The sequence below is a fragment of the Sorghum bicolor genome, chromosome 9, assembly GCF_000003195.3.
Source record: "Sorghum bicolor cultivar BTx623 chromosome 9, Sorghum_bicolor_NCBIv3, whole genome shotgun sequence".
Taxonomy (NCBI): Eukaryota; Viridiplantae; Streptophyta; class Magnoliopsida; order Poales; family Poaceae; genus Sorghum; species Sorghum bicolor.
In genome coordinates this window covers 7929339-7990286 of record NC_012878.2, presented here as the reverse complement: position 1 = coordinate 7990286, position 60948 = coordinate 7929339, and the positions used below count along the sequence as shown (strand labels likewise).

Here is a 60948-nt window from a genome sequence, read left to right as displayed (position 1 = left end):
CTGAAATTTAATATCTATGGGAGCATGAGCTTAAAACTAAAGTCTAGGTAAGAGATAGACATGATATAAAGTTGGAGCTGTTGTTTATCTTGTTCTTACAACACTGAGTTCTAGAGATTTACTTTGAAAACTTGCAAATCATATGATGAGTTCCTAGCATGACAAAATTCCTACCACAGCCATACTTGCTATAATTTCTATATCTTTTTCTACTTATATTCGCATTGAGTTTGATCGAGCTGTGTAGACCCTTAGGAGCTTTTCATGTGATTAAATCAAGATACTCACTTGCACACATCTATTACACTATCCACCACCATTCATCAAAAATCTGCTAAAAATATTGTTATCACTCACTGTCCCAAAGTATTGTTATTCTCTCTCTCCAAAAAGATTCAATGCAGAAAGAGGCATGGGTTATGCAAAAAAATGTACTAGGAAATAAAAAGGGGCAAGTGCCCAGAACCTTGAAAAAGAAAGAAAAAGAGTGAGACGAGAGGTAAAAATGGACAAGTGTCCGGAGTAGAATTAGGGGTACAAAGATGCCCACCTGAGCGGAAAAAATGGACAAGTGTCCGACAGTAGAATTAGGGGTATTCACTACCCACCCGAAAAAAAGAGAGAAAAAGAAGAAAAAGATAGCCCATGTTCTCCCAAAGCAAAGATCAAGTGAGGAGAGATAGCAATATGAGGAGCAATGAGAAGTAAGTTTTATCATCACTTATACATTCTCACCATTACTATCATTTACTCCACCGCACATGCACATCTTGATTTAATTATATGCTGAGTTCCTTTGGATCCATGGTTCGATTAAACAACATATGTATGAGTTGTTTTCCACACCTATAAACTCCACATAAACATTCCCTTACTTATAGGTAAGTGATATCTTTGGTAAGGATCCACAAATACCACATATAGAGAGACTTGAGTGTATCATGTCTGGGAACTCTGAGCTTTATTTTGAAAACTTATGCAAAACTCTAGAACAAAGGTGAAGTATAAACAGGAGGAATAGTCCTTGACTTAATTATTTTGTCTTTCAATTACTCAAGACTTAAGTGCAGGTACTAAGCCCCATGACACTTCACTCTAATCTGGGAGAATTTTATATGAAAGCATGTGTGCCTGTCAGGAAAGAAAACATCGAAGCAACTCCTGATCCATCTGAGTTTAGCTGTTTGCTCAGGGACGAGCAAAGGGTAAGCTTGGGGGAGTTTGTTGACAGTCCTTAAATGCCAAATTCAACCGTCAACTAAACATGGAAAAGGATCAATATACACCAAACACCTAGAATTAGGGTTTTATCTGACAGAATTCCATGAGTTTTGGTGTTTGTCTATTTCTGCAGGGGGTCATCAGAAAATATGGAAGGAAGGCCCACACGTCGGGTTTACATCGAGATAATTACGTGTGCGACAATTTTCCTTAACCTAGAAGAGTCCAGAAGCCACGAGAATGAACGGGAGGCCGAACGGGCCCGGGGGCAGGGCGCCCGCCCTGCCTCAAGGGCCAATCAGGCTTCGTCTCCTGGATCATGCTCCACCGCCTCTAATGATCAAGAAAAACCATGCGATTAAGGTCGGTTTGATCCGACGGCCCACATTTATTTGAGGGGGCTATATAAACAAGGCCTCTCCACCCCAGGAGAAGAGGAGAAATCATTATCAGAGGAAGCCATCAAAGTTAGGGTTTAGGAACTTCTCCCGCAGAGAATTAGAATTAGCTACTCTCAATTCCTTCAAGTTCTATAGGATTGATTAGATAGAATTAGAGAAGTAGAGCCTAGCGCTCTGGATTTCGGATCTTTATCAATAAAGATTGCTATTATTTCATATCTTTCTCTACAACTTTATTCTAATTGCATTATGTCTCTATTTATTATGTTCTTAGTTTGCTCTAGTTCTATATTTGATATAGTTATGATTGATAATGAGTTTATGTATAAGTTTGCAAAGCGCTTAGCTCTTGACACATGGGAGTTAGGTGGTAGATCACATGTGGGCGTGGTGCTTAGATGTTATTTACCTGCAAATGTATCCTATTGGCCGGGTCGTGTGGTAGTTCACGATGGTGACAACTTCGTTGATTCTTATATAGTCCACCCTCCGTTAGTAGGACAGGCAGAATTTGTATTACAGAGTAAGTCTTGCTATGTTCTGATTTACTTTAGCAATGTTCCTTATACATGAATGAAGAGTCTTTTGTGCTATATATGATCTTGTAGATGCCTAGAGTAGATTGTGACTTAGTAGATAATAGATACTTAGAATCCATTCTCTTGCTAGTCCGACGTCACCTTACATTTTATGTGGAGTAGTCTATTTCTAATTGCTGTGTTATTTACCCATGAGCTTATATTTCATTATCTTTATTTTTATGGCTTACCCCCTGCCAAAGCAAGTGACTGTGTGACGAGTTTCTCATTAGTAATCATGTTCTTGTAAGTTTATCTCTAAGTCTACACCTTGATAGATTTTACCCCTATTTTCACTTTCGTCGTTCTCTTAAGCAAAATTATAAATAACGATACCCAGAATACTTTTCTTGGTGAAATGCTACAATGAGGTATTTTATCTGTGCACTTGCGGATAGAATAGATTATTTTCTAGAGAGCCTTCATATTCATAAATACCTTAGTACACTCTGGCGCCATGCTGGGGATGACAACCTAGTATTCAAGTGGTGTTAGCAAGTGTCAACAGGTACCACAAGCATTAATCAATAAAGAACACTCCAATTAGCCATGAGAATTCCACCATAATTGCTCTTTGCGATCTCCGAAGGGGATGAGTGCAAGAGCCCCTTACATTCAAATTGATCAGAGGGGAACAAACAATCATAGATAAGATCCTCAATGATCCTTCAATCACTAAGCCGTATAAGTGGCACCAACCAACAAGAGTAACAAGAAATCCAAGGCTCAAACAATGAACTAGAACCACTAGATGAAAATCAACTAAGAAAATGCACTAGATCTCTCCCAATCTCACTTTGGATCAAGCAACTAGCAATGACATGAGTGGAGGTGTTCTCAAGAGCTCACAAGAGTGTTGGATCAGTTGGAGCTACAAGTGAATGCTCCAAGGACTAGCCAAGACCTATTTATAGAGCCCCCCCCTCAAAAACTAGTAGTTTGAAGAGTTGTAGGCTAACTATTTTAGGGTCACTAGAAAACTCTGGTGACCACCAAAATGCCACCACCGAAGCAAGCATTAAGAAGATCAACAATTCTGGTACTCCTGTTCAAAAATCCCACTTGGCGAACAATGACAACAAATGTTCTGGTGCTCTTAGTTGGGCAACCACTGGACTGTTCCTGTTAGTAACCCTAGGCACAATGTAAAATTTATACATTTGCACATCTTTCGGTGACCTCCCCTAAGGGCACTAGAATTTTCCGATGAGGATAGAAAACTTGTCCTAAGTCCCATTTCTCGCAAGTGTCTAAAATCCGCTAACTCCAATATGTTCCAAGGTGAACATCTTCAACTTAGACATTGAGTTAGCTTTTCAAAACATTTTTCACTTGCATCTCATCACATCACTATGTCCAATGCATATGCAAAGTTAGTTCACACCTAGTGGCACTTAGATAACCATTTTGCATTAGAGTTCCCCACTTAATAGTATGACTCTATCCTAAATCTAAACACACACTTTATTGCGCCTGGTCGGCAAAAGCAAAGCACTAACAAGTATACCTTTGCCTTTGAGCACTTGATCAACTTGTGGCCATCTCCATCTCTTCAATGGATGCCATCTAGCTCAACCCTTGGTGTGGACATCATCTAGCTTAATCATTACTTAAGAAAAAATGTTAGTCCACTAGTTGTCACTCGATCAATTACCAAAACCAAACTAGGACTTTCACACGACCACCGGGATACATTTGCATCGCAGTGAGCACGTAGAGACTATCTCGACCTTGGAGATTGTGGAATAGGAGAAGGGATGAAGAAGAGTGTTGAAGCGAGAGAGGAAGCGATGTTGCATAGTGGAGAGGCAAGCCAGTGTTGTTGTTGGGGAGGAGGAAGGTGTCCAAAAGTGTTAGTAGTAGGGAGGCGGACCAATGGCGTATAGAGACGGGCTGAGGAATTGGGAGCAATGGAGGGGCTGGATAGGGTTGTAATCGAGGGGTGGCGCGATTGTGTAGGGGTCAAAGAATGGTGTCACGGTGGTGGAGGGGATGGGCGACATGGAATGTGCCACCATATCTAGCTTCTTAGAGCATCTCCAGTATTGATTATGGGTGCTACTGGAGATGTTGTAATAAGCTAGATATGGTGTTTTGGTCAATGACTGGAATGTGCTTTTAGGTGATGTAGTTGCCACCAAGTTAATGGATCCTTAATGCCACAACATAACAGTGATACGGTGATTGGTTGAAAAGAAAAAAAAGAAGTGATGTAGTAGAGGATCCATCTCATCCGGTCTATCTAATGTCTATTCAGGAGTTCAGAGGAAATGCATCTGAGTCTCAGGTAAACCAATTAGTAGGTATTAGAGAGTTCATGGCTGACACTCATGGACAAATGCTTGACTTACCTATTCGAAACAATTTATGTGAGGAACTTTGATTGACAGAATGTATAATTTCCTGCTATGGAGCCCGAACTGACAAAACCTCTGTTTGTATTCTAGGATGCAGAGGTCGGGGCATTATCTAACAATGTTGTAAGTGCTGATATAAACTATAGAGAGCTATCCGACATTATGCACCTAAGCGACATAAAAGAAGTGTTGTATGTTTGCCATTGAACTGTGGCTATGATACACATTACCAGCCCAAGTGGTAGGGGTTGGTATTAAAGGTAAGTATAAACTACATCCTATATGTGATTGTACAAAGAATAAAGTATTCAGAACTTTATTCCAGTAACATCTCCTATAACTTCCCCATCAAGAACCGACAGAAATATACATCCAGGCAGATGGGTCAGTAGCAGATGACTCCTAATCTATTCGTATATCAGTGTCGGAAGGATGACGACTTTCTTGATGACATGGAACCTGACCTTGATGTGATCAGCGCATCAGCAAATTTATGGATCTCAACATCCTCAGGTATAGCCTTGCTACTATCAAGGCGAGCACTGTGACCAAATGCATTTACCTTTTCCTCTCTAGAACATACAGTCTTGATCCCAGAATCGTCACTTCTTTCACCTACAATTTCTGTTCCACGAGGACTAGATTTTGCACTGTCGAAAGAAGAATGTGTACCAAAGCCATGATCACCATGTCGTCGACTATCAGATATGTTTGGTTCTGCCATGAATGAAGAATAGCTATCATGTGAATCCCTTCCAGTGAAGTCATCGAATGAACAACTTGAAATAGACACTCTCCTCTCCAGAGTAGAAACTTCACGGTTCTCCTTCCCTTTTCCCAGCACCAGTTTCCGAAGCTTAGAGAAGAACTTTTTCTTTTTTGGGTTTTTATTATCATTATTATTATGCTTTGTCATCGAAGCAATATCAATTGATACATCATCCAGTTCACCTGACGAAGCCCGTGAGGAAGCACACTCTGAACCAAATTCGACATGGCCCAAGTGACTGTCCTCTGCACCCCCATTGGCATATTCCATTATCAGCTGCTTGGCCTTCAGTTCAGATTTGGGGCTCAGGGTCTTGCTAAGATCTCGCGCAACAGTCTTCCCTGATGGAGCATCCTTGTTTCTCAACTCATACCGTAGGCAGGCATTTATCCATTTCAGATATACCAATTCTTCAACATCTGCAAACCTGTCACTCTGAAGTTGTTCAACCTCTTTAGCCAATTTATCAGTTTCTTGCTTCAATCGATCAGCCTCCTCCAATGCTTTTACCTGAAACCATTATTAGTTATTCAATTCCTGATGGGACAACAAACTATCAAGAGCACAGTGAAGTTAAACTAACATATAAACAATTATTTTTGTGATATAATTATGTGTTTCTTCCCATTCACAAAAGATATGTGGAGAACACCATGTCCATTTTAGAAATGATCACTCCAAGAGATGATTAAAATTGATTTAGTAAGTGCCAGCTACAATACAGTCCAAGAACAGTAAAGAATCACCTCCATGCTATTTTTGGGCTTAGGTACAGGGGGTAGGCGTGTAACCTCCAGTCGCCTAATAAGATGGGCATTCTCTTGCTGCAGTCTTGAATTTGCAGCTCTTAGCTCTGTTGCCTCCTTTTCCAGCTCCTCTAGTTTCTTCAGTTTTTTTTCAAACTCAATATGATTTTTCTCCTCATCAGTCTGTTTGTGCTGCAATGAATCGACCATTTTCTGAAGGGAAGTGATTTGCTCCTTTGCCTGTTCTGCATCTGATATCAACTTCTTCTTCAGCAACTTGCACTTTGTTCTTGTCTCCTCAAGCTCAGAGATTATCTTTGAGTTCTCTGAAAACTGTGTTTGCAGCCTCTGGTTTTCAGACTGTAAAGATTCAATCTTCAACAAGTACAACTTTGATTCGACATTGTTAATCTTCAGCTGATTCTCAAGCTCCCTCACTGCAGCATCTTGCTCCTGCAAACCATAACACTCCAGAAGCTGTAGCTCCAGGGTCTTCTCCCTTTCTTGCAGTGATCTCACCAAATCTCTAAGCTTGTGCACTTCGTGGTCATTTGATACATCTTCCCTTACTCTTGCTGCAGGTGTGGTTGGAATGCTGTCTATATCTCGGCCAAATTCATTGAGAACCATTTCATTGAACTCTGGAAGGAGGTACCCTTCATCGTCAGCAAGGCTTCTGCATTTAGGGGCCAATGGTACTAATGCTTTGGTGGTGGTTGTCGTAGTGGTAGTGGTCGTGTGCACAGAGTTCCCACTGATAATTTTCGCCTTGGTATCCTCCTTCACGAACAGAGACCGAAGTGTTAATGTCAATATGGGCATTTTTATATCATATATTCTTTACATTAAATGAGGGCATGGGGCAGTTCTCGGAGAAGTATATATATGCAGTACAAAGAAGAAACTCAGTGTCAAGGAAATTCTTAAGCCACGGCAGAAAGTATCGTTAGCTGATTTGTTATGCTATGACCGGCAGATCCGGCTAATAAGTTTAAGCGAACAAGCCTAAGCAGGGGCATCAATTGTGAATTACTCAGCTAAATTCTTACATTTTTGAGGATCCTCAGCTCCTTGAGCCCTGTTCTGGCCTTCATGCCGCAAGCATCATCCGACTCTACAAAAAACCAACACAGGGCAAACCATCACCATCACCAAATTTCATCTAGCACAGCACATAGCGAAATTGACAATTAATGCGCCATGTTGACAGGAACTTGACATCTGCTCATTGCTGGTACCTGAGGGAGGAGGAGGAGGTGGCGGCAGCAGGAGCTGCCCGGGCGGCCGCTGGCGCCGCGAGAAGAGCAGCCCGGCGACGGAGAGCGTGACGGCCGCGCCCACCCTGAGGAAAAGTTGGGGCAAGTCCTTGGCGTCCCCGGCGCTCGGCCCACCAACGCCGCTGCTGCTGCTGCTGCAATCACGAGGGTTGGGCATCTGACGCTGTCTACCTCGCCAAGAAGAACAGAAGCCAATCGACAGCCACGGAGGTGATGAGAATCCAACCTTATTGGTCGGTCACAAAAGGAGCATCCTTTTGCGCCGCGAGAGGCAGCGGAAGCCGAAGCCAAATTCAAAAAAAAATTGGGGCTCGAACGAGACCACAACGGTTGTGGCGAAGAATCTGTTCTTGGAGGGATGAAATTCTTGCAGAAAGCCAGAAAGCGCGTCAGGAAACGCGAGCTCCGGCACCTGCAAGTGGCCGGCTATACCTCCATGGCGTGGAACCGAGCAGACTGGGGGAAGAACCCAGCCTAGCAAGCCACCGGAGCTGCCCCTCAAGAAATTTGCCCGGGGGTGATCTCCGGGCGAGCTAAAATTAGGCCGGCGTGCTCCGAATTCAGCTCACAGCCAACAAAAGATGGTCAAGGGAGAGAGAGACAAAAAGGAAGAGAAGGAAGACGACGACGAAGAAAGGAAGCAGGACAAAATTGGGGGGCTCGTCTCTCCTCACTTTTTCAGGTTGTTCCGTTGGCTTGTTGTTTTCCCCCAAACGCAGGACGGAGTACAGGACAACTCCAAACGACGCCGGAATCCGAAAACTAGTTGGCCCGCCGCCGCCGCCTCCTTCAGAGAGAGCAACAGGAGAGACGAGGCGACGAATCATCAGCTTGCGCCACAGTGCCGGCCACCTCCTCTCGCCCCCTCCCTTTATTTATTCGGGGTTCTTGGCCTCTGCTTCGCTTGCCCTCTCCCGTCACCTTCTCGCTGATTCCACAAACGGCTCTTACCCGGCAAAACCTACAACCCTACATGCAAAGCGAAGTGCCCCTGCTAATCTCCCTCCACTGCACGGCGGCGAGACGTCGCCGTCGACTTCGCGTTTAATTCCGCAAGCAAGTGGACGGTGGGATTCATGGCGAGGAGGAGACGAACGCGTGAAGGCTAGTGGCCGCTGAGAGGATGATTCACGGTTGGGGGTTCCACGCCACGCGATCCCGTCTGCCTGCCAGACACTGGGCTGTGAGCGAGAACGCGTGTTTTGCTTTTGTTTGAACGGCGGACCGGCGATTGCCGGTCGATCGCTCCACGTGTTCGCTTGGGGAAAGAGACCTAATGCGTTTTATTAGAGGCCTAAGCACGCTCTGCGTGTCAGACAGAATAATAGACACGTCCACGGACTAACCTGCCTAGTGCATATCATGTCAAGACTGCAAGTTGCAAAGTCATGATTCACGTGGTCCTATCCTAGGCATAAGGCCTCGTTCAGGTCGTAAAACTTCTCAAAATTTTCAAGATTCTTCGTTACATCGAATTTTTAAACATATACATAAATCATTAAATATAGATAAAAATGAAATCTAATTACATAGTTTGTCTGTAATTTACGAGACAAATCTTTTAAACCTAGTTAGTCTATAATTAGATAAAATTTGTCAAATACAATCGAAAATGCTACAGTAGCCAAAATCAAAAATTTTCATGAACTGAACAAGGCCTAAAGCACAAAGGCCCGTTTGGTTGGTGCCCGTAAAGTTTAACTCCTGTCACATCGAATATTTAGACACATGTATGGAGTATTAAATATAGACTATTTACGAAACTAAAAACACAGCTAGAGTAATTTGCGAGACAAATCTTTTAAGCCTAATAAGTCCATGATTGGACACTAATTGCCCAATAAGATGTACCTGCTATAGTATCTGGAGTTATATTTAGCTTACGTTGTACAATATTACTTCAGCAGTACTTTTCAGCGAACGAACATTGTTCTCCTCTCACATCATTTCAGCATAAGCTAAATTTCAGTAAAGTGAGCGCCATCCACATGTGCCGCCTTCCCGGTCCGCTTGAGTGTGCGCCACCCTTCCATGTTCTTCCACGTGGGTCCTTCGTCGATGCAGTAGCTTTCTGGTGTTGAACCTCTCCCTAGCGTCGCAGGGCATCTCGGATGCATGGGCGGGCTCCCCACCTAGCTCACCTCCCCGCCAGAGCCACTCCCTAGTCTTCCTCGCCACAGAGGCCCTTCCAAGTCATGGCTATCCCTACTAGGGCCTTCGGTTGTGCCCTTCCTTGCAAGAATCTCTTTCCAGATCGAGCCCCTTCCAGGGCCATGCCTATCATTACGGAAGTCCCTCCCCATCTTTCGAGCATAGGATGGATGTGTTTATCAATTAGGAGAATATAGGGGAACAAGATAGGAAAGAGATGACAAGTGGGTCATGTGTGTCATTCTCTATTAAAGGGCCTTGTTTAAGAGCTCCTACTAGAATGCGGCTCACAAAACATGGCTTTCAAAAGTATAGGTGAGCTCTTAAATAAAAAGTAGAAGCCTTATTTTGAGGACTACTAGTAAAGTTGCTCTATAGCACAAAGTTAAGGGGTATTTGGTTTGGGAAACCACCTCATTCTAAATAAGAAGATGCGCCCATTCTGATAAAAAAGAACTCTACTCATATTTATAAATTAATTGTTAGTTTTTTTTGTAATGAGATAGCAATGAAGCAACTCATCGCATATCATAAACAAAACAAAAAGAGGTGAGAAGACGTTCTTCAAACCAAACACGCAAAATAGCGACTAGCGAGTAATGGTGTATCGTGATTAAATCTAGATTTGTCCCGCAGTTCAATTGGATGGATCACGCCGTCCTGCAGTTGGGAGTTGGTTTAGCGGGTCGTAACTTCATGTCTTCGGCGCAAATGTAAAAAAATGTAAAAGTATCGCTTGGGGCAAGTGATTTTTTTTTTTGGTGGATGTAGGCGTGTGGATATGTGTTGTACGCTGTGTATGGCTATTTTGGCCTAACTCTCATTCGCTTAATGCAATGATATGCAGTCCTCCTGCATATTAAAAAAAAAACAACCTGCAACCTTCAACAACATACACGTCCATCGCCCAAAAAGGAAATTAAAATTTTAAGCTTTGTGAATGCCTGCATGACAACCAAAAAAATCCAATCCTGAACAAAAACAAGGCAACAAAGGCATTAAACAAAAAGAAGCCAACCAAGTACCTGATCCATATATACAAAAAAAAAAACTAAATCTTTCCCAAAAATCCTAACAATACAACAGCTACATGCCAAAAAATAGTTTTTATAATACATATCTAAAAACTAACATGAGACTTAAAATTCAAAAAATAAAATTGTTATTATCAGACCTGAAACATTGAAACTGGGTTTGGACATCTGGTCTTCAAAACTTTATCTTGTTAACTTTATGATATCACGGGCCAAAAATATCCTTGCCGTCTAAATTACTATATCATGGGCTCTTAGGCCTTGTTTAGTTCCAAAATTTTTGACAAAATGAGCACTGTAGCAATTTCGTTTGTATTTGATAAATATTGTCCAATCATGGACTAACTAGGCTCAAAAGATTCGTCTCGTCAATTTCGACCAAACTGTGCAATTAGTTTTTATTTTTATCTATATTTAATACTTTATGCATACGTCTAAAGATTCGATGTGACGAGGAATCTGAAAAATTTTGTAAAATTTTTGGAGAACTAAACAAGGCCTTGGTAACACAGTGAATTTCAACTTGCCATAGGAGATTTTTAAGCAAGAACTATAACAATACAGAAGCAGGATCATCACGACAACATATGGCAAACTGTATATTGAATAAACATCAGCACGTTAACATGTGTCTTAATTTCAACAAGAAAAAAAAACTCTATTTGATGCCTCGCCCCTTTTCCAGCTCAACATCAATGCAAAAGACAGAAGCCTTTAAACAAAAAAGGAAGTATATATGTTCCCCACCATCTCTTGTAGATTAGCTTAGGTAATCTATAATTCTATGGTGCCTAAATCCTAAACCCTACACTGAATGGATCAACTAAACCCATTTCCTATGTACAAGGAAAACAAAGTTGGGTGAGTGACTGGACAAAAGGTTAACCATGCACTGTAAGTCATCGAGTCTATATAGGCAGGCAACTATCACTCTATCAGCATTCTACTTTGTACATGCTTCCCCTGACTGGGCGAACAAAGAACGGACTAACTCCCTAGCCTTCCTTTTATCAACTCCCAAAAAACTTGAGTTGCATTAAGCTCTCCTCATGAGCACTCCTGTTATCGAAATCCTTTCATTGCCAAAATATTGTTGGGTCATTGCTATAAACTGCACGATCCTGGATCTCCAAGATAGATACATGCCAATCAACAAGCCTTGCTTGAATGCATTTGCATAGCACAAGTCCTGTAGGGAATAGCCACCAGCTGGTTTCCTCCCTGCCGAGAGTATCAATGTTAAGGTTCTTCGGTAAAAGGCATGGCAGGACAATGGCACTCAGGTACAAGGAGGGAATAAACACTTACCCGCCAAAATTCCATGGCTGCATGCTTGGATGTTTTTTGTTTGATGACTTATAATGCAGAAATCCACATACAGAAGCCACAACCTGCGAGTGATAGAGCACTTGTATGTAAAAAACATAAAACATCATTCCTGTTTTTAGAAAAAGGGGATATAACATTCCAGCCTGATTCCTGCTTTTCTTTTAGAAAAAAGGGATATACATTCCAGCCTCCAACATTCACAAGTGAATGTGTGCAGCCAATTACAACAGATTTGTAGTACTTAGATTACACTCCACTAAATGGGGTACAAAACACGGAGCAGATAAAAGAGAGCAAGTCCTTATCCTATTCATTCTTCGACACACAACATGCTGAAGAGCTTCAACCTCATTGCCTCCATTAAGCGACTGTATTCCTCCAGTGCAAACAGCAGCACTCAGAGCATCACATCGATGCTTGATAAGAAAGAACTCCATCAAATAAACATTCTCAACCTAGTTATCCTCTTGCCAATGGCCAAAACGTATAACCTCCCTCAGACCTAACACTATCTAGCAGGTCAAGAAACAAGAAAATATACGTTGTTGAAAGCCATCGATGAAAGCATCAAGACGAGGACACCTACAACAGGCTATCTCAAGCTACCGAGAGAGAGAGAGAGACTACATCCTGTAAAAATAACAAAGGAGCAGTGGCAGAGCCAAACGGCAAGCACTGGAAATGCCTAGCAACGCCTTCAGGAAGGTAACGGCATCAAAGACGCTGACAATGCTAGCCGTCAATGGAAACCTTGATTGTGGGAAAGCCCATCCAAAGTCCAGACACTAATGGCATGGGCTTTCCCTATCACTACGCCCACCACGAGCATCCCCACTGTGTTCTCCACACCTAGGAGATGGAGATAGGGAGCGGAGAAGCGATGGGAGATGATCGCGCTGAGTAGCGTCCAGAGCCAGTGCCACCCCAGCAGAATCCCCGCCCTCGGCCACCGCCCCAGCCATGGAAGCCAATGGACGGAGAGGAGCCACCGCCCTTGGGTCCACCAACGCAGACGACACTGCAGGGGCTATGTCAGACTCCAGCCTCCCCTCCAGTCGTCACGCCCGCAGCACACCATTCACGGCCAGGAAACCACAACAGGAACCCCAAAACCGATCTACGAGGAACAGCACCAGAACCAGGGTTGGACACCAGATCCAGTCAAGAAGGCAACAGATCTAGCCACCAAGCTGTGGGCTGGAAGGCTGCCACCAAACTTCACCATGGTTGCCGTCAAGCTGTATGGGAGGAAACAGATGGGAAGAGGGTAAAAGGCCCTGCCGCTGCTGTCCTTGCGGACGCACAGGCTTCTGGCGGTGTGCTCAAGCGATGCTGCGATGGCAAGGCAGGCGGAGTCAGGGAGGGGTGGCGGCGGAGGCAAGTACATAAAAACATGATTCCTGTAGGTACAGTGAAGAAACACTACTAGTAATGAGTTTTACATGATATAAATTTGGGGGTAGGAATAAGGTTCACAGCATTCAAGCTCTATCTTTTGCTTATGCAAGTATATGATGATGTTCATGCTCGAACTCTTAATGCTAATATGGAATCCCCAACAAATACTCAAGCAGAGAGCGATGATTATACCTCCCTATGATTCTGAACTTAGCAACCTAATGAGCTTGTTAGAGCAAAGTCCAGGTATAGGCAACGATGGATACTTACAACATTAACCAGGGATGTAATATTCCACAAGGCATAGACACGAGCAAGACCAGCTGACCGCCGCTGTCCATGACTAAAAAGAGCATTTATCCCAGCGGGGAATGGTGCCAGTATCCCAAGAGGAAGAATGAACAAGACTAATAAAACACCCACCATAGAATATGAATATAGTTGGAGGAAAGTAAGCAAGACTAAGCTGAAATCTGTAAGAAGCAGTATTGAGATGACTAAGCCGACAAGGTCCTGCAGTTGAAAACAAAAGAACCATGGTGAGATCAAAATGCAGAAAATCCCGTTATGCGCACACTGCGGCCGTGTTACTATAGCTGTGAAAATGGTAGTCACCTGATGTCCAACTGGTTTTGTATTGTGCAAGATAAGAGAGAGAGGGTAAAACAAATCTCTCCTGTCATTAAGCATCCTTAAATTGTCAGCATTGAGAATGGTGCCAGTTATCCTTTTACGCAGAGCATCACTGGTCCTTGAGTGGCCCGTTTGAGAGTCAGAATATGTATTTTGGTTTCTGTTAGAGGAAGTGATTAGAGATATATGACGATCAGAATGCCCAGGCAAGCAAGAAATGACTCACACTGAATATTGATCGGTTTTAATTATAGAGCCATCTTGAAGTTCAGCAGTCACTGCTCCCCCAACAGCATGAAGAACAAGACCAAACTGACAGTAACCTAATGCTGTAGCTTGGAACCATGCAAGGTCAACACGCACACGGTACGTGTTCAATGCAGGATTTGCATGACTTTCAAGCCATTTGAACACAGGAACAAATGATGTGTTTAGATTTCCATGACGAACCAAACGCAACTGGGCATTCAATCCAGCTACAAGACGATGCCATATTGATGATGGTACAGCCTATAAAAGAGACTAATAAGGTGAGAGAATAATTGGTTTAATTCAGCAATTAGTACAATCTGAAATGTTTCAGAACCAACCTGACTTATAAGTGTTGTGATCACTCTGTCGCTATGAAGTGAAAATGGAGCCATATAACTTCCATCACCTCCAAAGATCAGGGACATTGGAAACCTTTGATGAAGCCGAGGGGGAAGATCAATCCTTTTTTCATCCCCACCAAGGAAGAAATCTAGATAACCCAGCATTAAATCTGGAGTAGCAGCTACCTATCAATTTGAAAACAAAGAAATCATCAGTCCATAATATGACAAGACAATCACTTGTATAACAATTGGCAAGACTAATGCAACCTATGCTTTCCGATACGACTAAACTTGAAGGTAATGCGCAGCCACATACAGCTGTCTTGCATGTTCATGGATACTACCATACCGATTTTTGCCCCAGATAATCCAACCATGAAACTGAAAGGTCAGAAAAAAGCTGCAGATAAAGCAGAAAACAAAAGATACATACCTTCAGCCCCTCATAAAGTGCGCGCGAACGGCAGGACCGTAAGCATGAATGATCATATTCGGAACGAACAAATTCACGGAGTTTTTGCAGTTTCTTTCTCCTGCGCCACTGTTGCCACGACCATGCCAGGGGATATGAAAGTATACATAGGATGCTATAAACTGAACCTTCCCACCACTGATAGGCTGCAAGAGCATTGATCTCATCAACAAATTTGTTAAATGCATCCTCATACCTGAAAAAAGAAAGAGCCAGGAGGACATTCAAGGACTAGGAAAATTTTTGATACAAGAAGAAATTAGTAAATAATGGAAATACAAACAACAAAAAAAGGATGGGGGTACATACACAATCTCTGAAATCTGCTCTGGCGGGGTGTGTGGGAGATGCCAAGGTTCACTGAAGGTGTTTGGGCCCATGAAATACATCCTGTGCACATGACAGTGAGATTCTTCTGCCCTGTTAGTTTCCAATACCTGCCACATTAGCAGAAATTTCAGTAACATTAGAAATGAAGATGATCATACCCCAGCTTATTAAGGGAATCAGCAAAATAGAATGAATTTCACCTCGTTCAGTGATTCAAGGAAGGGAAATGAGTGATCAATTTGGGAGCTGTGCTGAGTTGGTGCTGGCCCAGGCAACTCATCAGTACCAACAAACTTCATCCGAGCAATACTCAAAACAAGAGCTAATAAAACGAGAAGGCCAGAAAGAAGCAGACCAAACAACCAAGGTCCACCAAACGTGTATATCAGCTCTTCAAGGGCAGTAAAACAGTGAGGCATGCGATATCTATCAGACACACATTTGTATGGGCATGGGGTTTCAGCAACACCTCCTGTCAAAAAACATAATGAAGTTTATAACATCAGGCAAACTGACAAGCATTGCATAGTTAACAAAACTTTCTGAAACAGAAAAAATCGAATTAGTTAAATAACCAAAAAGAAAACAGAAGTGGAATCCACACGAAAGAACAAAAAAAAATATGTGTGACCCAGACTAATGCCACTATATACTACTTCTGATTCTAAATGTAGGTTCTTTTAGCCTTTTACAACTTTCTCCAAATGAAGGTCAATTTAGATCGTATGTGTCTTTTACCTTTTCTTCCTTCCTTGCCCTACTTACAATGCTAACATTCTCACAAATGAAGTCATCTTTCCAAATACATAATAAATGACGCGGGCACTAAAGTTATTTTTATCCACTTCCTTAATTCTTGTTGACAAGTCTAAAACGACCAACATTTGGATCAGAGGTAGTACATTCTAATATCACTAAAGAAAGGTGGATGACATCATTAAAATGTTTCTTTGTCGACACACCTATTAAACAAAGGAGTGCATAAAAAAATCCTGTCGAGAACAGACTCCAGAAGCATGTTGTTCTGGTCTGCTACTGCATGGGCTTGATCTGCAGTTTAATTAATGTTTGTCACACAAGACAAGAACACAGCAAGAACTACCTCGGACGCTTATATATACAGCACGGCGAGGTAGCTCATTTGGAGGGCATGGTGAGCACATGGACTTAGATGATCCAGTAATATTCTTGTATGTTCCTGAAGGGCATTCCTGCGTTTAGCCACAGAAAGCATTGCAACATTGTAAGCACTGTAAAAGTAGCAATAGCCAGTCAAACTAAAAACTAGAGGCATGCTTTAAGGTTTTTTCTAGTTTGATAAGTGTATGTTTATGTTTATGCCACGTGATTGTACAAACACAGTAAACTACAATAAAAAGGATTTTTAGTCAACAAGACCATTTCAGGTAGAGATGAAACCCAACAAGAGTCACAAAGGGGCAGTAAAAATAATGAGTGGTACTAATAATAATAATAACACTAACCTATTAAGCTACCAAATAGGTCACTGCTGAACTGTGGCCATTCCAAAAGTTAGCTACTACATTGAATTATGTCCTCAATACACAACATAATTAAAACAGGAACCAATCTTCTGAATGTAACACGTTATGTGATGTGGCCCAAAAGAGTTAAGGCAGCATATCTTATATCTCACAAGGTACCTTGCAAAATGTTCCATAAAGACCTTTTGGGCAATCCTTTCCTGTGACGGTTCCATTCTCACCAGATAAACCTTGCCCTTCACTGACTCCTCCTCTGTAGTAGAAACAAATGTGGTCAGCTCAGCAATTTAGCAATCTCCTAGGCATTAACACCCCACCCCCACCCCCAAAAGAATAAGGTTTGAAAGCACTCAAGGCATATTGCATCATCCAACAACAAATACGATAAAAGTTCAGGTTCAAAAAACTTAACCATTGGGAGAAGACATCTCCCTGGCTGTCTTAACGTAGGGGAGAAGCAAATCCTTTAGGAACAAGCACCCCAGTTCAAAAGCCTGAGCAGGCAGCCTCCCAACTGGAGTCAATGAAAGCAGAGACTCAAAAAGTTCATAGAACCCAGAGTCCAAAACAGAAAAGATAAAAAGGCAAATACTAAAATGTGGAAGGGGTGAAAAAGGCAGTATCAGGAGAAAGCAACTGGTAGTGACAAACCAAAGGTAACCGAAGTTATGTTAAAAGTGAATAATACTAGTTCATGACCATATAAATATTGAAACCATACTAAAAGTTATGTTCCAACCTGAATGTTGCCATGTAGGATTAAAACTAAATAATCATGCAGACATGACGCACACCAAAAACAGGCCTTTAACATAATTCAAAACTTGTAAAACAAAAGGAGAAGGGCTAACAGCCTGACAAGAAGCATTAGAATTTAAACAAACCTTGTAAGTATTGTTCCTTTAACAGTTGCAAAAGGAATATAATCATCTCCAGTGGGAATATCAGACCAGTGGAAGTGAATCCGACCGCCTCCACCTCCACCACTGCCATTGCTTCCAACTCCCCCAACACTAGAAAGTACAGAATCCTTCTTTAGGAGTAAAGTCCGCACAAAAAGAAGAATTGTACCACCAGAACCACCACCAGGTCCTCCAATTGTGGCATGAGATATCAAACCAGTAAAGTTACCACCATTTGCCTCAATTGAGCCAGACAGGGAGAGGTTTGGCAGAGATTGTTCCCAAGAACCCATCACTAAAAATTTACAAGGACAATGCTGTTAAAGAGGTCCAATGACTGAACAGAGGGCAACATCGATAAATATACAATATTTGATACCTATTATACCACCACCAGCAGTTGAAGATCCACTGACATTACCACTGCCACTGCCAAGTTCACATGGTAAATCAGCATGACCATACACAGTTCCACCCTCTGCATGACCACCATTATAAATGCCATCGCCGCCTTTACCACCATGCCCACCCCCACCACTAAGCCCACTGCTTAACATTTTTCCTTGCCCAATTCCACCTCGGCAACCTGCAAACAGAAGAAACTTAAATTTGTATAATAGCTAGCAAAACTTGTGTCAATAAGAAAAAGAATCTCCCAAAAACAGTGCATGTGGTTGTTTAATCTGGATTGTTTATTTATTATACCGTTTCAAATAAAATATATATTTTTCAATATACCCCTCATGGCCAACTTATAGATAATTAAGCCAGCTTGTCTCAAATCAGACAACCACAAATCAAGGTTAGTTATTTGGAGTCAATTTCAGACTGCCCACCCTAATGAGTAGTGTTTGGGAGTTCACTCCTGTTGTGGTCATTTTTCTGTTTCTTGTCAAGGGTTGTCACGGGTTATCTGCGTGTTCGAGAAAAAAGAAAAAGTAAATTCACAAACCTAACAAATTCATGCCTAGCATGACAACTTGGCAAATACGCCAAGACTGGCCATGAATGAAGAATAGTCATGAAGTAGTAGTTTTGTGAGAAGCCAACCCAAAGTAGAGGTGACCTGATGTATTTGGATTTGGAAAAATGGACACAAACTGTTTTAGGTCTGTGACTATTAGCCCAAAATATTTGTAGTTTTGTTGACATTTACTATAGTTCGCAAATATACAGGTACAAAAAGCTTGGACGTGTCTTTGTCCAGCGGAAGAAAACTGAGAATGAATGCTTTGAATAAATGGAATGATAGAGAACATGGACTAAGCTATTTGTATGCACCACCACCACCACCAAGGGCCACAAAAAGATTATTTAAAATATGTATAACAGTATAAGAAAGGTAGATTAGTAACAGTAGCAAAATAAGAAAAATATTTATGATATTGGTGCCAAATATCCTTAATTTTTTACACTAAACATTTGGAACATTCCATAAGATATATTTGCTGCTACAACATTATTGTCCTAGATTCCAACTAGCCAAATAATAATAAACAGATCATGATTATCACTTACAAGAGAATTTTTTTAACAGAGCAATGGTGTAAGGTAGCTATCATGGAAGACCTACTACATAATTTTTTTTATTTTGGCAATACATACATTAAGGAGTCACTTCCCCCTTCCCATTAGAGCCCTTCCCTATTCCTAGTGTCACTACTATGTATTTTCCCCCATGGAGTTACCTTTCAATGCAGTCACTACTATAATCAGTAATAGTCTTACCAAACATCTTTAAGGCTACAAGATCAGCGAAAACAAACACATTAACAATGAGATCAGTGGAAACTGCATTGCTGTAAAATTTGGATCATGCATACTTTGAGTCTTTAATACAAATTTATGAAGTATTAACCAAATAATCAATATTCCATGCAGTAAATTGAAAGAAATACAAGCAAAAAAGAAGGACAGTTTCATACAACCTAAAGAATTCTAAGATATTTTATTGGTCTGAAGTTTAAAAGGCCCGCCAATGTAGTTATTCAAACTTCAAAGTGCCTAATATAATTAGATATGGTATAACAAAGTTCAAAGAGAATAGATATGCATCCTCCAATTCAAGGCCCGTAGTTCAGCAGTAAAGACTCAAAAGTAAATTTTAAAATAAGTAAGCAGACTGAGATACCCTAACCAAGTAATGAAATCTGATACTATTGCAAAACTTGTCTATAACAGAACTGTCATGTGGCTTGTGGCATTCTGCATACTCAGTGGCCACAAAACATGATAGCAAACTTTCTTCTTTCCTCGTTTTATTTTCCTTTTTGTATGTGCTCTCCTCCCTCTTTTGGGTTATATAAATTTATTTTATTGCTGTGACCTGTCCCTCACAGTTCTTCCATAAAAAGAAATGATCATACCTAATCCAGTTGCACTTATGGTCCCAGAAGTCTGCACAGTGACACTTCTTGCTCTGTTAAAATTAATTACAGTTCCTTGCACAAGGCCAGAAACGTCAATATCTTCAACACGGCATATCTGCATTACAAAAGCCACGATGGCTTACAAGTAAAACTAAAAGGTAATCAAGGAAATAATATACAGAGTAAAATGTATCAGCAAATTAAGTCCGTAAACCCCCTGTTTGGTAGAGCTTCAGCTCCAACAATTACTGAAGCTGGACTAGCTCCAAGAATCCATGGAGCTTTAGCCGGGAAATATCCAGGGTGTTTGGGTAAACCATGTTTGTTTTCATTTTAGATGAAAAATAGAGATTTGAATCACTTTATTTCAGCAAACAAACTCATGATGTTATGTGGAGCTGAGAGAGCTGCCAAATTAGGCTTTAAAATGCATACTTGAGTCCCTAAACTTGTTAATGAACCACCCAAGGTCAAAATCTTCCTAATCAACATGAACTTGCCTATGTGGCACACTTAACAAGTTTAGAGACCTACATGACATCATGGGACAAGTTTAAGCACTGCAAATACATTTTATTTTAAAAGAAATAGATAGAAACATCACAACATGGGAAAATTTACAACTTAGAAGAATTAATAGTACACCTGTAAAGTAAAAGACAATGAAGAGTTCAAGTTGCAATCCTCAGGTGGATGAAAGATTTCCATAGGGCAACTCTCATCTTCACAGTTCAGTTTTGGGGCCCTGGTGTTGCCACAAAATCTCATTAATCATTCACCAATGAGAAAAACAATGGAAAAGAGAGTATTTAACACAAAATCTGAAGGTGGTAAGTTACATCTCGTCACGACTTCCATTTATAAGTGGGCCCCTTAGAACAGCTCCAGGTCCAACCTAACAGAAAAGAATTACTTATCAATTGCTACAATGTTCTTCGAATCGCTAAAAAATATCGGACAGCCTAACTGCAACAATGAGATATTGAACTGGAAGACCTATGACAAAACATATTTCCCATATTATAGCTATACTAGCACACAGCCTCCAAGGAAAGCAAGAAATAGAATTTTGATTGCTTCAGTTATGGAAAGCAACATGATCATCTCAAGAGGCTTATAAACTTTGAACCATCTAAATTCAGCATCTGAACTCAGATAAGTAAGTACCAGAGCAAAGAATAATAAAAACAAAACAGCCAAATCCTGTAAAAAAATGTCAAGTGATCAAGTTCCAAATAACTTAGGCCTTGTTTAGTTCCCAGAAAATTTTGCAAAATTTTTCAGATTCCCGTCACATCAAATCTTTAGACGCATGCATGAAGTATTAAATATAGACAAAAATAAAAACTAATTGCACAGTTTGGTCGAAATTAACGAGACGAATCTTTTGAGTCTAGTTAGTACATGTTTGGATAATATTTGTCAAATACAAACGAAAGTGGTACTATTCCTATTTTGCAAAATTTTTTGGAACTAAACAAGGCCTTAATAACAGGCCTAATTTCATTTGAGAATTTAAGATATAAAAGATTGTCCAACCTGTCCACGACGAATAGAAATGTGCTAAGAAAGGCACAACAGGCATGCAATACGATACAGATAGAATAATTTCAGATAGATTGTGGACAAACAAAACAGAAAAGCATTTTGATGTACCAATATGTTGTAAAACAGTGATAAAATAAGGCGCTGTGCCTCTATTGTATCTCCTTGACCAGATAAATTTAGAACTCCTTGACCATGAATCCCTAGATTAGCATTTGAATGTATCACAGATGCTTCCTGAAAAAGCATGTGAAAAGAAAAAATATCACATAGAGTAAAGGCGGACAGAAAAAGGATGTAACTTTAAAGTTGTCTACGTACCTTCAGAACTATCAAATTGCTACCTTCTAATAATGAAGTTCCCACAGCAAATTCTCGGCCACCATCAATAGTCATTCTTGAGTTCCACATAAGGAGCATCTTTACCGACATTCGTAAAGCACCAAAGACCTGAATTTGATTGAAAAATGGAGTGGTATCCATACAACATACAAAATGTTATATTGCCAAAAGTGCAGAAAATGACAGGAAAAAAAGCAAAGAACCTTGATTGTGGAATCACTCATAAGAAGTTCCTCAGCCAACAGCTCAAATTCTGAATATGGATAATGGGTCAGGCCAAAAGTTAGAGTAGCACCAGCTAAAAGAATCTGTCCTTGAGCCTGAAAATAGGAAGCTTTTGAGAAATGTAGTAGAAGGGAAGAAACTTTTAGTGAAATAAACTAAAAATCTAACAACAACAACAACAAAGCCTATTAGTCCCAAGCAAGTTGGGGTAGGCTAGAGTTGAAACCCAACAAGAGCCCCTAGTCACAGTTTAGGTACGTCGATAGCTGCTTTCCAAGCACTCCTATCCAAACAAAGATCTCTAGGTATATTCCAACCCTTTAAATCTCTTTTTATTGCCTCCCCCCATGTCAGCTTCGGTCTTCCTCTACCTCTCCTCACATTGATATCTCGACATAGGACTCCACAATGCACTGATGCCTCAGAAGGTCTCCTTTGGACCTTACATATATTCAGATTTAGTTTCAGACTTTTATACCATACAAACAACTGGTAGTACTCTATGGATCCCAAAAAAAAGCAAGCACACCAGCTTGCAATAACAAAAAAAAAAAAAAAAAAAAAAAAAAAACCCTCGACGGAAGGAGCAAACCGCACCCCCATTTTTTAATTAAGAAGATGCAAGGCTCAAACCTGGGTCTCTGGACAACCAGCTTGCAATAACAATGTGCATTATCTACCTATTGTATATGCAGCACTAACTCCCTAGCCCCTCCAGCCACAAAAAGTGACTCTTTGGAGAGCTTGCAATCAAAAGTTCGACCTACAATATATTGATATGTATTTTTATCTGTCAAATTAAAATGGTATGTAACTATATTATATATATATATATATATATATATATATATATATATAGAGAGAGAGAGAGAGAGAGAGAGAGAGAGAGATACACATGGGAGTAACTACTACTAGGAGTAAATGTAGACAAAGTATATGATCATACTAAACCATCTAAGGTAGTATGTATGTTAAGTATGCATGCATACATAGAGTATGTGGTTATACTTATTATATATACTACAGTAGTGGCATTTTAGTAATATATTAAAAAATATGAGTTCTTTTGAAAAATTTTCGCATGGTAAGATCTAGAGTATCTTAATATAAGTATATGAACATACTCAAACCGATAAACAAGTATGAATACATACGTAATGTGGTTTACACAATGTTGGGTTTTGTTTTGGGTGGATAATGTGCATGCCCAGCATGCCAATTTTTTGTTATTTGTGACTGGGGTCTATGTATGGCTGTGGCCTAAAATGTTAACAGAAAGTACAGACAAGCCCCAGAATAACAACACTCCACCTATCTATGTAAGGAAGACACAAAGAGAAACAAAGCTAAGACCTTCCTGAAAAAACATTTAGTGACTTTTCTGTGAGTTCCTCTCCAGAAAACAAAACAAGTGCAATGCTTGAAGCAAAATTTTGGCTACACTATCAATAAAGATAATGTTTTCAGCCTCAAACCTGAATACGGCTCCAGCGCAAGGGAAGAGAAACTTTGGCACGATTTCTGATAAAAACATTTGTCCACAGTGGCTCATATGGGGGATCTAGAAAAACTGTATCAGTTTGTGTGCTCAAGTTATTGTTGCTAACAGTAATACTCTTAGGTACTGCTTCATAAAGTGTTCCAGCTGCTCCAGCATTGTCCAAGCATCCTGAACTCTTCCCTCCTGTACACAAACAACAACAGAGCCTGTTAGTCCCAAAAAACTTGGGATTGGCTACTGATGAAACCCAACAAGAGCCACCAAAAAGGAGGATAAGAAAAGTAAAAGGGTATTATTGGTAATCATAATAACAGTAATAGTAGATCAAGAAAAAAGGAAAAATTTAAACACTCAAATTATTAGGTCAAGAAGCTTGAACAGACCCTGTACTCATCAACCATCTACTATAGGTATACCCGAATACAGATACTTAGAGCATAATCTCATGAATTAATAGACCTTGTATATAGAATAATACACAAGAAGTAAGAATGTATGAGCTAAGGAGAGCAGTAGCAAGATAAATGGGTCAATAACTTGTACAATGAACTAAACACAGGTAGCCCATTTGAAAAATATGCAGTCACTGATGCAAAAGAAAACCAAGTAAATTACCATGAACAAAAATTTGTGCATCATCATGCCTACTGAAAACATCGATGGAAACACGTCCTCCACCTCCACCAGCTAAACCATTGCCTCCACAAGCACTTACTTTGCCACCTCCTCGCCTGGTTCAAATAAGGTATCAGAAAGGGAGTGACTGGATTATGTACAATGTTTAGGCAACAAATTTAACCAAAAATAGATTCCTTGTCAAGATACACAGGTGAACAGCATATCATTTTAATAATAAGAACCAGAAAAGAAGTCTACATCACAATGTAGAAACATTCAGGAGGCCATGTAAGGACATGAGTTCAAATGTCAAATTGCAAATTTGTTAAGTGGAGAAATAACGAAAAAAGGATTGCAACAACACTTTAAATTCTCTATCCATCATAAACAGACTCAAATTATCATTCTACCCCTTCTATTTCAACCAGAAAAGCAATAATGTTGCTATATCAGACAATGTACTAGAAGATTAGTAGGTTGTCAGCAGACTAGAAGATTAGGTTATCAGCAGACTAGCTCACTGTTCTCTAGTGTGTCAATTGTTTCATTCATGTCAAGCTGCCTCTGATTTCCTAAAAAGTACTTCAGGTTAATATCAACTTAATCACGACCATGTTACATTGCCAAATAATTACTCAAAGGTGAAACTAACTTCAGCAGACCAAACAGTTCAACCTATGGGAGTACAGTGGCTATTATTTATCTGATGATGACAAACAAATGGTGGTCCTCTCTTGATTTAGCACTACTTGTATAGCACCCATTGCCATCCATTGTTTTGAGTGCATGTTGAGTTTAAATCTGGCTCAAGTTTATTAAATATTAGCATTACAAAATCGTCTAAGTGTGCCACTAGGAAAAAGACAATGTGAGATTGTTTATTTACACTATGAAAACATGATATTCCATATGCTACTTATGTTTATAAACGAAGTACTGTAAGCAGAACATAAACTTCAAATCTTAACCATCCAAAAACTCAAGCAAATTTCCTGTATGCATCTGTACTAAATGACCACACTGCAAGTGATATGTTATACAGCTTTACACAAACTGTCTCTGCTTGAAATCTTGATTGAGCCCAGAAAGGACAGAACCTAGTATAGCTCTCTTCATTTTTCATTGCAATGACATTTCATTCTTCCATCAAATCAACTAGCTCCAATGTCTAGTTAACAGCTCAGGACGGAATAGGAACTAGTAGGAAGTAATAAGAAGTGAGAAATGTGCCATGAAATCAATGCAATATACTCACATTGTGGAAGCCTTCAGATAGATGCTCCCCCCAGAGCCACCCCCACCCTTGGTGCCACCGTCTCCACCATCAGCAAGAACTGTTCCATTCATCACAATCTCTTCAGCAAACAACCACACGACACCGCCACCCCCACCACCATAGTCCTTCTCGACGGTAGTGGATCCCCCTTTGCTCCCATAGTTATTTGGAGTCTTCAGTGCAGACCAAGCGTAGGAATCACCACCCCATGAGTCCTCCTGCGCCTGCCCCTTCTTAACGAAGCAGCTGGCGCCACGGCCGCCATGTCCACCGCCATCCCCATACGTCCCGGTGGGTACGCCACTGGTCTGGTCGGGCGGGTCACCGCCGAGCGCGGTGGTGTCGATAGCTGCGTCGTCGCCGAGCGTGATGTTGGCCGCTGCAAGGGAGACCCACCCGGCCACGACGCGGGCCCTGTTCCCGAGCAAGAGATCACCGGAGAGGTTGGCAGAGACGACGCACCCGGGCCGCTCGCAGGTGACCGCGACGCCGTCGAGGATTACGAGGCTGCCGTTGCCGCTGATGAACACCCCGCCGCCCAGCCTCACCGACTCACGGACCACGCACTGGGTGTCAAGGTCTCCCACGCCGTGGAGGTCCCCGGCGCAGGTCGCCGCCGGGGCCGCCGGCGGAGGCGGCAGCGCGGGGGGCGGGGGCGGCATGTAGTCGTGGAACGTAAGGATCGAGTATTCGTCCGCGCCGGGGGGCTCCCCCCGATCGAAACCTCCTAGGCTAGGGGCTGGGGCCCCCGATGCGACGGCGAGGAGGGCAAGGAGGAGGAGGAAGCCAGTGGTGAGGGAGGGGAATGTGGAAGGCCATGGGGTGGGAAGCATCAGAGCTCCAGTGCCGCGGGTTTGTGATAAGGACAAGGCAGGGATTAGTGCGGCGGCGGCGGCGGCTGATCGCCGGCGACGGCGAGGTGGGCGGTCGGGGCTCGGGTTTGGTGATTGTTCGGCCTCCGCTCCGCTCTTGTTTGCTTTCCACTCTTCTTCCGGTAACGAATTGGGGATGGCAGCGGGGGCCGTCGGTTTTGCTTTAAGATTCGAGATAGTTGGTGGGCCTTTGTTCGGTGGTGGGTGGGGCCACCGTGGCAGAGAGACATGCGCACGATGAGGGCGGCGTTTCGGTTTATATATGGAAATGGAAGCTGGAGACTGACTGTTTATGCGCGTAATTTAGCTTCAAAAATGGTAAATGGAAGTGTCTGGACTGCACCAGCATGTATTCTGGGAAAATAAGGATTTAATTTTTAGTGTAGATATCAAAAGGCTAAAAATATTGTTGCACTTTTCCTACCATGCCACGGAAATCTTCCGCCACGAGTTTCGTCCACGTCAGCTCTCGTTGTCGTGTGCCTAAGAGGCAGAGTAATCCTAAATAGATTCCAAATCAATTAGCATCCAACGGATAATTTCCGTGGCACGATCTATCATTATGCAAAAGATACTCTTTGGTTTTGACTTTGTCTTATATACGAGAACAATACCTGAATAATACTATGTGAAATTTTAGGGTGCTACTATAGGTGTGAAGAATTATTAAATGCCATGATGTCTATAATGATCTGTTTGGATCCCATAATCTGGAGTTTAGTTGACTAAAGTTAATGACTAAATTTTAGTTACTAATTTAATAAGATCATGATAAAGATGTTTTGGATTATGGACTAAGGTTTAGATCTAATTTAATAAAAGGACTTTTGCGGCCCTACATTTCTCTTGCGCACTCATAATCGATAGTCGTTGTCTTCGGCTCACCGCTAAGCCCAAGCTACCGAGCCGTCGTCGCCATCCCAAACAAGAAGACCTCGACATGGTAGCCATCATGTCCTAGTGTCACTACCATTGCTAGGAGCTCTCAATGCTCCTTGGCTCGCATGTCCGCCTTCACCATTTAAAGGATCAAGGAGACCGACTAGAGAGAGTGAATAGTCGCTTTTTTTAAAAATAACGGTGGTTCCTAGCAAATCAAGATGTGGAAATTAAACTAATGGCCAACTACGACTTCACCCCCTTTATAGCTTAGCTCACAAAACTAATTCTATGTCAAGGTTTGCATCCTAGGGTGACATGCAAGCATATGGTATCTCTATGATTGTAAATGCTTCAAAGTAAAGAGCTCAAAGGATCAACCCACAATGGAAGAAGACACACGATATTTTTCTTGTGGTTTCGTGACTTGCCAACCATCTACTCCATTTTAGGTGAGTCCCACGATAAACACTCCTCAAAACAAGCTAAACTACCCCCAAGGTAGGCTTTTGACATGAGTGCTTGTATATGAACTGTCGTGATCATAAGGAACTGCACTATAGAGTTGTTCTTCGCCTTCCTTCGGCGAGGACAACCACAAGAGCACTTTGCAGTTCCTCCTCTAGAGCTACCGCACAATCTCCACGTGGTGCTTCCACAAAGTCACAACTACCAAACACTCTAGAAGCTGGCAACCTTCAAGAGCTATGAGTAACCACATTTGCAAACTAGCCTTAGAGTACTAGCAACAGACCTTTAGGTGATGTTGATATCAGTATATGTAGGAGAGAGAATGTAGGTGAGAGAAGATGAGGCCGCTGGAGGTGGCATAAGCCATTTCACAGCCTTTTCGTGTAACTTGGGTTCATAGTCCTTACTTCTCCCTCTTTCTCCCTCTAAATTGCCTCTTCCCAAGTTTTGGCCTCCTGTGAGACGCCACCGGCATGGCAAGATTGGTGAAAGGTCCAAATGGCTAGAGGAGGGGTGAATAGCCTATTTAAATTTTCTACAAACTTCACGAAGCAAGTGAGTTAGTAAGACAAATGGCGAAGCAATTCTAGCACTAGCTCAACTAAGCTATGCAAGCCGCCTATACAAATTAGTACAAGGCTAAACACTAAACCACAACAACAAGTGAAGGCTACACAACGACTCTACTCTAAACAAGAACTAAGCTACACAAGCTAAACAACTAGCAAGGTAAGCAAGTAAGTAAAAGAGTGGAGAGTAATTGTTATACCAACGTTGTAGAGAAGAGATATATCCAATCAATCACAAACACAATCACAAGAGAGAATCCTCGGTACAAGATGACACATGATTTTTTATGGAGGTTCACTTGCTTCCCGATAAGCTAGTCCTCGTTGTAGCGATACACCCACTTGATGGATCACGAGCTAATTGGCAATTTAAAGCCAAACCCTCAGTAGATGCCGCACATCCACTCACAAGATAGGGATCCTCTAAGCCACGAGCAATCCACTAGAGTAGCCAATTGTGACCTCCCGCTGGAAAGGCTCAAGAACCCCTCACAAATCACTTGGTGAGGCTCAAAATAAACTCCAATCATGAGCTCGAAACCTCCACTGCTCCACGTTGTCTAGGGTGTCGGGAAACACCCAAGAGTAATAAGAAATCCGCAACAAACTCAAGGATCAAGTGCCACTAGATGCAACTCACTAAGCAATGCACTTGAATCTCACTCAATCTCACTAGGAATAGCAATCAAGCAAGGAGATGAGTGGAGGGAGTGTTCTCTAGCTCAAAGTATGTCTCAAGTATGCTAAAGTGCAAGAGCAAACCCTCTAAGGCCGGCCAACAACTATTTATAAGTTCCTCAAACAAATAGAGTCATTGGCTCTTTCACTGGACAAAAGTCGGGGCCACCGGACGCTCGAACCCTGCGTCCGATGCTCTGAAGACAGCCATGTGTCAACCTTCTAAATCTCACACGTTGATATCTAACGGTCATTTTCAAACTACCGGACACGGTTAAGTACCCACTGGACGTGTCTGGTACACACTGGACCCATATGCAGAGAGGGTGTTTTTGACGCCAGGTCATCGTACGCGGGCTATCGGACGCTCTCCTGCGTCCGATGCCACGAGCGCTTCTGCAGTGAACCACCAGACGCACATCACCGGACTCGCTCATGTTACTGTGCATGGGTCCGGTGTGTACACCCTAGCAAGTACCACTCATCGAACGCACAAAGCGCGTCCGGTGCAGCGTCTAATGTTGCCAACACCAGCGTCTGGTGACTGTTTCTCTCCCGCGACTTCTCCAAACTTTCCACCGGTGCAATAGAAAATATGCGTTTCATTTTCTCAAAAGCGCCAAATCCCAAACCCCTCACTACCCTAGGAACTCTACCTCCTTTGCAAATATGCTAACACCACCAAGTGACTACCACCTTTGTGCATGTGTGTTAGCATTTCACAAACATTTTCCCAAAGGAGATAGGTTAGCACAAGACTAGATCCTAATGCATATACTCAAGATATGAACCTAGTAGCACTTGATTCGAGAGATGACCGTGATTTCTCCTCTTGATAGTCGGCTATCTATCCTAAATCCAGTCAATCACTTCTCTACTCAACTTAGACCGGCAAAAGCAAAACCCTATGTTTATACCTTTGCCTTGATCCCTTAACTCCTTGTGCATCATCATGATCTCCTCCATGCTTCATCTCTTTGTAATCATGTGGCCACCTTTTTATACCACCTTGCACCTTCATCACATGTGTTGCTATGCCTAACTTAAATCACTTGAACACAAGACATTAGCAATTTGGTGTCATTAATTACCAAAACCAAACTTAGGCTTTCAACTGGCTACGTGGGAGTGAGTGTGCCACCATGGGCGGGGCAGGGCCGACCACCACCACATGTGCCTCTGCCATGCGCGTCTCCAAGGCATGAGGAAGAAGGTCATGGTGGTCGAAGTAGCAAACCACCCCTAAGTAATACCACCTATTTACCAACAACAAAAACTAAATTCATACATTCACATGAACTTAAAATGGATGGTATGAAAAGCCTTACTTTACCCTAACCCATCATGCAAACCAAAACAAGAAGCACCACGTTTGATATCAGCATCAATGTTGCTTGTCTTTTCTATATCTTTAAATATATAATAGCAAATGATAGTAAATAAATTAACTTCTGAATGTAAGCAGATTTAATCTTTAACTGGATTCAGATAATGGAGCTTGTTTTGAGTTTGAATATTCATTGATAAAATGTTGATATCTACTTAAATCACTTGTACAAAAATTAGTTAACTTTACTAGATGATACAAAACATCACGATCTACAACTATTATGTTATAAAATATAATTTGGAGTTTGATGAAGACTCTAAGGTACCTAAAACAAGGTCACAAATTAACTGAACTTTTCAGATGATAAAACAACACCAATCCATTAAAACAAACATAACTAGAGTTCTATTGAACATAAAACAATATGTCGTATGGCGTTAGAAAGTTTATTAAAAACTATACAACTTAGTTATTCACTTGGAAAACTTGACATCTAACATGGTAAAAAACCAAATCAATCTATTATTATCTAGAAAATTGTTAGAACTACAATAGCCATACTAAAAACATAACTCTTAAACCACATAGCCTACTAAAAGCATCTAGGCCCCTAGAATGGGTTTTGATGATTGATGGCAACCTTTAATTACTATGACTAACGTGTGTTTTGCATAAACATTAGTGAGTTAGGTCATAGTAATGGAAATCTTGGGCAATATGGTTTTCATACCCCCTATCGATGGAAATCATTTCAGTTTTCAAAGGATGGATGACAAGGTTAAGGACAGTTAGTTCCGAACATCAAAAGGAGTTGAGTGACATTCGGATTAGTCGTTAGGACTTTGTTTTTTTCCTTTGGTCGTACTATAAAGGGGTGCAAGTGGGTTGCTTGACCTAGGTGAGTCTAATGTTTAGGTGTGGTGCACACTTGTCAAACTTAGCACTAGGTAGCTCTACTTTGTCCCTAAGATTGGTTGAAGTCGTCTCGGTTCACAAAAGTGTTGAATTAGAAGTGAAACTAGTCATTTCTGCTACGTCGGATGCTGAAGGGCTGAGCGTCGGACGCTGATGTTAGTGTCCGACCAATGTTTTGCGTGCATAGCTAGAGAGAAATAGTGCGTCGAACGCGTCGGTACTCACACTGTAGCAAAGCTTAGAAGTCTATGAAAACCTGATTGCCCGCACACCCGAGCAGGTGTCTCGATGCGAGGCGTCGGGTTCCAGAGGCCTGCTATCTCGATCTTCGTGCGTACAAAGGTTCGGGACGGGGATGGGGGAGAGCAACTCGACAGGGACTGGACTGGTTGTGTTGTGCGCGTAGGGAAAGGGGATGCAGGGATGGAAGATATAGGACAGAAAGGAAACGTCTGATTAAATTTCATTCAATGACCATCAATTGCCTTTAACCAGACAATGGTCAGATCCCATTTCTCCTCTCTTTCCTTTTCCACCAGGCAAAACGTATGTACATGCGCGTGTCACGTCACGTCTCATCCCAACACGACATGCTCGCTTGCCTCGCCACGCCATGGCGCGGCTCGGCTCGGCGGCGGTGGGGGGGCGCACACGTGGCACCCTTTTTCCCTTCCTTAACTTCTCTATAGGAGCTATTACAAGCTACCTATTTAAATTAAGTTAACACAGGGTCAATAATCAATCCGGTATTAAACCGTTTATATTATAACATTTATTACTGTCGACGAAAGCTGGTCGGCAGTCTACCTTGGGGTATACCCACGGTAGTAGTTTATCGGTAGACGGTGCGCAAGCTACGAACTCGATGGTGACGCAAGACACGGACAAGCTTTTTATCCAGGTTTGGCCGCCGTGTGGGCGTAATACCTACGTCCTGTATCTTGTTGTATTGATTTTTGTCGAGAGAATAATGTGTCCTAGGGGGGTCCCTTGCCTCTCCTTATATAGTCCAGAGGGTAGGGTTACAGATCTGGAAACTAATCCTAGTCGGTTACAATTGCCATAGATAGTACGATATCAATTCCTATTCTAACCGACTAGAATCCTGCTTGATCTCCATGTCTTGTTTCCTTGCGCGAAACTCTGAGCAGTCGGATCAAGCCTGGAACTTGTCTCGTAATGGGCCAAGCCTCCCGGCCCAAGTCTAGCCGTAAGGGTATAGGGGTTTATACCCTCACAGCTAGTCCCCGAGCACCATGTATTGTGATGTAACACGCCGTCTTGAGCTTCTTCGACCAGTGAGTCTTGACGTCTTCGATATGCAGGAAAGTCGCCTAAACAGTTGCAACGGTATTTTAACCAACTCAAAAAGACAGTTGATCAACATTGGCATCGAAGAAGCTGGTTGTTCGAAGAATGCATGGTGCTCTTAAGAAAAAATATTTTTTTTCTCGGTGAAGTGTGCCCACTTTACTTTTCGCAAAAGTATAGACCTCAAAAAAGCAAGCATATTCACCGCAAGGTGAAGTGTGCCCACTTAGTCCCCGAGCCTGGTAGCAGGTGTCGTAGGCACGTGGTGCCAGGGTCAAAAGAAAAGTCCTTAAAGAAATTCTAAAACTGAGATGCATCGCCAGATGCATCGTACCGATGTAGTCCCCGAGCTTGCTGGAAGACGAAGTATGAGCCTTGTAGCAAGGTCTAAAAAATTAGAACTATCCAGTCCCCGAGCATATCATGCTCGTTTGCCATCGTATAGGCTAATCGACCAGTCCCCGAGCATATAATGCTTGGTGATCGGTACAGTCCCCAGTTCTCCAAACTGGTAGACTGGTCGACCAGTCCCCGAGCATATAGTGCTCGGTGGTCGGTACAATCTCCAGGTCTCCAAACTGGCAGACTGGTCGACCAGTCCCCGAGCGTATAGTGTTCAGTGGTCGGTTCAGTCTCCAGGAACATCCGTTCTTCACCAATTTTTGTCTGTTATTTTGAAAAAAGGGCATCTTGACACATTAATGTGTGATGTGACGAGACATCCTGACGTATTATCAGATGGCTGCGTGAAAAGGTGCGCCTGGTAACTGTGCAGCCGCTCTTTGCGCGGTTCAAGAAAAGGAAACCATCATTTATACAAAAAGGCGGCCGTATTAACTGCCGGTAATTGTTGAAAACCGAAACGCCGCATCCGCCGCTGGGCCCGCCCACTTCCCAAGAGTGCGGGAAGTGAGAAGGGTAGAGTTGTTGCTTATAAAAGCTTGGCATTGCCCCCGTATTCTTTACCCTGCCATTGCCTTCTTTCCATTCTTGCCATTCTTGCCTTCTGCAATCACGGTCAGTCCTCCCAACTCGCAGTCGTTTCCGCAGCGTCAATGGCGAAGAGTGACTCCAAAAAGAGGGCCGAGCTGATGGCTAAGGAGTGGAAGAAGTCCCGGAGCAGCGTGAGGTCCCTCAACGACCTCGTCGGTATGGGGCTGTTGCACAGCCAAGAGCTCGGTGGCTGGAGGGTGCCAGAGGGGGAGAGCTACCCCGACCCCCGTGCCGGTGAGATCGTGGTTTTCGAAGATTTTTTCAAGAGGGGCTTTGGGGTTTCTGTCCATCCTTTTCTCCAGGGTCTTCTTCTGTATTATGAGATCGGGATCTGCAATCTGCACCCGAACTCCATTCTTCTTATTTCTACCTTCATCCATCTGTGCGAGGCCTATGTTGGGATAGAGCCGCACTTCGATCTTTTTCGCTACCTTTTCTGCTTGAGGAAGAAAGGAGCAGTTGGAGGCTCCTAGATTGCAGGTGGAGTATACCTCAATCTGCGTGATGGGATGAGGAACCGGTATCTCAACTGCCCATGGAATACTTCTCTCACCGAATGGTACAAGAAGTGGTTCTACGTCAGGGAAGAGCCGGGCAGCTCCACGTTCTGCGACGTGGGCTACATTCCCGAGAAGAGGGTCAGCTAGACAGACCGCCCGGCGTTCACTGGTCAGGTGGAAGACCTGATGAAGCTGATCGACTGGTCCCGTTTAGACGGGCCAGGAGTGGTCGGCAACTTCATCTGTCGTCGGGTGATGCCCTGCCAGAAGAGGGTACACTCGGCGTATGAGTACGCGGGGAGCCAGGACCCAACTAGGATGAGTCCCCTGGTTCTAGAGAAGGCAGAAGTGTAACAGCTGTTGAACGAGCTATTCAACTTTGCAGACAACACCTTCGTTTGAAGCGGTGATCGGGTGCAGGCCTTCAAGCTGGGGCGACCAGCTCCTAAGGTAATGTTACTAACTGATGTTACCGCCTTAGTACTTGTTCTTCCAGTTGTTGACTTATCTTTGATTGTGTTGCAGATTGGAGACGTTGACTGGTGCGCGGTGTACATATCGCTGGCACCTGGCATGGAGAATCCCGCGGGAATAGACCCGCCAGAGGACGACGCTGCTGAGTGTCCCCGATACACCAGCAGCGAGGAGGAGCAAAAACGCCCCGCCCCAACCACCGAAGACAGAGTGGCGAGAAAAAGGCTGCTGGCAGCAGACCCCTCCCCTGCAGAAGCGCTGCCGGCAGAGAGCAGCCAGGCGCCGAAGCGCCGTCGGCTCGTCCGAATCACCGATGACGACGACGACGAGGAGGAGGCCGCGCCTTCTTTGCTCTAGCGGCCGCGCAGTCGTCCGGACGTTGCGCTGGCCACCACTGGTCGGGTGACCAGCGACCCACCTGCACCGCACGCCGGGCCGACGCGCGTCGTAGAGACGGGAGCGCAGGCACCGACCGGTAGAACCAGGAGGAGGTTCACCGCAACACACAGGCGCTCTGACATGTAAGTTTTTGATCTTACTTTCGTACTGCGATATTTTGCGTTTTGTTGCTGTGTTTTGACATTGTTTAAATGTCGTCTTGTTGTTAGCGCGGCATCGGACGTCGACCCTGACCACATTGCTAGCCAGAGGGCAGCCGAGCCTGTTGCCGCCGTTGGGGACGCCGCGCCACAGACCACAGAGCAGCCCGCGGCGACGACCGCGGCTGAGAGCATCGAGGAGCATCCAGTCCCTACGAGGAACGAGGAATCTGCGAGGACACCTTATCCGAGCAACGTTGTGGAGGAGGAGAGCAGAGCCCCCACTCCTCCACCAGCTGAAGAAAGGAGAGTCCCAACCCCGCCCCGAGCAGGGCCTCTTCACCTATAGGCTCCCCTGGACTGGGTCAGGGTCCAGTGATACCTGCGACCACGGCTGGTGGCAGTGCGACGAACGAGGAGACTCGGGCTGCCTCCGACGATGAAGTGGAGGAGATCCAAGGTCGTCCCCGTGATGGTCGCCAGCACGTCTACGTGTGGCGCCAACGCGGGGACCACTTCATTGGACATGAAGAGCTTGCGGAGATAGAGGAGGCCGCGAGGGTGGAGCGCGCAGCGAAACGTCTTGTGGATGAAGTTAAGGTAAGTGGTCCCTTGCACTGCTCAACGCTTAAGTGCAGTGTTCCTGAATTTGGTGTGTACTCTTCTTGTAGGGCGCAATGAAAACGGTGAAGTACCGAAAAAGGTGCTTTGACCAGATTGAGGGCATCGTGGCCGAGAACAAGGCCCTGTCCGCGGAGGTGGATCGGCTTCGGTCGGAAGCCGAGGAGAAGACGGCCGAGATGAGTGCTCAAGAAGAGCGCCTTCTCGACCTCAATCGGCGGTTGGCCGACCAGGACCGACAAAGGAGAGGTCAGTCGTGTATTCCAAGCAGTTGTATGTAGCCGTGTAGTCAGTTTTGTTGACCAGGTATTGTTCCTGCAGACTTGGAGGAGGAGGTTGCACGCCTCCGGCAGGAGAAGGAGTAGCTCGGCCAGGAGCTTGCCGGGGCGCTGGAAGCCGGGCGCCGAGCTGGTGAGGAGCTAAGCAACAGGAATCGGGAGTTGTCTGGTAATAGACGTGCTACCCCTTTTTTATTTGGTTGCTCAACGCGTCTTTTCTTATTTGCGAACTGACCGCCTGCTTGGTTTGTAGTGCTCAAGGTGAACACCAAGAAGCATTTAGACGAGCTGATCAAGGACCGGGACTCCTGGAAGACCAATTGCATCAGGCTTTGGAAAGGAGTGGCCCCGGTTCTCGACTTGATTAGCCCCGAGCTCCCTGAAGACCAGCCTCGCGCGCCGAAACTGACGCCAGTCGAGAAGGCGCAACGGGCGTGGGACTGGCTCCAGCAGTTCGTCAAGGACGCCGGGGAATTCGCCGGTGCGCACGTCCTCAGCATGGTGCGCGCCCACTATCCTCTTGTCGACCTGTCCAGACTAGAGAGGGGGTACCCCAAGGAGGTTGGCCCGCAGGAGGCAGACGACCTTCGTGTTGGCCTGCTTGACTTGTCGTCGACGGTGATCGGCGACATCAACCTCTGCGGGACGGCCACGCCCCCCGATCAGCCGAGGTCAGATAGATCGGCCAGAGAGTTGTCGGGAGCGCCCATTGCCGGAGATGGGCGGTCGACGCCTGCGGTCTCGACCAGCCAGGCGCCGGTGGCCCCGACCCCTCCGACTGGGCAGCAAGGCCGAGCGGGTGATCAGCCCGAGCAGTAGGCCTGTAGGATAGTCTGTAGGAGTAGACTAGGAACCACCCAGAGGGGTATTTTATTGTAAACTCTGTAAAGTGTGTAATAAAGTTTGATTTGTCATGACCGTGATTTTGAGCGCTGCAATGTTATCTGAGTGATGTATCACTGTATTTGATTAATAAGCTTTAAGGATCTTCGCCGCAGAGGAAGATTGTTGTGCCCGTCGAAAACTCTGCGTGTAAAAAATATATAGCGAAAAAGAGAACTTTTATTATTGCTAATTATAAGAAACTTACAAGCAAAAGGTACTGGAACTTATGGATAGAAACGGCGCAGTTTGTCTATGTGCCAAGAATTAGGCAAGCGTGTTCCGTCTGGATACGCCAGTCTGTAAGATGTGGGGCGTGTGACTTCAGCGACCACAAAGGGTCCTTCCCAAGGTGTGGATAACTTATGCGCTCCTTCCTGGCTTGTTTTCCACTTTAGTACCAGATCTCCGACCACAAAGGAACGGTCTTTGACGTTCCTGTTGTGATACCGCCTGATGGCTTCGAGATACTTTGGTGTTCGAAGACATGAAATTAGGCGCTTTTCCTCCATGCAGTTGATTTCGAGCTCCCTGGCGTTGTCAGCCGTTGGCTGGTCGATCCGAAGGTTATGTCTGACGGAAGCACTGCCTTGGTGCCGTAAACCATGAAGTAGGGTGACACACCCGTGTTGCGACTAGCCTGTGTTCGGAGACCCCAAACCAGTGCCGGTAACTCTTTCATCCATCGACCAGGTGCTCTGTCGTTCTCGGTGTACAACCTTTTCTTTAGGGCATCGATAATCATTCCGTTCACGTGCTCTACTTGACCGTTTGCCCGTGGGTGAGCTACTGACACGTACTTTATGACTATGCCCCTGTCATCGCAGAAGTCCCAGAACGTAGTGCTAGTGAATTGACTGCCCAAGTCGGTGATTATACTATTGGGGATCCCGAATCTGTGTATGATTTGATTAAGGAACTCCACAGCCTTCTCGGAGGTTGCTTTGGCTAGTGGCATATATTCGATCCACTTCGAGAACTTGTCGATTAGCACGAAGACGAACTTGAAGTTGCCGGGAGCCGGTTTAAATGGCCCGATCATGTCGAGGCCCCAGCAGGCGAAAGGCCAGGATGACGGAATAGTTTGAATCTCGTGAGCAGGTACGTGGGTCCTCTTGGCAAAGAAGTGGCATCCTTCACAATGTCGGACCAGTTTCTCGGCGTCGGTGACCACGGTTGGCCAGTAAAAACCTGCTCGGAAGGCCTTCCCGACCAGTGTTCTGGAGGCCGCGTGGTTGCCGCAGGATCCGCCGTGTATGTCATCCAAGAGCTTGATGCCGTCATCTTGGGATATGCATTTGAGCAGTACTTCAGAACTTGCGTTCTTTCGCATAAGTTTGCCATCCACGAGTATGTAATTCTTGGATCGTCGAATGAGGCGCTCGTTCTCCATTTTATCCAGAAAGCCCGACCCATCCGATATATACCTGATGAAAGGGGTGCGCCAGTCACGACTGCTGGTAGTCGTAGTAGCGTCGTCTATGAGCATTGCCTCATTAGGTTGCTTTTCGACCAGGTCTGTACCCACACTTGGCGCGTGGATGTCCTGAACGAAAACACCTTGCGGGATGTGGGCCCGAGATGACCCTAACTTTGACAGTGCATCCGCTGCCTGGTTCTTATCCCGGACCACGTGGATGTACTCTATGCCGTAGAAGTTGGATTCCCATTTGCGGATCTCTTTGCAGTAGAGGTCCATCTTCTCGTGGGTTGTGTCCCATTCCTTGTTGAGCTGGTTGATAACTAAGGCAGAGTCGCCGTGGACGTAGAGGCGTTTGACTCCCAGTTCGACGGCTAGTCGTATGCCGTGTAGGCATGCTTCGTACTCAGCGATGTTGTTTAACGCCGGAAAGAGGATTCTAAGGACGTAGCGTAGTTTGTCCTTGTTAGGCGACACGAAGAGAATCCCGGCGCCGGCACCGTTGATGTTTAAGGACCCGTCGAAGAACATTGACCAGTGGTCGGAGATGTCGAAGACGGAAGGTTCGTTGGGGTCCGTCCACTCTGCGATGAAATCGACCAGGGCCTGAGACTTGACGGTAGTGCGGCTCTGGAAGTCCAGGGAGAATGGGCATAATTCCATTGCCCATTTTACGATTCTGCTATTGGCATCCTTGTTGCGCAGAATGTCCCCCAGAGGGAAACTGGTGGTTACCAAGACCCGATGGCCGTCGAAGTAGTGCTTAAGCTTCCTGGACGTTATTAGGATGGCGTATATGAGCTTCTGTATCTGTGGGTATCTGGTCTTGGACTCGTTTAAGACTTCGCTTATGAAATAAACGGGTCTCTGGATCTTGTAGACGTGGCCTGGCTCGTCTCGCTCTAGCACTATTGCCGTGGAGACAACGCTGTCGGTTGCTGCAATGTAAAGGAGTAGGTCTTCATTGGGCTGAGGTGCTGTGAGAACAGGAGGTGAGGTGAGGAAAATCTTGAGCTGGGTGAAGGCAGCGTCAGCTTCCTCTGTCCTGGAGAATTTTTCCGACGCCTTCAAGAGTTTGAAGAAGGGGAGGCCTTTTTCTCCCAGTCTAGAGATGAAACAACTAAGGGCAGCCATGCATCCGGTGAGCTTCTGAATATCCTTGACATTCTTAGGTGGTCGCATGTCGAGCACTACTTTTACTTTTGAAGGGTTCGACCGTATGCCGTCGCGGCTGACGACGTTGCCGAGCAGTAGACCGGAGGGGACCCCAAAGATGCACTTTTTGGGGTTAAGCTTTCACTTGTATTTGTTTAGTGCCTTAAAAGTTCGGTCTAGATTGGCGACCAGAGTGCTCGCGTCCTTTGTTTTGACTACGACGTCATCTACATAAGCCTCGGCGAGGTCATCGCGAATCTCGTCGTGGAGGCACTGCTGGATGGCCCGTTGATAGGTGGCTCCGGCGTTTTTGAGTCCAAAGGACATGGTCGTGTAGCAATATGCGTCGAAAGGAGTGATGAAAGATGTTTTGATCTGGTCATCTTCTTTTAGCGAGATCTGGTGATAACCAGAGTAGCAGTCTAGAAAGGAGAGGAGTTCGCATCCGGCTGTTGAGTCGACCACCTCGTCGATGCGAGGGAGACCGAAAGGATCTTTAGGACAGTGTTTATTGAGATCAGTGTAATCAACGCATATTCTCCATTCATTATTCTTTTTGCGTACAAGAATCGGATTGGCGAGCCAATCGGGATGATACACTTCTTTTATAAATCCGGCTGCTAGAAGCCGTGTTATTTCTGTCCTAATAGCCTCCTTTTTGTCACGAGTGAACCGTCGCAGCTTTTGCTTGATGGGTCTTGCGGTCTTCGAGATGTTTAAGGAGTGCTCGATCAGGTTTCGTGGGACGCCGGGCATATCTGCAGGTTTCCATGCGAAAACGCTCACGTTGTCCCTTAGAAACCTGACGAGCGCGTCTTCCTATTTAGGGTCCAGATTGGCCCCGATGAGGGCCGTCTTCTCGGGGCTGCCATCGACCAGCTGTACTTCCTTGTATTCTTTGGACTTTGAATTCTTCCTAGCGGTCTCCTACTCGGGTAGTCGGAGCTGGTCGGGAGGGAGCTGTGCAGCTTGGGCTGTTATTTCTGCCATGCGGATTGAAAGATCAATTGCTTCGGTGATCTTGAAGCTTTCCTCCTCGCAAGTGTATGCGGTGTAGACATTGCCCCTAACAGTTAGGACGCCCTTCTCTGTAGGCATTTTGAGGACCAGGTATGAGTAATGTGGGACTGCCATGAACTTTGTCAGCGATGGTCGGCCCAGTATAGCATGGTAAGTTCCATCAAAGTCAGCGACCACAAAGTTGACGAACTCTGTTCGAAAGTGGTCGGATGTTCCGAACTGGACAGGCAGCGTTATCTGTCCGAGGGGTACTGAACTTTAACGTGGTAGGACTCCCCAGAATTGAGCGTCATAGGGCTTTAGCTGTGCCGGAGTTATCTTGAGGGCAGGCAAGCTGTTGCGAAAGAGGATGTCAATGGAACTTCCCCCATCGACGAGCACGCGCTCGAATCTAATGCTGTTGATGCAAGAATCCAAGATTAGAGGGAAACGTCCTGGCTCCGGGATGGCGGCCCACTGATCCTTCCTGCTGAAGGGGATCTCCCTGTGCGACCAGGGAGGAAACTTCGGATCGGCGATTAGGCCATCCGTGCTATCTATGTTGAGGCAGGCTCTCTTTAAGAGCTTTCTTTCTCGCTTAGACTCGATGGAGACCTTGCCCCCAAAGATAGAGTGGACCACGTCGGTAGGAATGACATACTGGTGTCGCGGGTCCCTATCCTGGTCCTCGTCCTCGTCTTCGTGATCGCGCCCGTCCTGTTTCCCATTTTTCTTGGCGGGGTCGTCTTGAGCAGCCCGCCGCGTGTAGATGCTTTTGAGGACGCGACATTCCTCCATCGTGTGGTTGAATTTTGGATGCCGTTGGCATGGCCCCTTCAACGTCTTGTTGTAGTCTTCCTAGTAATCTCGCCGCCCATTGGGACGCTTGACCGTATTCACCTCGTGGTCGTGGTCGCGAGGGCGCTTGCCTCTGAAGTCATCGCGATTGTCACGCCGCCTGTCTCAACCTTCTCTGTGGTCGCGGTTGTCGGGGCGACGATGGTTCCTGTTGTCGAAACGACCACGACTGTCGTCTCGTCGGGGAGGCTGGTCGGGACCTCTCGCATCGTCCCGGATGAGTTTTTCTGCGTCGTCGGCGTCGGCGTAATTTTTAGCCGTGGCAAGCAGCTCAGCCATCGTTGTTGGCCTTTTGCGCAGTAGCTTGTTCCTCAGCGCTTCATGGAAGCATAGCCCTTTGATGAAAGCAGATATGGCCTCGTCGTGGGAAATTTTTGGGATCTTAAGACTCATATCCGAGAATCGTTGGATGTAATCGCGCAGAGGCTCGTTTTTCCTGTCCCTTATCCTCTCGAGGTCGTACTTGTTCCCAGGCTGCTCACAAGTAGCGATGAAATTGTCGATAAACGCTTGGCGCAGTTCTTCCCAGGAATCGAAAGAGTCTTCAGGCAGGCCCAGGAGCCATTGATGACCAGCCTGGTCGAGGACGACTGGGAAGTAGTTGGCCATGACGTGCTCATCTCCTGCTGCTGAGCGGACTGCAATCTCATACAGAGTGATCCAGTTCTCTGGGTTTTCCTTTCCGTCGTATTTTTTGAGTTTCTCGAGCTTAAAATTACGGGGCCACACGACCTGGCGAAGGTGTGAGGAAAACTGTCTCAGGCCCGGAGGACCATGCGTGGCATCGTACTCAATGCGACGCAGGTTTTCGTGCACCGCTCTCTCCGAGGCGCGCCTGTTGATGCGGTCCCGGGCGTCCTTGGGAGAGAAGTTGTATCGAAGATCCCTGTCCTAGTTTACTTCCTGACCACGCCCACGATTCTGCTCGCGGTAGCCACCGGTGTCCCGACCACCGTTGTCACGCCGTGAACCCTTTCGACGATTGTTGGGGGAACGGCTACGGTGGTGCTCGCTGGGTTGTGGTGAGGTCCGGCTGCGATGAGTCTGGTCGGAGGAGGCCTCAGCATAGGAGATGGCTTGGACCCTTTTAAGCAAGGTGGCTGTCTGTCCCATCGCGGCGATCAGATGCGCGCGTACGCGGGATCGGACACCCTGGCACTCGGGAGTATCAGGGAGTCGATCTAGGTTTGCCATGGCAACAGCCACGTTAGCGCTTGGCGTTTTGTGGACTTGCTGGTCCCCGACCATGTCAAAAGCGTCGCTGAGGTTATGCGGCGGGAGTTGTCGTTCCTCGTCCACGCGTCGTCAGGCGCGGTTGGCATTGCGCTGCTCGCGTTGCTGCCTCTGCTCATCTGTCTCTCCATCGATGACCGGTTCGTCGCCGCTGACATTGAGGACGAGGTCTCCTCGCCGGGGTGGAAAGACCGGGAAGCGAGAGAAACCCGAAGGATACGGTGGTAAATCCAGGTCGTAGTCTTCGTCCTTGGAATTTATAACTTCGGTGGGAACGGATCCAGTGCTGGAGTTTGTGCTGGAGGCCTGGCCGTCCCGTAGTTCTTGGATCGTCACCATGTTGACGTAGTGACGAGCTGGTCGACCGCTCCGTTTTGGCAACCAACCTGCCCCGTTGAAAAGGGATTGGACGTGCCATGAATAGTGAACGGCTGAGTTGTTTAGCCCGTAAGGGGAACCTGGATCAGAGACGTACCCAGCCGTTCGACGGACCGTCCTGAGGGGGTGGAAGTTATCGTCAGAGACGTACCCAGCCGTTCGTGTGTGACGACACGAGTTGGCCGGCAGGAGTTGAAAAAATCTGTTGGCGCGGCTTGATAAGACTGGCGCCAGATCCCATCTACTAATCGGGAAGCTTCGAGAAGCTTGAGATCGGCGCGATCAAGGGCTTGGAAAAGCTCCGAGCCGTCGACTTTCTTTCCCTTGTAGCGAGGAAGCGGTGGTCGAGTGCTCGGTGTCATTGTGGTCGGAGCCGATGCCGTCGTTGTCCCAGATCGGATCTGGGTTTCTTCCGAAGCCGTGGTCGTGAGGCCACCGCCGTGAGTCGTCCACGTAATCTGGCCGACAGTGAACGTGAGGCCTTCGGGCACCGCCGCGGAAGCTGGAACGATGACCATCTTGTTCGTCGGAAAAGCTGTACGCACACCCCCTACCTAGCGCGCCACTGTCGACGAAAGCTGGACGGCAGTCTACCTTGGGGTATACCCACGGTAGTAGTTTATCGGTAGACGGTGCGCAAGCTACGAACTCGATGGTGACGCAAGACACGGACAAGCTTTTTATCCAGGTTTGGCCGCCGTGTGGGCGTAATACCTACGTCCTGTATCTTGTTGTATTGATTTGTGTCGAGAGAATAATGTGTCCTAGGGGGGTCCCTTGCCTCTCCTTATATAGTCCAGAGGGCAGGGTTACAGATCTGGAAACTAATCCTAGTCGGTTACAATTGCCATAGATAGTACGATATCAATTCCTATTCTAACCAACTAGAATCCTGCTTGATCTCCACGTCTTGTTTCCTTGCGCGAAACTCCGAGCAGTCGGATCAAGCCTGGAACTTGTCTAGTAATGGGCCAAGCCTCCTGGCCCAAGTCTAGCCGTAAGGGTATAGGGGTTTATACCCCCACAATTACAGGCCCTAGAATTAATTATCATCAAATAGTATATGGACCAAAAGCCCAAATAATATTTAACAATCTCCACCTACTTCTGGGGCACATAAGAAATGATCTCAAATTTCCATGTTATTTTATATACTAGTTGTTTCAGTGGAGACTGTTAAGTTGATCTTCCACCTAGAATGAAGATTACACTTAGTCACAACTTGAACAATAGACTATGTTGTTGACGGTCCTTAAGTATCAAATTTAATTATCAAATAAATAAAGAAAAGGATCCAAATGAAATCAAGATCTAGACTTAGGGTTTTATCTGACAGAATTCCACGAGTTTTGGTGTTTGTCTATTTCTGCAGGGGGTTATCAGGAAATATGGAAGAAAGGCCCACATGTCAGGATTACGTAAAGATATTAACGTGCTGCGCAATTATCTTACATCTAGAAGACTCCAGAAGCCACGAGACCGAAGCGGAGGCGAAACGGGGCCAGAGACAGGGCGCCCGCCCTGTCCTACTGGGCGCCCGCCCTGCCCCCAAGTCCAATCAGGACTCTGCTTTGCGGGAAGTCTCCACCGACCTAAAGGATGAATCTAAACCATACAATCTATGTCGGTTTGATCCAAGGGCCCATATTCACTTGAAGGGACTATAAAACCAGACCCCCTGGCCCCTGGAGGAGAGAGCCTCTCAACCCTAATTCATTGTTCCATCAAGGGAGAAGAAGCCTCTGATCGAGATTAGAGCCACCACATCAATTAGATATCTAGATTAGCATAGCTACATAGAATTAGAACTAGAAGGAGTCAATCTTCGATTGGTTTCCGGATCTGTCAAGAGGATTCTTGGTAATTCTCTAATTGTGCTGCTAATTGCTTTCTAATTATCTTTGTTCTTCAATATTATGAATATGACTTTGTTCTACTTCAATATATTGCTTATGACTTTGCTCTATTTGCTTATATTCAAGATTATATTGTTCTTAGTTTATCATAGTTATGTACTTGGCTTAGTTAGATACGATCTATATACATGCTTAGGATCGTATAGCGTTTATCCATCGGATCCATGGGTAAATGATAGATATTGTGTAGGCGTGGTGCTTATACCGTATTTATCTGCGATTGTACACAATATGCCAGATCGTGGGGTGGTTCGTGATAGTGACAGCTTCATTGATTCTTATATAGTCCCCCTCTCGTGTATTGGGCTGGCAGAGCAACATTATTACAGGGGAGTGATTGCTATGTTTCTCATATTCCTTGCTAATATCACTATGCATGGGCGTAGTCTTGTCTCACAATGATTGCTAAGTATGCTTGCACTAACTATGATAATGCTAGACTATATAGTTAAGAATAACTTAGGGAATATTCTTGTAGTTCGTTCTAATACCATGCTAATGACTTTCTAGAGTATCTAATTGAGGTGCTTATCATATTTATTATGTGGCTAGATCAGATTAGTTATCCTTGTCACTATTATTATTTCATATATCTTTTATGTGACACTTATCCCTGTATGATGAGTTAGATATAATGTTCTCAATTATACATGCAATGATAGATGCTCATTCTCATATTCTATTCTGTAATCATTAGTGATGATTTCTAATCCCTTCCCAGTGGTAAAAATATAAATAACGATACCTGGAGTACTTCCCGGTTAAAATGCTACATCGGTATTAATCTGTGCGCTTGCAGATCCCATTCATTATTTATTTAGAAGAGCAATTGCATATTTCAATACCGCGTCTCTTATATCATGCTGGGGATGACAACTTGGCTTAAGTGGTGTAAGGGATAGGTTTGGCATTTTTGGCACCGTTGCTAGATTTAGAGAACTTAGTCTACTTTTAGTAATGATGTTAAGAATACCCAACAAGCATTTTTGGCGCCGTTGCCGGGGAAGGTTGATTACCAATCAGGAATAGAATAAAAGATTTAGAGTAATCATTCGCATCACTAATATGATTGAGCTTATCTATTCTCTCATACAGTTTTACCCCGATATTTTTCTATTTTATCTTATGCAGGGGAATGTATGAATAGAAGACATCTTCCAGGAAATTTTGTTGACGATCCTGAAGCATTATTCAAGAAGACGAGGGCCAAGCTAAAGAAATCATCAACACTTCAGCAAGAAGCTTCATCCAATCAAGAAGATCACCGGAACTTGTCTTCAGAGTTCGAAGCCATGGCGAACAAATCAATCCGCGAGTTCTCAGCTCCCACTACGGACAACATCCGCACTGGACCTGCTGCAGAGATCGATGGCAACTTTGAGCTCAAGCCTGGACTTATCAACATGGTGCAATCCAACCAGTTCTGTGGGAAGGCACACGAAGATGCTAGTGCTCATTTACAACACTTCCTGGAGATTTGCAACACATTCACCATAGCAGGAGTTTCCAAAGACGCTATACTACTTCGCCTCTTCCCATTCTCACTGTTAGGAAGAGCGAAGCAGTGGTTCTACGCTACAAAGGAGAAGAATACTACGTGGGCACTCTGCTCAACAAACTTCCTGGCTAAGTTCTTTCCCATGGGCAAGACCAATGCTCTCCGTGGGAAGATTACGAGTTTTCAGCAACAAAATGATGAATCTGTTCCAGAAGCATGGGAGCGCTTTCAAGACTACATCCTAGAATGTCCCCATCATGGAATGGAGAGTTGGCTACTGATGCAGACATTCTATCATGGGCTCAGCAACAGTGCCCGAGAGATCATGGATGCTGCAGCTGGAGGAGCATTCTTACCACTTACTATACCACAAGCCACAGCTCTTGTGGAGAAGATGGCGTCCAATCAAAGCTGGAATGAAGAGAGGACCCAGACACGCAAGAGAGGTGGAGGTATGCATCAGCTGAAGGAGGTAGACATGCTGTCTGCAAAGCTAGACCTACTCATGAAGAAGCTCGATGATAGAGCTGGAGACAAGAAAGAAGTTATGCACATCTACGACTCTCACATGACTTGTGAGGAGTGTGGAGACACTGGACACTCAGGCAACCACTGCCCTGAGATACTTGAGGATGTGAACTACATCATCAACAACAACAACAACTACTACAACCGTCCTCAACAAAATCAAGGTTGGAATCAATAGAGGCCTAACTACTCAGGTAATTATCAAGGTAACAATTCTTACAACAATAATAATAATCTTCCACCTTTGAGAGAGTTAGTGTCTAATCAAGGAAAGCTAATGGATAATCTATCTAAGAAATTGGCATCTAATGATAAAATGCTAGAAAATATAAATAATAGAATGAATAATTTCTCTACTGCCATCAAGAATCAAATTAGCTTTAATAAAATGATTGAATCCCAGTTAAATCAAATAGCTGCTGCTGTTCCTACTACTAACCCCGGTATACCATCACAACCGGAAGGATTAGAATCTGCAAATCTTGTAGACATGTTTGATGCAGGTAATTGGAGTAACCCCGTCACTGAATTTTCTACTGACCGTCTGCCGGTCAAGAGAGGCGATCCAGGACGCCCCGTCATCCCGATCTCCATCGGCATGGTGGATGTCCCAGAAGCACTCTGTGACTTTGGCTCCAGTGTCAACATTATACCCAGGGTACTCTATGAGAAATTCTTTACATATCCTTTATTAGAGACAACCATGTGTTTGCAGTTTGCAGATCAGACAATAACTTTTCCAAAAGGACTAGTGAGGAACCTTTGTGTCCGAGTTGGTACCTTGTATGCACCAGCAGACTTCGTAGTGGTAGAGACCAGAAATGATGAGAGAGCACCTATCATCTTAGGGAGGCCATTCTTGAACACCACGGGAGCTATCATCTACGCTAGTGCTGCCAAGATCAGTTTCTATGTCAAAGGGAAGAAGGAGACATTTTTCTTCAAGAACAAGACTACACAAATTCCAAATCAATCCAGACGTGGATCAAGAAAGAGGACCAACAGGAGGAACAGGAACAAGCAAGTGTGGACCGAGTCAGCTAAGATGGTCACTGTAGTCCATGGAGGCCAAGATCACCAACTGAAGTCACCGTTTTTGACCAAGAAGGACGACCCAGGAATGCCAAGCATTTACTGCTCCATAAATGGATACAACTTCTACAAGACGATTTGCGACACCGGATCAGGCGTCAACAAAATGGCCGCAGTCACTTATCGGCTCTTGTTCGGGACCATGCCACTAAGACCAACATACATTCAGCTCCAGATGGCAGATCAGACATTTCGAGAAGTTAAAGGAATAGTATGCCAGTCAAAATAGACGATCACTTTGTCTACACAGACTTTCAAGTTGTTGATATGGGAGAAGACGAGTATGATCCACCCATCATCCTTGGAAGGCCGTTCCTCAGCACCGTTAAAGCAATTATCTACATTGGAACCGGAGAAGTCCATATGCACTTCCCCTCAGAGAAGGTACGCCGTTATTTTACTGACCCTAACTATATCGTTGAAGAATCTAAGCAGGTCAGAAAGAGACGCAACCGCAACCAGAGGAGGCAGATCATCAAGGACGGATGGGCAGACTATGAAGGAGAAGTTGTAAGGTCAGAAGACGTAGAGTTTAAATAGAATTATCCAGAGGAGATTGAAGCACCGAGTCAGGTATGGAAAATGAAGATAACTATACAAGAAGAGGAGGCGCTGCCGGAAGTACCGACTACGCCACCCAACGAACCTCAGGACGATTAAGAAATTGGAGAGTCCCGTTCGGAGGACTTAAAAAAACACCGAACGCCTTGCCAAGAGGTAAACTTGGTAGTTATCCTTTCTTTCAGTTACTTCAAATAGTTTACTTAGTTAATCATATTCACACTATCTTAAAAAGAAAATAAAAAAATATGAAAAAACAGTAAGCCCCATGAGAGTATACGAGTGGCATAAAACCCATACGTACATTCACTGTGGTGGCATAAAAATAAAATAAATATTTTTCTGCTTTATAAAATAAAAATATAAAAACAGGGAGTAATAATTATTAAGGAGTCTCAAGATGATGAAGGCTATATATTTATGCTAACACTTAATCAGTTCCACAAGCTTTGTTGTCTATTTGAGCTCCACAGAAATTTAAGAATCAAGAAGACTAGCAGACGGAGGACATTCTAATCACTGTCAGAATGCTGCTGACTTTCAAATACACCTCTGCCACCTGTTAGCTACATCAAGAGAAATTACGTCAAAATTCAGCTTGGGGGAGAGCACCCCCATTTATCTCGATAAGTATTTCTATCTATCTTTATACTTATATTATTTTAGAATATTAAAATACATAAACTATGGGAAAACCAAATAAAGATTTTAAGCTTATATATATATATATCTTTTGCTTAGTGTGTTTAATAAATAAATAAAGTGGCTATGCTAATCTGTATCTAAATAAAACTTAAGCATGGATATGATAAATAGTTGCTCTGCCTAATTTGCAAATTTTAAGTTCTCTCTCAAGTTTAGACATAACTGTTATAATTTAAAGCTTGCTCTAGACCTAAACTTGTGGGATGAAAACTTGATCTGAAGTCTAAGTTGTTAACGGATACGATATGGGAAGGTTGAGCTGCTGTTTATCTGTTCCTAGAGATGCTAGAATTCTGGAGAATTTTATCTTTGAAAATCTTTAAAATGTTGCATGATGAGTTCCTGTATGATGAGAGCTTAAAATTCCTACCACAGCCATATATACATGCTTGCTAGACTTTGAGCAACACATTTATTGTTTACTGCTTATGAGCATTGAGTGTGGTCAAGCTGTGTAGACCCTTAGGAGCTTGTCATGTGGTTAAATCAAGATTTCACTTGCACGTTCACTCATATATGCTACTTCTACTCCGGAAGTACCATCCACATATATCCACCCATTCCATCTCGAGAACCACCTAAAAATTTTCTACTCTTAATCCGGGAGAGAATAACCAAAAATATTTTCTGTTTTCCCCTTGTGAAATAAATGCTCAAGTTATCTTGTTACTACCACTTGCTATATTATCTCAAGAGATGAGTGCTCTAAAAAAAAGAAAAGAAAATAATACGAGGAAATAAAAAGGAGCAAGTGCTCGGAACCTCGAAAGAAAAAAAAAGTGAGACGAGAGGTAAAAATGGACAAGTGTCCGACAGTAGAATTAGGGGTGCAAGATACCCACCTGAGAGAAAAGAAAAAGAAGAGCATCTCATTCTCCTCATAAAGTTTCAAAAGCAAGGAAGGTATGTATCCCCTCAAAAGAGCAAAGTAGAATTAGACTTCCACCTCCATTGTTTTCACCGTTGTTATCACCATCATCACCATACACCATTCATTCGCCACACATGCACATCTTGATTAAACTTATTGACTTGTTACTTTGGATCCATGGTTTGACTATGCAATAAATGTCTTGTAAGTATGTATACTTTATCTCCCACCTATGAGCTCCAGATATTAAAGCCTTAGTAGAGTAGGGTGAGAGAGAAGGCAATGTCACTATGCCTTATACTACAAATACCACATATCTTGAGAGAAGGCATATACCATCAATGCCTTGGTAAGGATCCAGAAATACCACAAAAGAGAGACCTGAGAGAATCATACAAGGAATTTCTGAGTTTTATTTGAAAATCTGCAAAAACCCCAGAGCTATAGCTGATCAAGAATAAGAGACATGGCACTTGGCTAGACTGTTCTATCTTTTAACCACTCAAGACAGAAGTGACAGTTACAAGTCCCATGGTGGAGGTAAAGTAAGTAAGTTTTAAGTCTTGACAGTTTACTCTAACTCAGAGATGAGATCTTATTTAAAAGCATGTGTACCGTCAAATTTTTAAATATATTGCAACAACTTATGATCCATAGCTAAGTCTATCCTTGCTCAGGGACGAGCAAGAGGTAAGCTTGGGGGAGTTTGTTGACGGTCCTTAAGTATCAAATTTAATTATCAAATAAATAAAGAAAAGGATCCAAATGAAATCAAGATCTAGACTTAGGGTTTTATCTGACAGAATTCCACAAGTTTTGGTGTTTGTCTATTTCTGCAGGGGGTTATCAGGAAATATGGAAGAAAGGCCCACATGTCAGGATTACGTAAAGATATTAACGTGCTGCGCAATTATCTTACATCTAGAAGACTCCAGAAGCCACGAGACCGAAGCGGAGGCGAAACGGGGCCAGAGACAGGGCGCCCGCCCTGTCCCTACTGGGCGCCCGCCCTGCCCCCAAGTCCAATCAGGACTCTGCTTTGCGGGAAGTCTCCACTGACCTAAAGGATGAATCTAAACCATACAATCTATGTCGGTTTGATCCAAGGGCCCATATTCACTTGAAGGGACTATAAAACCAGACCCCCTGGCCCCTGGAGGAGAGAGCCTCTCAACCCTAATTCATTGTTCTATCAAGGGAGAAGAAGCCTCTGATCGAGATTAGAGCCACCACATCAATTAGATATCTAGATTAGCATAGCTACATAGAATTAGAACTAGAAGGAGTCAATCTTCGATTGGTTTCCGGATCTGTCAAGAGGATTCTTGGTAATTCTCTAATTGTGCTTCTAATTGCTTTCTAATTATCTTTGTTCTTCAATATTATGAATATGACTTTGTTCTACTTCAATATATTGCTATGACTTTGCTCTATTTGCTTATATTCAAGATTATATTGTTCTTAGTTTATCATAGTTATGTACTTGGCTTAGTTAGATACGATCTATATACATGCTTAGGATCGTATAGCGTTTATCCATCGGATCCATGGGTAAATGATAGATATTGTGTAGGCGTGGTGCTTATACCGTATTTATCTGCGATTGTACACAATATGCCAGATCGTGGGGTGGTTCGTGATAGTGACAGCTTCATTGATTCTTATATAGTCCCCCTCTCGTGTATTGGGCTGGCAGAGCAACATTATTACAGGGGAGTGATTGCTATGTTTCTCATATTCCTTGCTAATATCACTATGCATGGGCGTAGTCTTGTCTCACAATGATTGCTAAGTATGCTTGTACTAACTATGATAATGCTAGACTATATAGTTAAGAATAACTTAGGGAATATTCTTGTAGTTCGTTCTAATACCATGCTAATGACTTTCTAGAGTATCTAATTGAGGTGCTTATCATATTTATTATGTGGCTAGATCAGATTAGTTATCCTTGTCACTATTATTATTTCATATATCTTTTATGTGACACTTATCCCTGTATGATGAGTTAGATATAATGTTCTCAATTATACATGCAATGATAGATGCTCATTCTCATATTCTATTCTGTAATCATTAGTGATGATTTCTAATCCCTTCCCAGTGGTAAAAATATAAATAACGATACCTGGAATACTTTCCGGTTAAAATGCTACATCGGTATTAATCTGTGCGCTTGCAGATCCCATTCATTATTTATTTAGAAGAGCAATTGCATATTTCAATACCGCGTCTCTTATATCATGCTGGGGATGACAACTTGGCTTAAGTGGTGTAAGGGATAGGTTTGGCATTTTTGGCACCGTTGCTAGATTTAGAGAACTTAGTCTACTTTTAGTAATGATGTTAAGAATACCCAACATATGCCTTGAATTGCAAGTTTTGTGTGAAATAAGTTTCATCTAAACTCATAACTAATACTAGGTTGCAAGAGCATCCCCTCTGGTTGAAGCATATAAGTCATACTTCTGGCCCATTCATGAGTATCTAGAGACCACCTAGATCTCATAGACTCTGACTAGGAGTCAAACTCATATAGGTGTATTCCTTAAAGATGTTCTGTAGGACAACATCCACTCACTTCACAAGCCACTTTGGAATACATTAAGGTATATAACCAACCTTCCTTACAGACTTAGGAAAGAAGTACATTTGAGATGGGTTAAATAAACAGTCTTTCCTCATAGTCTACTTTTGGTTTGTTTCACTATTCTACTTCACAGGATCTCCGATCATATAGAACAGGTTGCTACCATGGTAGACCTCACATGGGTCTCAAACCCATCTCACTCGATGCACTATTGATCACATTACGTGAAAGTCCCTTTGTGAATTGATCTGCCAAATCCATTATGTATGGATATAGTCCAATGCTATAACTTCGGAGTTTCTCAATTTTCTGACAGTTTTTAGTCGTCGTTTGACATGCCTTGTGGACTTCATGTTGTCCTTAGAACTATTGACTTTCGTGATCACAGTTTGATTGTCACAGTTCATGGAAATAGTCGGTACAGGTTTCTAAACCAAAGGTAAATCCATTAGGAGTTCATGAAGCCACTCGGCCTCATCTTCTCATTCACGAATGCTGTGAGTTCTGCTTCCATGGTTGACTTCGTTAAGATAGTCTGCTTACAAGACTTCCATGACAGCGCCACCTCCTAGCAGAAACACATATCCACTTGTGGCCTTTAAAACATCAGCATTAGATATCCAATTGGCATCACAATAACCCTCTAATACCTTAAGGTATCCGAAATAGTGAATACCATAGCTCACAATACCTTTTAAACTGTGCATTACTCTCTCAAGAGCTTGCTAGTGAATATCTCCATGATTTGACACAAACTGGCTAAGTTTGCTAACTGCAAACAAGATATCAGGCCTCGTAGCACTTGCTAGGTACATCAGTGAACCTATAATTTGAGAGAATCTTAGTTGATCCGTTGCTATTCTTTGATTTTTCCTTTATAGCACACTAGGATCATAAGGCGTAGGAGCAGATTGATAGTCATTATATCCAAAGCGACTTAAAATCCTTTCCACATAGTGGGATTGCACAAGTGTAACACCACCATTGCCTTCTCTTAAAAGCTTAATGTTCAAAATAACATCAGCTTCTCCCAAATCTTTCATCTCAAAGTTATTAGACAAGAAGTCTTTAACTTCCTTGATCACATCAAGGCTTGTCCCAAAGATCAGTATGTCATCCACGTACAGACATAGGATGACACCTTCACCCCCACCAAACTGATAGTACACAGATTTGTGAGCTTCATTAAGAGCAAAGCCGGTAGAAGTTAAAGTTCTATCAAACTTCTCATGCCATTGTTTTAGAGCTTGTTTTAGGCCATATAAGGATTTTAATAGCTTACACACCTTGCCTTTTTGACCACTTGTTACAAATCCATCACGCTGATCTATATAGATCTCTTCCACCAACTCTCCATTTAGGAAAGCTATCTTTACATCCATCTGATGAATGAGAAGACCATGATAGGCAGCCAAGGATAGTAACACTCGAATTGTAGTCAAATGGGCAACCGATGAATAATTATCAAAGAAATCATCCCCTTCTCTTTGGGTATAACCCTTAGCCACAAGCCTAGCCTTGTACCTCTCAATTGTACCATCAAGCCTAAGCTTTTATTAACACCCTTTTACAACCTAAAGGTTTACACCCATAAGGATGTTCAACAATTTCCCTAATTCCATTAGACATTATTGAATCCATCTCATTCCTTATAGCTTCCTTCCATAGGTCAACATCAGGAGAGGAAAATGCCTCTTTCATGGTAGTTGGGGTATCATCCACGAGGTCCACAATATAGTCATCTCCAAAAGACTTTACTTTCCTCTGTCTTTTGCTCTTTCAAGTGACAATATTATCATCCTCCTCAGGATAGTGAACATGAGGTTCCTCAGTTTGTTCTATCTGAATAAATTGCTCATGGGTATTTACAGATTCATGACTAGAAATATTAGGTGCACTCATTCAAAATAATAGTATGGTTCACAACTTTATTACACACATCAAGCATGGATAAGCGGAAAGCCTCCACAATCATAACCTTCACCAATAAAAGTTCTAAAATTAGAAAGTATAACTTTATTGGCTTCAAAGATAATTTTGTATCCATCTCTACAAAGCTGAGAGCCACTAACTAGATTCTTTTTTATGGAGGGGACATGCTGCATATTCTTTATCAGCACCGTCTTTCCCGAAGTGAACTTTAGAATGACCTTACCAACACCAAAAACACGCACATGAGAGACGTTCCCCATCAGTAAGGCTTCGGTGTCGTCGGCCTGATAAGAAGAAAACAAAGGGATGTCAGCACATACATGTACATTAGCCCTAGTATATATCCATCCACCACTCAGGTGAATGGTAGACTGAAAAAACAATGGGTAAATAATTACCATACCCAAATGTTCCTCCTTCAGCCTCGCTAACAACCATGTTTACTGACTTTTTATCTTCTCACTTGAATTTGCGGTCTGGGCAAGAACTTGCCCAGTGGTCATCGCTACCGCAAACAAAGCAGCCCCCATCTTCCTTTTTCTTCTTAAAAGTTGTTGTTTGCTTTGGCTTCGGATTTGTCCCTTGCTTGTTCTCTTTCTTATTCTTTTTCTTGTTATGGAATGCATATTGCTTTTTCTTCTGCACCACATTGGCACTAGAAGACTCAACATATTTCTCATATGTGTCTTTTACTCTCACTTTCTCCTCAACATCAAGAGTTCCCATGAGTTCGGACAAGACCATACTCCTTGCTTTTGTGTTTCAGTGAAGTAGCAAAATCCTTCCAAGTAGGTGGCAACTTAGCGATTATACCACCGGCCAAAAACTTCTCAAGCAGCACACATATGGGAATTGTTCGAGTTCCTTTGCTAGTGTCTGTATTTCATGTGCTTGTTCAATCACAGAACAGTTATCCACCATTTTGTAATCAAACGCCTGCTCCATGAGATAGAGCTCACTACCAGCATCAGAAACCCTGAACTTGGCCTCAAGCGCATCCCATAACTCCTTAGCAGTGGTGCAAATGATATAGTTGTCGACATACTTTTTATCGGGTGCACTTATCATGGTGCCTCGAAAGAGGTTATCGGCTGCCAGGAACTTTTGCTCCTTCTCATGAGTAAATTGTTCCGGCTTCCCCTCTATAGCGTGATAGCAACTCATAGCAGTCAACCAGAAAATCATTCTTGTGCACCATCGCTTATAGTTTGAACCATCAAAATTATCCGGTTTTAACGTAGTAGCAAAACTACTAACAGAAAATGCCTAATGTCAGGTTTTTAGATTGTTAGAAATTTTGACATTTTAATGATTGATTTAATCTAGAAAAATACACATAACAAAGTGGTGGCATATATGTGCATGTGTGCAATTTTATCGCTACTCAGACTATTGATAAACATTGCAATTGCTGTAGACATACTGAAAATAAAATATAATCATTTAGGATTATACCCAGAGGAGGGACCAGTGCCGAAGGTTACCGACGGCTCGATTTACACTAGTCAACATAGTGCGTTACTTGAAGTAGCAGACCACAGTCGATGTAGGTAAATGTTCACAATGCAGTTCCACAAACGTCCACCAGAAAGAAGACGATCCCGCGAATTACCAGGAAGAAGACAAAGACGATACGAAGAAGAAGATGCCCGCCTGGAAGTAGCGGAAGTGGTCAATCCGAGCAGTCACCAGGATGTAGTTGATGTCGCCAATCTAAGGAAGCGAGCAGAAGACGCTCCCTAAAAACCTGATTGCCCGCACACCCAAGCAGGTGTCTCGATGTGAAGCATTGGGTTCTAGAGGTCTGCTCTCCCGATCTCCGTGCGCGCAGAGGTTTGGGACAAGGCGTCTGGTTCTGGAGGCCTGCTCTCTCGATCTCTATGCGTGTATAGGTTCAGGACAGTGATGGGGGAGAGCAACTCGATAGGGACTGGACTGGTTGTGTTGTGCGCGCAAGGAAAGGGGATGTGGGGATGGAAGATAGGTGAGAAAAGAAATGTCTGATTAAATTACATTCAATGACCATTATTTGCCTTTAACCACACAACGGTCAAATCATGTTTCTCCTCCCTTTCCTTTTCCACCAGGCAAAATGTATGCACATGGGCCCGTCTCGTTTTGTCTCGACACGCTCGCCTCGCCACGTTCGGCGGCGGCGGCGCGTGCGTCCACGTGTGGCACTCTTTTTCCCTTCCTCAACTTCTCTATAGGAGCTATTACAGGTGCCTATTTAAGTTGAGTTAACACAAGGTCAATAATCAATCCGGTATTAAACCATTTGTATTATAGCATTTATTACGGGCCCTAGAATTAATTATCATCAAATAGTATATAGTGCAAAAGCCCAAATAATATTTAACAATATTTGTCATTCCCTTGGTTTGCCTTTCAGTTTGACAATTACGTCCAATCTTTCATCCTCCTTATTACATACATATATGTTACTTTACTAATATATTTCTCCCACTATAGTGTAAAAACACATTTTCTTCAAAAAGTTTCATCTTTGTATTAAAGTACCAGCAAGCAACTAGGTCTGTAAATGTTGTTTCTTCCTTTTGGAAGACATCCATAATACTCCATCCGTCTTGAGATAGAAGGCACAATTTGACTTGATGTGGTCTTTAAGATCACACGTTGATTGTTAATTTCTCTTATAATAAATAATAATTTATGGTAATAAATGTATCATTAGAAAGCATTTCTAAATAGTAAACGCAAATATAATGTACTACTTTTGTACTATAAACTTCATATATGATTAGGGTAATTGTTGATCAAAGGCAACAAAGTTTGAATTTTAAAATACGTGCATTATATTTCAAGAGGGAGCAAGTAATACTCTACTTGCTCCATAAGACTAATTTATATTGTATTAGACATTAGTATTGTCCTAAAATATTGTGTGCACACTTTAGTATACAATTACAATGAGAATTTTGTATTTATTTGAAGGGCTTTGCTGTGGTACTTTCAAATAAATATGAGTCATTCATGTAACTAGATGAGATGGTTAGAATCATCTATTGATTCCTAGGAGGTTATAGGCGATATACATAAGAAAAGTTTTAGATATAAAAAGCTTTTTTCTAGATCTAATTGATGCATGCGTGGTCTACCGGACGTAGTAAAAATCTTTGTATTTTGCTACTTTGGACATGACATAATTTGGTTAGCTATAACGTGATCTTTTTTTATGCATGTAACATGATAGGTTTATATGCTTATTGACATTTGAGTGATAGTTGTATTATACATAACGTGTCATTCATAGTCATAGAGTTGGCAAAGAATAAGAACGTCACATTAGACTCAAAATGAGGCGTACATAAAAGTCATGTATTGTATATTTATCATAGAAACAATATATTCGACAAGTAGTGAAGGGTGTGGTGTTCACGGAAAATAACATATTCAACAAGTAATGAAAGATCACATGCATGGTCACAAAAAGGAAGGGTGCAGTGGCGCGCATGAACAAGATTATTGCACGCCCACTTCTATCTCTGTGACGAGGGGATTTGAGATTTTTTTCCTTTTCTAGGTTAATTAATTAATTAAAAATATTAAAAATTAATGGTCCAGATTTATTTGAGGTGTTACCTCTTAGTAAGAGAGTATGATATTATTTGTGCTAGGAAGGGGAGGATTAATCTCCCACCTGCATATATATTGATATATCCCCAAATTGGCATGTTATATGTTTTACAAAGGTTGAGGAGGGAAACAACAACAACAAGACAACAAGACACCCCACACCAAGGCAAAAATTGGCACAACCACAAATACACTAGCGAAATACAAACACCGTCACACCAAGGCACATGCATGAGCTTTTCAACGATGTCCCCAGGAAGGTGAATGATGCCAAAACATAATCATCGTTAGCCAAGCAGAAGCTCGGCAAGGCTTTCGCCCAAGCCTTGTGCCTATTGGTAACTGATAATAGGCCGACCAAGGAGATGCAGCAAGTGGTTCTTCAATGACGCCTTCAAGAAGGAAATTCTCGTTGCTAGCTAGTCCAGAATGATTTGAGCGAAGCTTTTGCCTAGACCCTTGAAAGGTCCTTATTTGGTTTTGGTAATTGAGTGACAATTTAGGTGGACTAATAGTGTTTATGTGAGATACACAGGAGATTAGTCCACAGGTGATGACGTGAAGATGGAGGAGCTCATTGCACATGAGACATGACATGGAGTCATGTGATCAAGGTGGAGAAGATCAAGATGAGGCTTGGCTTGATGGACCGGTTGCAAGAGTGAAGGGCAAGTCAGAAGGCTTTGAAGCGAGGGACCTCGTGTGACGGTGAAGCTTGAGCAAGACTTGGCGCTGATGGACTGAGGCAACGGTGAAGAGCAAGTGAGGTCAAGATCGATGAACCAATATGGTCACGTGATGATATGAAGTGGATCATATCATTTGGTGATTGGTTGATGCATGTGTTGCATCAACATTGGAGGAGATGGAATGGAAAGCGTAAGGCAAAGGTATAACCTAGGGCATTTCCATTTCACCGGTCATGGGTGTGTAGAGAAGTTTATGACCGGATTTAGGATAGATGGCCGTACTATCAAGAGGGGCAAACTTGTTTGCATATCGGTCATCTAGTGCCACTTGAGCGATCTAACTTTGCATATGTGTTAGGATCGAGTGGCGTGGCAAGTTTGAGAGGCTAACTCCTTTGAGAAAATGTTTGTGAAATGTTAACACACATGCACATGGTGGTGTACACTAGTTGGTGTTGGCACACTTTGCAAAGGAGGTGGAGTTCCTAGGGTTGAGAGGGGTTTGGGTTCCTTTGAGAAAATTAAGTGCATATTTTCTATGCGCCGGTGGGAAATTTGGAGAAGTCGTAGGAGTATTTCTCACTGAGAAACCGAACGCACTGCGCGGAGGCACCGAATGCTGGCCTTTAGCGTCCGGTGTACTGTTGGGTCTAACCAAAGGAAGCAAAGTGCACCGGACGCATTGGAGTGAGTCTGGTGCTCAACGTCCGGTGTGCAGGCATTTTGTGACCCTCTCTACGCATGGGTCCGGTGAGCACCGGACGCTACCGGTGCTTAGCGTCTGGTGACCCTGCAGGTTTGCGGAGCTCTCTGCGCACGAGTCCGGTGAGCACCAGACGCGTCTGGTGTGAAGCAACAGAGCGTCCAGTGTGGCTGGTGTAGGCGTGTGCGCGTGGTAGCCGTTGGCGGCAACGGTCGAGTTCAAACGGCTAGTGACACGTGGCTGTCGCCTGAGCACTGAACGCTGGGGTTGAGCGTCCGGTGGCTCCCTGCAGCGTGTTCGGTGTGCACGTCTTTTGCCCAGTGAAGGGGCAACGACTAGTTTAGCCCTTGGGGCTATAAATAGAAGTGGTGGCTGGCCTTGGCTGGGGTTGAGCACCCTTGGAACTTAGTGTCCATGCTTGGGAGTGCTGGGAAAGCCTCTAACTCACTTGTGCTTGCAAGAGTGCGAATCAATAGCTAGTGAGTGATTCTAGTGCGTTGCATTGAGAGATTGCATCGAGTGGCACTAGGTGTTCGTGTTGCAAGCCGGTGGTGCTTGTTACTCTTGGAGGTTACCACCTCCTAGATGGCTTGGTGGCTTGTGACTCCGTCGAAGCATGAAAGGAGATTATGCGGTACTCTGGAGAAGAGATTGTGAGGGGTACGATGCTCACCATGCAGGGATCGCGAAGAGCAACTCTATTGGATCGTGCGTGTCATTGAGCTACCTCACTTGTGGGTAGGTTCTTGCGGTGTCCTAGTAGGGATGAGGTTCGTGTAATACCTCTTAACTGCTGAACCATCAAGTGTTGGTCGACACAACGGGGACGTAGCTTGGTGGCAACCAAGTGAACCTCAGGAGAAAATCATCGTGCCAACTTTGTTCTTCCCATTGGTTTGCAAGTCCCTAACACAAGCTTGTATTTACATTTCTATATTTGTGCTTATGTAGTTGCTCTTGTAATTAGTTAGCTTGTGTAGCTTGCTAGTTACCTTCTTGCTTGTGTAGCTAGAAGTAGTTCCCTTGCGTGACTAATTTGGTTTGTGTAACCTTGTTAGTCACATTGCTTAGATTGTGTAGCTAAGTAATTTGCGCTCTCTAATTTGGCATTGGTTGCCTTGTTACTGAGCATTGCTAGCTAGTGAGCTTAGGAGCTTTGTGCTTTTGCTTACTAGTTGTGTAGGAGCTCCCCGGTCTTGCAAAGTACTAGTGGTATAGGTTTGTGTGACCTTGCTCCTATAATTGGTTAGGTGAGCTCTTGCTAAGGTAGCACCTTGCTTGCTTGTTTAGGATCTTTTCAAAGTGCTAGAGAACTTAGATAGAGGGGTGTAGTCTT

General features: G+C 43.7%; 2 protein-coding genes across 6 annotated transcripts; both read right to left on the bottom strand.

The window, feature by feature from the left end:
- On the bottom strand, positions 4727–8523 carry LOC8055696 (protein CHUP1, chloroplastic). Its single transcript, XM_002439355.2, has 4 exons — positions 7311–8523; positions 7122–7186; positions 6073–6852; positions 4727–5836 (listed from the first exon to the last, which is right to left on the bottom strand). The coding sequence occupies exons 1-4, from the start codon at positions 7504–7506 to the stop codon at positions 4976–4978; spliced, it is 1902 nt and encodes a 633-aa protein (XP_002439400.1). The 5' UTR covers positions 7507–8523; the 3' UTR covers positions 4727–4975.
- LOC8065883 lies at positions 11107–26569 on the bottom strand. 5 transcript variants are annotated; one of them, XM_021447609.1, is made up of 22 exons: positions 25555–26568; positions 24297–24412; positions 23656–23864; positions 22159–22275; positions 21935–22063; positions 21725–21850; positions 20908–20963; positions 20714–20813; positions 20066–20183; positions 18079–18285; positions 17682–17994; positions 16957–17050; positions 16395–16503; positions 15493–15764; positions 15272–15399; positions 14924–15158; positions 14485–14673; positions 14121–14404; positions 13877–14054; positions 13532–13774; positions 11843–11925; positions 11107–11755 (listed from the first exon to the last, which is right to left on the bottom strand). In XM_021447609.1, exons 1-22 carry the CDS (start codon positions 26406–26408, stop codon positions 11611–11613), a joined length of 4305 nt encoding a protein of 1434 aa, XP_021303284.1. In that variant the 5' UTR covers positions 26409–26568; the 3' UTR covers positions 11107–11610. The 5 variants fall into 5 exon arrangements, 4 of the variants coding, with proteins under 4 accessions (XP_021303284.1, XP_021303285.1, XP_021303286.1 ...); XR_002447569.1 differs by lacking the exon at positions 11107–11755 and having other exon boundaries at positions 11871–11925; positions 13454–13604; positions 13685–13774; XM_021447611.1 differs by lacking the exon at positions 11107–11755 and having other exon boundaries at positions 11894–11925; positions 13532–13604; positions 13685–13774.

Bases quoted from the DNA above. Each gene is read 5' to 3' on its own strand.
- LOC8055696 (XM_002439355.2), bottom strand. From the start codon at position 7,506: ATGCCCAACCCTCGTGATTGCAGCAGCAGCAGCAGCGGCGTTGGTGGG. The intron at 7,187-7,310 runs GTACCAGCAATG...GGTTTTTTGTAG, and splicing joins ACCTCCTCCTCCTCCCTCAG to AGTCGGATGATGCTTGCGGC. The intron at 5,837-6,072 runs GTGATTCTTTAC...TAATGGTTTCAG, and splicing joins AGCCCAAAAATAGCATGGAG to GTAAAAGCATTGGAGGAGGC.
- LOC8065883 (XM_021447609.1), bottom strand. From the start codon at position 26,408: ATGCTTCCCACCCCATGGCCTTCCACATTCCCCTCCCTCACCACTGGC. The intron at 23,865-24,296 runs GTAATTTACTTG...GTTTGTGTACAG, and splicing joins TGCACAAATTTTTGTTCATG to GAGGGAAGAGTTCAGGATGC. The intron at 20,964-21,724 runs GTACATCAAAAT...CTTTTCTGTTAG, and splicing joins CACTGTTTTACAACATATTG to GTTGGACCTGGAGCTGTTCT.